The 54291-nt window shown below is 41.9% G+C and overlaps 1 protein-coding gene across 1 annotated transcript; it reads left to right on the top strand.

The window, feature by feature from the left end:
• The first annotated feature begins 17297 nt into the window (after positions 1-17297).
• Positions 17298-40482, top strand: LOC115834231 (threonine--tRNA ligase 2, cytoplasmic-like). Its single transcript, XM_030808985.1, has 10 exons — positions 17298-17738; positions 18649-18720; positions 20529-20725; positions 26564-26687; positions 29552-29673; positions 32640-32757; positions 35787-35851; positions 37598-37676; positions 39143-39289; positions 40360-40482. Exons 1-10 carry the CDS (start codon positions 17469-17471, stop codon positions 40465-40467), a joined length of 1302 nt encoding a protein of 433 aa, XP_030664845.1. The 5' UTR covers positions 17298-17468; the 3' UTR covers positions 40468-40482.
• The last annotated feature ends 13809 nt before the right edge of the window (positions 40483-54291 follow it).

Raw genomic sequence — 54291 nt, 5'->3', positions numbered from 1 at the left:
GTTCGAGACCAGCGTGGCTAACGTGGTGAAACCCCGTTTCTACCAAAAAACACAAAAATTAGCCGGGCGTGGTGGCAGGCTCGCCCAGGCTGGAGTGCAATGGCGTGCAAAGTCTCACTCTTGTCGCCCAGGCTGCAGTGCAATGGCGTGATCTCAGCTCACTGCAACCTCTGCCTCCCAGGGTCAAGCAATTCTCCTGCCTCAGCCTCCCAAGTAGCTGGGATTACAGGTCCACCACGCCCAGCTAATTTTTGTATTTTTAGTAGAGATGGGGTTTCACCATGTTGGCCAGGCTGGTCTCAAACTCCTGACCTCAGGTGATCTGTCTGCCTTGACCTCTCAAAGTGCTGGGATTACAGACGTAAGCCCCCACACCCGGCCTTTTTTTCTTCTAGGCACCAGCTTTTATTTATCAGTTTGGTAAAAATGTTAGAAAATGGGCATTCTCACAGTTGTGGCACAAAGTATACTTATCTTTGACTTTCTAGAAAGCAGTTTGGCTTTCTAGAAATTTGCCTAACTTCTCCCCATTTAGGCAAGATGAATTCTGACTATCCCAACGTGGCCAACCTTGTCCCTGTGATTCCAGATCTCCCAGAAAGAGAGGTCTAGTCTCAGAGAAAACCCAGATTTTCTTGGCTTAGCCCACCTTGACAGCTAATCACTGGAAATGGAGTGGGCTGGTAGAGTCCTTTGGTTAGGTTTTGTGTCAAGAGAGGGAAGTGGAAAGATGGGAGGGAGGTAGCAAAACTGGCCTCAGTGGAACTCTGTAAGTTAATACGGAATGGCAAAGGGATGTTTCTTCCAAGGAAGAAATTCTAGGGAAGGAAGGAAAATGGAGGGGAAGGCAGCAGTTCTCAAAGTTTTGGAATCAGGACTCCTTTATACTCTTAAAAATACATTGAGGACCCAAGGAGCTTTGGTTTATGTAGGTTATATCTATTGGTATTTATCGCTAGAAATTAAATCAAATATTTAAACTATTCTTTAAAAGCTCACCACATATTGTTACAAATGCTTTTATGAAAACTTTTCTAAACCCGAAGTAGCACAATCTTACATTTTTTGCAAATTTCTTTGATGTTTGGTATGTCATTTTCATCTGCATTCAATTTATTGTGTGATATTTGCTTTAAAAATTGTGAACAATGTCCAATCTCATACAGATAGCCATTTTAGATCATTGTGGAGATATATAGATATATGTATTTTTTTAATTTTTTTTGAGATGGGGTCTTGCTCTGTTGCCCAGGCTGGAATGCAGTGGTGTGATCATAGCTCACTGCAGCCTTAGTTTCCGGGGACTCAGGTGATCCTCCCACCTCAGCCTCCAGAATAGTTGGGACTACAGGTGTGTATCACCACACCTGGCTAATTTTTTGTATCTTTTTGTAGAGACAGGGTTTTGCCATGTTGCCTAGGCTTCTTTTTTGATACTCCATCAAAACTTGGTTTTTCTTGAACTTTGGATCTTTTACCCTTGCATGATATTATAACATCATGCATTGGTCATTTAGAAAATAATGGTTCACTAGAATCTTCTACATGTTGTTACATTTGATTATACAGTATAAAATACATTTATCAATGTCACCAATCTCATCAGAATACTTTTGGAAAGCTATGGTGGATATAAGTTTTCTAAAATTCTAATTTTTTGTTCAAAAGCTTGAATTTTATTATTAGCACTTTTATTATTGAATTTTATTATGGCCTGTCTGTTGTTTTTCTTGAAATGACAGAATCTCATTTTTTGAGAAACTGTCTCCCAAAAACCCAAGTTGAAATAACATTGTTTGTCAGTCATCCTTTCAAGTAAAAATGGTATTCCATTAAAGTGGTTAATTCACTTCATGACTCAGTCACACGAGGGTTTTTTCTCAGGATTCTGCAGAAATGCTCATGTGTACTTCCCGTTTCATCACTGGAAATATTAACAAGACATATTCAAGGATGAAGATGTAGTAACATTTTCACTGCTTCATCATAGACACACGAGGGTTTTTTCTCAGGCAGTCTGCAGGAATGCTCATGTGTACTTCCAGTTTCATCACTGGAAATATTAAAGAGACATGTTCAAGGATGAAGATGTAGTAAAATTTTCACTGCTTCATCATAGACATTCTTTTTATTTTTGAGACAGGGCCTTGTTCTGTCACCCATGCTGGAGGGCAGTAGCATGATCACAGCTCACTGTAGCCTCCACCTTCTGGGCTCAACCCTCCTGCCTCAGCCTTCCAAGTAGCTGGGACTACAGGTATGCAACCACCACGTCCAGCTAAATTTTGTACTTTTTATACAGATGGGGTTTCACCATGTTGGCCAGGCTGGTCTCAAACTCCTGACCTCAAGTGATCCACCTGCCTCGGCTTCCCAAAGTGCTGGGATTACAGGCGTGAGACACCATGCCCGGCCTGCCCTTCCTTTTTAAACCTTTCCTGTGCATAGTGAAGAATACCATGACTACTAGTAGTTTGGTGTTACTGCCTTTGTGCTAAAGTACCAGAATTTTTACCCACTATTGTATTTGCACCCTTACAGCAAATGTCACCATGTTAGTATTCCTGTTAAAATAGTTTGGACCTGGGCGTCTGAGGGCCCCACTTTGTGAACCATTGAAATAGGTACTTAAACCCACTATATATCGTATCTTTTCATCTACAAGATTTTTAAAAACATGATTTCAGTTAATTTATTTTTATAATTTTTAAAATATGGTTTTGAGGGGTTTCGGTCCAGAGTAACAACACGTATTTTATTTTGCTTATGCTGAAGTTTACTAGACAAATACTAACCTAATAGAATGAGGTCCTAAATCTAGTTGCAGTTTCTTTAGCCAAAAAAAAAAAAAAAAAAAAACACCCAAAACTAAACCCGTAAAAATGGTCCATAGGGTGTATTCCCAATGCCTGTTGAAGAATTTGAAGAAGAAAATGCAGTACTCAGTAAGTGGTGTTCTTTATGAATAGGGTTAATTCCGAAGAGTTTCTTTTAGCCTGTAAAGAGATTTGGGACATAGTAAGAGAGGAATGAGAAGAATGAGAATAGTAAAATAAACCATTATTGAAGAGATACACTGTTAATGATGTCCTCCTTCCATACAACTTGTTTTTCTTTTTTCTTTTTTTTGCGGGGGTGGACAGAGTCTTTCTCTGTCACCAGGCTGGAGTGCAGTGGTGCAATCTCAGGTCACTGCAACCTCTGCTTCCCTGGTTCAAGCGATTCCCCTGCATCAGCCTCCTGAGTAGCTGGGACTACAGGCGCGTGCCATCACGCCCGGCTAAGTTTTTTTTTTTTTTATTTTAATAGAGACAGGGTTTCACCATGTTGGCCAGGATGGTCTTGATCTCCTGACCTCGTGATCCACCCACCTCGGCCTCCCAGAATGCTGGGATTACAGGCATGAGCCACCACGCCTGGCCAACTTGTTTTTCTTAAAAGAACCTTTGGTAAATAATTGGTTTCTGTGGCTTCAGCTATAATTCAGATTACAGTTTTCAAAGCAGTATTTCCTAAAGTTGTTGGTGCAAAATTGTTTTCCATGACTTGAACCTAGTTGTTCTGAAGCTAATATATAATAATAATGGCTTCTCCCCAATTTATAGTAGAAAACAGTACAAAGTAACAGAGTAAATGTCTGTTAGTGGGTAAAAGCACATAATGCTTAGTTCATTAGCTTTTTTTAAAAAGTCACATGTAATTGTGTTCCAAAAATACATGTATAGTAATGGCATTTCTTGGTATTACTTGGTTTGTGTGATAGAATAAAATATTAGAATTTTATGATGTTTGAATTAGTTATCTATTGCTCTGTAATAAATTTAGCAGCTTAAAACAACAAACATTATTTCACAGTTTCTGTGGGTCAGGATTCTGTGCAGTTAACCTTGGGTCCACTTGCTCGGCCTCTCACCAGGCAGTGAAGGTGTTTGTAGTGGCTATGATCACCCCAAGGGGGGATAGGGAGGGAATCCATCTCCAAGCTCACTCACGTATATGTTGGCAGGATTTATCTCTCAGGCTGTTGTACTGGGCCTCCGTTTCTAGATGGCTGTTGGTCAGAGCCATACCTTGTCATGTGGGCCTCTCCATAGGGCACCTCATCACATGGCAACTGGCTTCCATCAGAGGGAGCAATGGAAAGAGCAGAAGGGTGACCAAGGCAGGCATCGTTTTGTCCTTGTAGCCTCATCTCAGAAGTGATGTTATTACTTTTGTGGCATGCTCTGTGTTAGAAGTGAGTCACTAGGTCCAGAGGCGGGAATTTTACAAGGGTGTGAATGGCAGGAGGTGAGGGTGATTGGGGCCATTTAGAGGCTGCCTACCAGTGCTGAAGAAAATTATTGACTTCTATGAGCTGTAGCAGCAGACAGTGCTATGCAAGGAGAACGGCTGTCTCAAAAGTCCAACTCCTCACATGGGTTTTAATGTGTTGCCTTTTCCCCCTATACATTTTGTTTAAATCCATGTTAATCTTGCCATTTAGTGGTGTGGTTTAATTGCATACTTGGGTTAGTCTGTATGTAAATGTTTAATATAGGTGCCTCTGTGCTAAACAGGAATCCTATTCATCTTCCTCACCAATATGGTTTGTGGACTCTGATGAGCCAAATCTGACATCAGTTCTGGAACATCCAGAAGATACTAAGAACAACCATTCGGTGAAGAGAGAAGCCAAGCTATTTTCTCTTTTCCTCATGAACATTATATTTAGAAATTAAATGTTAGATAATAGGATATAAAAGCATGATTAATGACTATAATCTTAGAGGAATTACAGTCTGGGTATTTTAAGTCCTTCAAATCTTATTTACTACCTGGTTTCTCTTCATTATTTCCCACATGTATAACCTTAGTTTAGATTAGGAATTCAAGATCTCCTTTTCCCTGAATTCTAACCATTAAGCCAAGCAAGCATTTTGGGTAGAGATGACTAGCCAAGGGGGGAGGTAGAAAAAGGACCAAGGTGGAAGTGAAGGGAGAGATGGGTAGAGTCACACCAGAACTAGTGTGAGGGAATTGCCTTTTCTTTCAAGAGTCTGTAAGTCTGCAGTAAAAGTCAAAGGTATTTAAATAGAAAGTTTTGTTTTTGTTTTTAGTATATAAAGAACTATAACTTTCCATGTTGCAAAAATTTTAAAAACCTTTATTATAAAACTTATAAGCAGCCATAGGCTTATAAAACTCATAAGCAATCAATAGTAAAATATAGAAAAAAAAGTCTCTCATAATTTTTCTACCTAATATAATCACGGTTGACATGATGGCTATTTTCTACCAGTATATATTTTTTCTTTGCTAGTAAAATACATAACCCTTATACATATGTTTAAATAGTTGAGGTCATATTCTCTATAGTTTTATATTATTTTAAAAAGCATTTACTAGGCCGGGCATGGTGGCTCACGTCTGTAATCCCAGCACTTTGGGAGGCCGAGGCAGGCAGATCATGAGGTCAGAAGATCGAAACCATCCTGGCTAACACGGTGAAACCCTGTCTGTACTAAAAATACGAAAATTAGCCGGGCATGGTGGCAGGTGCACCTGTAGTCCCAGCTACTCGGGAGATTGAGGCAGGAGAATGGTGTGAACCTGGGAAACGGAGCTTGCAGTGAGCCGAGATCATGCCACTGCACTCCAACCTGGGGGACAGAGTGAGACTCCATCTCTAAAAAAATTAAAAATTAAAAATTAGAAAAAATCATTTACTGTATTTTCCCATGATGTCATAATCTTTATAGAAAAATAATCATTATTTTAAGTTGACATAATTGTTTACCTAAAAATATCCAAAGGAACCAACTGAAAACAATTTTTAAGATTGCTGGTGAAAAGCTCTGTTACTGAAAAATCAATAGCCTACCCGAATATTAGCTATAATCACATAGGAGATATAGTGATAAAGTATTTTTTCAAGTATTTCAGCAAAAATTAAATACCTAGGAATAAACTTCAATGTGCAGGACTTTTATCAAGAACATGAAAAAATTTTGCTGAGTGGAATGAAAGATTTGCATTCTATGTCCCTGGATTAGCAGATTTCATAATTATATAAATATGTTATCACCATGTCTTCATATTAATTTGTAAATATAATTCTGCTGGGCACAGTGGCTCACACTAGTAATCCCAAAAGTTTGGGAAGCGGAGGCGGGTAGATGACAATTAGCTGGGTGTGGGTGGCACACACTTGTAGTCCAACTGCTCAGAGAGGCTGAGGTGGGAAGAATCACTTGAGCCTTGGAAACAAAGATTGCAGTGATCTGAGATCATGCCTCTGAACTCCAGCCTAGGTGACAGAGTGAGACCCTGTCCAAAAAAAAAAAAAAAAAAAAAATCCCAGCAGATTTATTTTTGGAACTTGAAAAAAAAAATGACTCTAAAGTTTGTGTAGAAGAGTAACATAATAAAAAAATAATAAAGAAGAGACTTGTTCAACCAGATATTAAATAAAATTGTGGAATAGCCCTGGGCCACACAGATAAAGGCATAGAAGTTTAGAACCAGAGTCATGCTAATGGAGAATTTTATAAGACAAAGGTGGTATTTTAACTTCAATAGGGAAAAGACAGATTATTCCGTAAATAGTCTAGGAGAACTGACCATTTTGAGGAAGTTTGAGTCTTAACTCCAATTTTTGTCAAAATAAGTTATAGTTGGTTTAAACACATATATTTCTTAAGAAATGAAGAACAGGGGTTTGAAGGTATTTTAAGAGTTAAGGCTGAGGCTGGGCACAGTGGTTCATGCGTGTAATCCCAGCACTTTGCAAGGCCAAGGTGGAAGGATTGTTTGAGCCCAGGAGTTTGAGATCAGCCTGGGCAACATGGCAAGACCCCCTCTTCTCTCTCTAGTCATAGATATACATATACATATACAAAAAAAGAGTTTAAGGTTGTATTAATGGAGAGCCATGAAAGATAAGAGGTAAAAATTAATTAAAAGCTAGATGGACACACGTTTACATCTCCAGCAAGGGGTTGATGGGAAAGAATGATAGACATAGCTCCGTTAACTGCTACCTTCCTTTTAGGAAAGTTGCTTCTGAACATCTAAAGATAACAGTTTTATAATAGCAAAGTGAGTTTTTTTTTTACTGTCTAAAACATTACATAAAACATGTTCTTAAAGTTAAATGAAGTAGGAATTATAAAATTGGGCCTAGTGTTTATAAAAGTAAATATATTTGCCATGAAGGAGAAACAACTCACCTCCCACTCTTACAGCCCCTGCCAGTTGACCATAGGCTAGTTTCTTGAGCAAATAATCTATGTCTGCACCTTTTTTCACTGAATTCATTGTAATCTGGATTCTGCCTTCATCATTGCACTAAAATTTATCTTCTAGTTGCCAAATCCAGTGGGCTCCTCTCTTAGTCCCCAAATTGACCCCTCTGCTAGTATTTCCATACTGTTGATTGTCCCCTTGTTGAAACATTCGTTACCATTCTTAATGGTCCACCCAATAAACAGTTGGTAAATAAAAATTATAGTCCTATAGTTTTATAATAGAGTATTCTGTTGTAGACCAAAAAAAGGCAGCCAGTCCTTCCATAAGCATGTGCAAACTTCTAAGACATATTAAGTAAAGAAGTAAGGCATAAAAATACTGTGTATAATCTGGCCCCCTTTAGTATACAGTGTAAAAAAATCCATATCTATGCTTGTTTATACTTACTTTTTTTCTCCCCTGGTGGATACAGCAAACTGTGAAATAGTAGAACCCATTAAAAAACAAATTGAGTGGCTTCTGTGCCAGGCCCTGTGATAATTGGGTATAAAAGACAAAAAAGGCCATGTCCCTGTTCGTCTAGGAAGGGACATGATAATCTAATGGGACTTCCATCAGATTCCTTTCTCCTGTTTTGATCTTATCACCCTGCCTTGGTCTCCTCCAATCTCTTCCTCCTTGGCCTGCTTCTTTCTTCTCTTCTCATTCTGTGCTTTCTCTTGAGTAATCTTTTGACTCCTATTACTGAAGTCATGACCCTATGTTCCAGGGATTCCTAAAATTCATATTTACCTCTAGAGTTTCAAACTCATATATCTGTTGTATATCATATATGTTAGGGAATCTGACTTGGAGTGGCCATGGGTGTTCAAAATGATGACATTTTACATTTTCATGTATCCCATCTCTTAGCACTCTATCAGCCCCATCATGTGTTCCCTCAATAATTCTCCTTGTCATTGTGAGTGGGACAAAATGATATAATCAAACTAGTCACCCATGCCTAAACCTGGGAACTGTCTTTAGCGTTCTTTTATATGCTACTGTTCTTTGACCTTCCCAAACCCAGTAAATTTTCTAAGACCTGCCCTTCTGAATGTCTCTTACTATTTTCCCCTGTGATCTCAGTTTCTTCCTCGCATTCCTTCAAATGATTTTTGTGTGTGTATGGTGAGGGAAGAGCAGTAAAATTGAAATTTATGGAAAATGTACTACCTTGTCTTTCTTGTTGCTTAGTACGACTCCACTACCCTGCTGCCTCCTCCCCCAGCACTCCTGTAGCCCCTTCTGTGCCCAGAGATCAGCGTCCACGTCTGTGTCCCAGATCAGCCCGCCTCATCTTCATTATGTAGTAGCAACAAGCCGCGTATTGGGTGCATAACAAAATCCACACTGGGGCTCGGGAGCTTCATGATGATTTTTGGTGGATCCAAAATTTACTGTTCAACCTTCCTTGTTTCCACTTGCTTCATTGCTCACTTTGGGAAGACTTATTCTTTGCTTTTGTCAACCCATTCTAATCCTGTGTCTTCTTTCTTTGTCCTTTGTAAACCTGCTTCTTTCTCTTCATCTCTTTTCTTGATCAGGGACACCCAGGAAATTGTTCCTGACCAAGTGAAGTGAGTGCCTTATTAGATCCCATTTGAGTCACCTTATACATTGAAAATCAATTTTAAACAATGAAAACCACACTTGTGCACAATAGTTTACCTTGCTTACTTGCTTAAAAGTAAATATGCTTACAACACAATTTGGACTTGAATATGGAAATTACAGTTATTCTTTGCAGTTTCCTAGTGAATCATTATGTTTTAGACAGACAATTACAAGCCTACTAAGTATCCAGTGTTTCACAGGTTTCATTTAATCTTTACCATTCTGGGAAAGTTTTCATTTCCTTGTTTTACAGATGGGGAGACTTCAACTCAGGGAATTAGATATGATATCCAAGGTCATCTAGATTCCTAGGCTCTGTCTGCTAGATCACTATTGCTTATGTACTTTTAACTGACTATGACTGGAATATATAATTGTATAATCCATGTGTATGAAAAACACTGCCTATGTGTTTTTTTTTCTTTTTTTTTTTGGTAGCCTCATTAATGCATTAATGTTCTCTTGTTTGAAGTTGTATGTTTCTAAAGAAAACAAGGTAGCAATGAGAAATTGGACAATGTCTGGAACTTCTTCCTCTGCCTTAATTGTTGTCATTCTGCTAGGTAATCAGTTGTAGTGACTGTACACCCAAGCCATAGTAACTTTCTTAAACTAGAGGCTCCTGAAAATATTTTGAAGAGTATTTCTTTAACTGTAAAAGCTGCAATTGAGCAGTAACAAACATTTTTTATTTCCTACTGGATTGATTACAGTAGTCATAACATTATTAATGTCTTCTAAGGGCTCTTTAACGTGCCTTATTTACTGAAAATGTGTTTTGTAGCTTCGTCAGCAATTGAGATGGTTGATACATGAACTCTGCAGATTCTATAACCTTCCTTAAGCACCTGGATGTTGGGTAACAGTTACAAATATAGTAGAAAAGGATACTGAGAGAATGGGGGGCAGGCCTACCTTAAATAGAGTGGGGAGGTGGCACTAAGCTAAACTGCCAGGATGAAAAGAAGTCAGACATTAAGAAATATGACAGAGGATATTATCAAGGCAAGAACACCGAATGTGTAAAATCCCCAGAGGCAGGAGAGAGGGGTGTTTTCTGAGGATCTGAGAGCTCCATGAACCAGCACAGGGGTTGCAGGGTTTGGGGGTCATGGTATAATCTAAAGAGAGGCCATCAGAGGCTCGATCTTGCTGGCCTGGTAGGTCCTGATAAAAGAATTTGGATTTTACTTTATTTGCAGTAGAAAGCTCCTGATGGTTTTACCCCAGGGGAGTAAGCATAAGCTTACGGATGTTTTAAGAAGCTTACTGTTTGAGGCAAACATTTTATCCTTTAACATTTGTTCTCTCCTTCTATAATTTTTTTTCTGAACCATTGAAACATGAGTTACATACATCATAACTAAATACTTTGGCTTATTTTTATGAAGAAATGGAGATCTCATATAGCTTTAGAACAATTATTCAACTTCATAAATTTACATGAACAATGCTTTTATCTAATGTACCATCTGTATTCCAATTTTGTCAGTTTGTCTAATAGTGTTCTTTATAGCAATTTTTACCCCTTCCAGATCCAATCTGGGGTAAGGTATTGCATTTTAATCATCATGACTTTAGTATCATTTAATCTGGAGCATTCCAGAATTTTTGTCTTTCATTATATAAATATTTTTTGAAGAATTCAGTTTCTCCCCTCCACCATTAAAAACAAATGTTCCTCATTTTCTGTTTATGTGCTGTTTCCTTGTGATTAGATCGGGGATATGTATTCTTTGGTATAAATTCTGTACAGGGATGTTATACCTTCTTTAGAATATCACATCTGGAGGTACATAAAGTCCACCTGTTCCTCATAGGTGATGTTCATTCTGATCACCTGATCAAGATACTGCCCTGATTTCTCCATTGTATAATTACTTTTTGTTTTCTCCCTTGCAACTGGTTAACCAGCCTGTGGGGGGAACATTTTATGTCCATGCCAGTATCCTGCTGCTTTTCAGCACTGCCCCCCTAGAATTGAGCATGATGATTCTTGTCTGATCCAGTCCTTACCTATGAAGGTGGGCGAAGTGATGGCTTTTCTAATTTCCCCACTTACCTGTGTTTGCCATTTAGTCCTTGGCATAGACTATAAACTGAGCTCTGGCTTCTCTCCCATTTTTTTCTATTATTGGTTGGACTTGGAGTTCCCATATTTTTTAATGGTTTACAATTCATTACTTAATTATTTTTTGAAGTTCAATTGTTTTGGCTGGTGGGATCCCTTCAAGCTGGTTCCTATGCCCTTGTATCATGTTCCCCATCACTTTTGTGGAGAGCGCTTCGTTATATTTCCAGCAAAAACAAAGTGCTCTAGGCTTATCTTGACCTTACATGTCTGATATCATTTGGAATATTTGTCCCCTCCAAATTCATGTTGAAAATTTCACCCCCAGTGTTGCAGGTGGGGCCTAGTGGGGGTGGTCTGGTTCATGAGGACAGATCCCTTATGAATGGCTTGGTGCTGTCCTCAACAGTAGTGATTGAGTTCTCGCTCTTAGCACCTGTGAGAACTAATTATTTTAAAAGAGCCTAGCATCTCTGTCCCCCTCTCTCTTGCTTCTGGTCTCCTGTCATGTGACCTTTGTACATGTGGGCTCCCCTTTGCCTTCTGCCATGAGTGGAAGATTCCTGAAGCCCTCACCAGATGCAGATGCTGGCACCATGCTTCTTGTACAGCCTGCAGAAGTGTGAGCCAAATACACCTCTTTTCTTTATAAATTATCCAGCCTCAGGTATTTCTTTGTAGCAACATAAATGGACTAAGTCAGTGTCCCAGCTCTGGAATAGGCCTTTCTGCCAGGAGCCCTTTAATGGGGAAAGGTATTAGAGGTCGGGACCTGTATCTCTTGGTTATCTACTTGTAGATAACCAAATTCACTGTTTTCTAGTTTATTTTCTGTTTCTTTTTGTGATGATAAGCAGATATATGCATGTTTTCTATTTTCTCTTTTTCCTTATACAACATGTAACATACTACCTGTGTACATTACTGTTTTGTTTTGTTTTTTTTTTGACAGAATCTCACTCTGTTGCCAGGCTGGAGTGCAGTGGCATGATCTTGGCTCACTCCAACCTCCACCTCCCTGGTTCAAGCGATTCTCCTGCCTCAGTCTCCTGCATAGCTGGGACTATAGGCGTGCACCACCACGCCCAGCTAATTTTTGTATTTTTAGCAGAGACGGGGTTTCACCATGTTGGTCAGGATGGTCTCAATCTCTTGACCTTGTGATCTGCCTGCCTTGGCCTCCCAAAGTGCTGGGATTACTTGCATGAGCCACCGTGCCCAGCCTGAACATTACTTTTTTTGCTTCATAAAATCTCCTGGAAATCGTTCCATATCAGTTCAGAGATCCTCTTAATTATTTTTTTAACAGCTTCATAGTGCTCCATTTTGTGTGTGTACTATAGCTTATTGAACCAATCTCCTATGAGGTACTTTACAATCACAACTCTTACATTGAATTTGTGTGCATATGCATTTTTGCATTCTTGTATCTTCAGAATAAATTTCTAGAAGTGGGATTGCTGGGTTGAAAAAGAAATGTATATTTAGTGTTATTAGAACTTTGTCATTGCTTTATTTTGCTGTCATTTTTCTCAATTTTTCAATTGAGAATTTATTTCCATTCTTTTGTTTTTATCAATATAGGTGTTAGAGTTATGAATTTTTTTCTGATTACTGATCTGTGTATTGCATAGATTTGTAGTATTTTCATTATCACTATTTTAAAGAAAGTCTGTACTTTCCTTTTTCATTTCTCCTTTCAATAAAGAGATGCTTAAGAGTTTTAAAATTTCCATGTGAAAAGGCTTTCTGTTGTTGTTTTATTTTTAATTTCTAATTTTATTACATTGGGGGCTGAGAGTGTCGTACCTAATGTTTCTACTTTATGAAACCTACTGAGGTCTTTCTTGAACTCTACAAATGATTAATTTATATGAAGAATCTATACATTTGTTTAAGAGGAAGGTGCAACTTCCATTTTCAGAGTATAGTTTATATAGACAGGTATTTATATATACATATTGATAATGTGAATATATTCAAAATATCTACTTTTTAATTATATTGTTTGGGTCTTTTACATCCTTTTTTGTGGGGGCACTTGAATGTACTCAGAGAGTGGTTTGTTATTTTCCTTTCTTTTTTTTTTTTTTTTTTTTTTTTTGAGATGAAGTTTTGCTCTTGTTGCCCAAGCTGGAGTGCGATGGCATGATCTCAGCTCACCACAACCTCCACCTCCTAGGTTCGAGCGATTCTCCTGCCTCAGCCTCCCAAGTAGCTGGGATTACAGGCATGCGCCACCACACCCAGCTAATTTTTTGTATTTTTAGTAGAGATGGGACTTCTCTATGTTGGTCAGGCTGGTCTCGAACTTCTGACCTCAGGTGATCTGCCCACTTCGGCATCCCAAAGTGCTGGGATTACAGGCATGAGCCACCACGCCCCGCCTTGTTATTTTCCTTTTATTAGTGTGTTTCTCTTTCTCCTTTAGTTTCCTGTAGTTTTTTTCAAATTACAGGTGTATAGATATTCATAATTGCTATATTTTCATTGTGGAATGTGGCATTTAACATTACAAAATGTCCTTTGTCTTATTTAATGCTTTTTGGCTTGAATAATTTTTTAGTATATGTCTCAAATATTGCATGGGACATATTTATATAAACATTATTTTTTGTTTATCTGAAGTTCAAATGTAAATGTGCACTGTGTATTTTATCTGGCAATCCTAAATACAGAAAAGTCCTAGAAACAAAGACTGCTGCCAGGACCCACATTGTGTGATTTAAATTACAATTCCCATTAAAATGGACTAGGCCACCTTGGAGAAATAATAGATTCCTTGAATATAAGGTGCTGGAACATTTTATCAAACCAAAAATCAAGGAAGCAATTAAATTCTCAGGAGTCAACTTAAAGAAGCTTCTGCTCCACAAGAGTGCAGAACCATCTGTAAATCATGGCCAAATTTTACCTTCCTCAGTCAACTGGTCATATAAAACTTTTCATGAGGCCACAGGAGTTGTGATCATCTGGGTGACTTGTTTATGCCAAAAACTCGTACATAATCTGTCCTACACCTCTTTTATTTAATGATAGGATGCTGCTGTATATACCCAACCTTGTGGCTTGATGGGTCAAATAACATTCAATTCATGGAGGGAAACTTGGGTAGCATGGTAATTTGATGGTGCCTGATGAAGCACTCAATCTCTACTATGGCCCAGTAGCAAACCAGAAGCTGCTTCTCAAAAGCAGAATAGTTAATCCCAACACTTTGGTAGGCAAAGGTGGGAAGATCTCTTGAGGCCAGGAGTTCAAGACCAGCCTGGGCAATGTAGCAAGACCCTATCACTACAAAAATTTTTTTAATTAGCTGGGCATGGTGGTATGCACCTGTAGTCCCAGTTACTCAGGAGGCTGAGGTGGGAGGGTTGCTTGAGCCCAGCAGGTCGAGGTCGCAATGAGCCAAGAGCTTACCACTGCACACTAGGTTGGGTAACTCTTACCTGCCACAGACATTTCCAGCACCATCAGATCTGTTCTTCATGTGGCCCACATAGAAAAGTAGCTTGCATAGCAGCATTACCTGCTTCAGAATCTTCTTAGGTTCTCAGTCTTACTTAACACTGGCAGTCTTGAGTTACGTAGTAATTGGTTTAGAAAAATATGTCCAAATGAGGTATACGTTGCCTCCAAAAAGGCCCAAGTAGGCCTTATGCCTTTTAGTAAAAAGGACTAATTGTCCTCCACCTTGGAACTGACATCTCTAAATGCTCTGAACTACTTAATGTCTAGAAATTTCACTGAGGTGACAGCCCTCTGAATTTTTACATTTGGGGATATATTTCCTTCTCTATGACCTCCACGTGCCTTATCAAGTTGACTATAGTATTTGCTATTTCTTGCTCATCAGGGAAAATCAGCATGCTATCATCAATGATAGGACACTAGCATGATATCCTATGGAATACAGCAGCAATCAAAGTCCTTGTGGACTAGATTATCACATAAAACTAAAGAGTTTATATTGTCTTGAGGTGCTACCCTGTGAAGGTGTATTGCCAGCCTTGTCAGCTGAAATAAAATGGTGCTTGATAGCCCTTAACTAATAGATACAAAGAAAAAAGTATTAGCCAGCTCAATAGGTGCATATCAGGTGCTAGGGGTTATGCTGATTTACTCCAACAATGAAATCATATCTGGAAGAGCAGCTGCAACTGGAATCACCATCTAATTAAATTTATATTAATCTACTATAATTCTCTAACATCCATTTGTCTTCTACATAGGCTAAACGTAAATGGGATGGTAAGGTAAGGTAAATGGGGTGTGATGAGAATCTCCACCCCTGCATCTTTCAAGTTCTTGAGGGCAGCAGTAATCTGTGCAATTCCTTCAGGAATGCAGTATTGCTTTTGATTTACTATTTTTGTATGTTGATAAAGTTCTCGTGGTTTCTGCTTGGCCTTTCCTACCAGAATAATAGCCTTATGTCCGAGGGTCAGGGAAACATTGTAGGGATTCTGCCAGTTTGGAGTATATCTATTCAAACTCTGCATTCTGGAACTGAGGAAATAACTACAATGTGAGTTTGGAAACCCAGTGGGCTCACTGGGTATTGTGTGATCCTAGCTAAAACCTGGAAATAACCCAAATTTTCCATCAACAAATGAATAAACAAATTATGGTATATCCATACAATGGAATACTACTCAGAAAAAAAGAAATAACAATAGATACACACAAACATAGGTAAATATCAAAATTATTGTGCCGAGTGAAAGTAGCTAAACCAAAGGAGGACACACTGTGTGGTTCCATTTGTAGAAAATCAAGAAAATGCAAACTAACCTATAGTGACAGGAAGCAGACTGGTGGTTGCGTACGGATTGGGAGCGGAGACCCAAGAGAGACAAATTCCAAAGGGTCCCAAGGAAATTCTGGGGTGGCTTAAGTGGGTCCACGACATTCAGTGATGTGTTGGTCATGACAGAATGGCAGAAGCAGAAACTCCATGGCAGTGGATTGAGAAATGATGAATAATGAGGAGCCAGTGGGTCCTGTGTAACTGTATCCAGAGGCTTCCTGAGGATGGACTAAAAAAGATACAGTGATATTGGTTAGCAACATACTTCATGGAATCTCCTCCTGGGTGCTGTTTGGGATTCCACTTAGCTTAATCCAATGAGCTTGTCCCCCTCCGCTCCTTCTCCTGCACTGATTCTGCTCCTGGAGTGGAATTTACCTGCCTTTCCTCCTTGCTAACATCTCCCAACCTTTATTTTCCAGAGCAATTTCTCCCTTTCTCAAACCACACCAGTCCAAGCTAAGCTTTTCCACTTCAGGACTCTTAGGGCATTATTACCTGTATCACCTTATATGACATGCTCGATTAAATTCTGCCAAAGTTGAAAAGTACCAGTGTTAAGTGTGTAGAAACTGGCATCAGACTATCTGAGTTGGATTCCACCTTTGTCATGTAGTGGCTGTGGGACTTTAGTCAAGTAACACAGTCTCACTGTGCTTCAATTTCTCCAGCTATAAGCAGATATAACAGTATCTCTTGTTATGAGGATTAAAGGAGTTACTACTATTACAGAGTTTAGAACAGTGTTTGTCACATCTAAGCCCTAAGAATAGTGATAAAAATCAATTTGTGTTCCTGCTCCAGGAAGTTTCACGCTGATGGTTAAGAGGGATACAAAGATATATGTGGCATTTGCCCAAGACTCAAGAAGCCAGCAATTTCGTGCTGGTCAGATTTAGATTTCACAGCGATTTTCAATATGCCCTGGCCCAGCGGCCTCAGTACTTGGGCAACTTTGGCATGAAAGGCCAGAAAGTCCATTTATAATAAATGGCCACTTTTTCGAGCCTGTTTGCAAGGCAAAAGAATGGTGACTTCCAGAATTCAAGAGGAGGAAAGGGTGAAGCCTTTTTGGAGAACGCAGATGATGGCCTTTTTGCAAGGTTTTGGAAGATTTTCTTTTCAATGGACTAAAAACTACTACCAATAGCCTCTAGACAGGCCTCGAAGGGCAGGGGAGGCCCTTCAGACCCCATTTCCCCACTGCCCCTAACCCTACGGTGGGCCTGGCCTCAGGCCCAGTCCCGCCCCTGCAGCGTATCTGGCCTAAGCCCTGCCCCTCCCCTCCCAGCGCCCCGCCCCTCCCCTCCCCTCCCAGCGCCCCGCCCCTCCCCTCCCCTCCAGCGCCCCGCCCCTCCCTCCCCGCCCGGCGCCCCTCCCCGCCCGGCGCCCCTCCTCTCCCGGCGCCCCGCCCCTCCCCGCCCGACGCCCCTCCCAGCGCCCCGCCCCTCCCCTCCTCTCCCGGCGCCCCTCCCTCCCAGCGCCCCGCCCCTCCCCTCCTCTCCCGGCGCCCCTCCCCGCCCGGCGCCCCGCCCCTGCAACGTGTAGGCCTCCGCTCCATCACCGCCCCATGGCTCCGTCGCCGCCCCATCGCCCCGCCCCTCCCGGGAGCCCTGTCTTCTGCCCTGCGCTGAGTGTCCGCGTCGCACTCGCCGTAGTCGCGGGCACCCCGCTCGGCGTCGGTGCCTGAGGGAGGCCGCGATGGCGGCCGAGGCCCTGGCGGCGGAGGCCGTGGCGTCGCGCCTGGAGCGGCAGGAGGAGGACATCCGCCGGCTGTGGTCGGAGGTCCAGCGCCTGAGGGACGAGCAGCTGAACGCGCCCTGCAGCTGCCAGGCAGAGGGGCCGTGCCTCACGCGGGAGGTAGCGCAGCTCCGGGCCGAGAACCGCGACCTGCGCCACCGCCTGTGCAGCCTGCGGCTGTGCCTCGCCGAGGAGCGGAGCCGCCAGGTCACGCTGGAGGCCGGCGCACAGGTAACCGGGCGGTGGGGACACAGGAGAGGACGCGGCGGGGCGGACCGAGACGGTGCGCACCGAACGGTTTTCAACCCCGGGGGCAGGTGCGGGGGCGCCCCGGGAGAGTGCCCGCCCAGTGCCCTGCCCTGCTCGGTGCTCCCGTGTGACCTGGGGAGCCGCTGGGTTTCCAGCAGTCGCCAGACTTAACCAAATGCTGTTGATTTCTGAATTCGTCCATTAAAGAGCCTGCCACACATCTTCAGTGGCAGAAATAGGGTTTTCATTTGTTTGAAAAAATGCTGGAGTGTTTAAAACTCGTTATTCCTTCCTTGGGCAGAATAACAGCTGCGTACGTAAACTCTTTCATTCCCTCTGGTTCTTTTTTGTTGTTGGGTTTTTTTTGGACGAGAAGTTTTAGCTTTTTGTGCTCTTGTTTTGGTAGTTTATCTTGAGAGGATAGCTGTATATTTAACATTTTTATTTAATACGGTATTTTGTGATTTGTAGAAAGGATAAATTATCTTCTTTTAACATCATAAACTTCTGAGTCCTGAAGCTTCTCAGACTGTGAGATGTTCTGCAGTCCTTTAGGAAGGACAGCTGCGGTGAACTAGCAACATCTTCAGGAAATAGTGCATTTGATGTGGTGGGCAGCAACCACACATTTTCCAGCCACATTATTTGTTTAAAGTTCAGGACAAAAAGTTTTCAAGAGCACAATATATTAAATGTGCTTAGCAACAGTGTGACAGGAAGGACTGAACCCTGGAGGATGACTTGCCCACTGAGAGTTGTAGCTGGTGGTCAGGAGAGCCCAGCTATGAGCTTCTAAACACGGGGCACTTGCAGCCTGCTGGCATGACTCTCTTCTTAAGATGTGTTGCTTTTTCTTGCCATTGATGTGAGTCATTTGTAATTTATCTTTCAGCCTCCTTCTAGTCAAAGCCAAGACAAGGACATGAAAAAGAAGAAAACGAAGGAAAGCGAGGCTGACAGCGAGGTAAGTTGTTGCTGTGGAAACAATATGAAATACTACCTGTAATTTTAAATATGTGTATATAGTTAATTACCTAGGATTTCCAATAAAAATTACTGATTAAATTATTATTTGGGTCACATTAGTGTATTTAAAACTTTTCAAGCCTTAAATATGAGATGTCTTGAGAAATGAGCTGCCCATATTTTATAAACACGTGTGTTTAATCTATTTAAGTTGTGCTAGCAGAGTTTTTTTTTTTTTTAAGACGGAGGTTTGCTCTTGTTGCCCAGGCTAGAGTGCAATGGCATGATCTTGGTCACTGCAGCCTCCACTTCCCAGGTTCAAGCGATTCTCCTGCCTCAGCCTCCTGAGTAGCTGGGACTACAGGTGCATGCCACCAAGCCCGGCTAATTTTTTTTTTTTTTTTTTTTTTTTTTTTTTTTTTTTTTAGTAGAGATGGGGTTTTACCGTGTTAGCCAGGAGGATGTCGATCTCCTGACCTCGTGATCCGCCCGCCTCGGCTTCCCAAAGTGCTGGGATTACAGGCGTGAGCCACTGCGCCCGGCTTTTTTTTTTTTTTTTTTTTGTATTCAGGAAACTAGCTACTTTGCTTTTGTATATAAAGCATTAAAACAACCAGTAAGTATTTATGTAGCATCAACATTTGGTAGGAGTGGAGGAGGAATACCTGGGCCCACAGAAATTAGTCTGGTTGAGGAATTCAGGCAGACTCAGGACAAACAACTAGTGAACAGAGTACGATGGTGTACAAGTAAGTGCTGTAATGTGTGACTGTGTACACATTCTGCAAACAGTAGAAAAGGGAGGTGTCATGGGGGCTGGGCGTGCGGCTGTCTCAAAGCACAAAAAAGGCGGGAGGTGCCAGCGAGTAAAATAGGTAGAAGAGGCAGGCTTTGAGGTGGACCTTTAGAGCTGAGGTGCCAGCGAGTAAAATAGGTAGAGGAGGCAGGCTTTGAGGTGGACCTTTAGAGCTAAGGAGAAATTAGATAGGCAGAGAGGAGCCTTTTGGAGGTGGGAAGTACACATGCTCTTAGTCTTACAGTGGGGTTATGTCCCAATAAAACCAATGTGAGTTAAAAATGTATTTAATACACCTAAGCTAGTGATCATCGTAGCTTAGCCTAGCCTACATTAAAAGTGCTCAGAACACTTAGATTCGCTTACAGTTGGGCAAATCCTCTAACACAAAGCCTATTTTATTATGAAGTGTTGAATATCTCATGTAATTTATTGAATACTGTACTGAGTGAAAAACAGAATAGTTATATGGATACTGAAAGTACAGTTTCTACTGAGTGCATATGACTTTCACATCATTAAAGTTGAAAAATTGTGGCTGGGTATGGTGACTCACACCTGTAATCCCAGCATTTTGGGAGGCCAAGGCAGGTAAATCATTTGAGGTCAGGAGTTCAAGACCAGCCTGGCCAACGTGGTGAAACCCCATCTCTACTACAAATACAAAATTAGTCTGGCAGGGTGGTGCGTGCCTGTAATCCCAGCTACTCGGGAGGCTAAGGCAGGAAAATCACTTGAACCTGGGAGGCAGAGGCTGCAGTGAGCTGACTTCGTGACCCTGCACTCCAGCCTGGGCGACAAAGCAAGACTCCATCTCAAAACAACAGCAACAACAACAACAACAAACCAAAAAACAACAAAAAAATAAAAATCGTAATTCAAACCGTGGTAAGTTTGGGACCATCTGTAGAACTGAGAAGGCAGTGAGGGGGTGAGGCTGATTCAGAGTTGAGCAACTGGAAAACAGTAGGCTGTATATATTAATCTCATTATGTTCTAATAATTTCCAGGTGAAACATCAACCAATTTTCATAAAGGAAAGATTGAAGCTTTTTGAAATACTGAAGAAAGACCATCAGCTCTTACTTGCCATTTATGGAAAAAAGGGGGATACAAGCAATATCATCACAGTAAGAGTGGCTGGTGGGCAAACAGTGCAAGGGGAAGTCTGGAAAACAACGCCTTACCAAGTGGCTGCTGAAATTAGGTAAACCATAGTGTGGAAAAGATATTCAATATTAAGTAATTATACTGGAGCCTGGTGAAAATGTTTTCTTAGGGACCGCTAATGTGTTACTTCATTCTCACAATACTAAAAGGACATATCCGAGACTGGGTTATTTATAAAGGAAGAAGATTTAATTGACTCACAGTTCTGCAGGGCTGGGGAGGCTTCAGAAAACTTACAATCGTGGCAGAAGGGGAAGCAAGCATGTCCTTCTTCACATGGCAGCAGCAAGGAGAAGTGCAGAGCAAAGTAGGGGGAAAATCCCTTATGAAACCATCAGATCTCCTGAGAACGCACTCACTATCAAAGAACAGCATGGAGGTAACAGCCCCTGTGATTCAATCACCTCCCACTGGGTCCCTTCCACAAAACGTGGGGGTTATGGGGACTACAGTTCAAGATGAGGTTTGGATGGGCACACAGCCAAACCGTATCAGCTAATTTTTTTTTTCTTATTCAGTTGAATACATTAAATGTATTTAATTTTTTCCTCTGGCTTCTCCAAGGGCCATGTAAATAAGTAGTTGAATATCAGAACAAAATCATTTCCTGTTCTAATAAAAATATATAGGAGAGAAAAAAATCTGTAATTCTTGACAGGCCGTTTTACACTGAGTTTATTCGTCAATCAAGTAATTTCCATGAGTTTTTGCAGGTCTTAATTATAGATTGAAGATATATGTGTTAGACCTATTATCAGTCTTGGAAAGTGCTTTGACCTTTCTAGAAATTAGATATGTTAGTGAACTTATATTGTTTTGACTAATGTTAATTCTTAGCATTAAATGCAATTGTATAGAAGCTATTATATAAATACAATTATATAGCTTCTATACAATTGTATTAATGCCATGTAAATAAATGTTTATCATTTAAAAAGCAAACTGTTTCAACAACTGAAATTCTCAGATTTTCTTTGAAAACTATGGCTAAGATTGTATTTCTGAGTCATCCTATTATATTGTTAAATGCTCTCTCAACCTATTTTCATTTTTTCCAGGAGGAATGATGTGCTAGGAGAAAACAGGTTTTGAGGCAAGAATAAGTTTGTTTTCTCATGGAGAGTCAGGTTGCATGTTAAATGTGTTGGGTCAGTATTTCTCAAAGTGTAGTCCCCAGACCAGCAGCATGGGCATCACCTGGAAACTTGTTAGAAAAGCAAATTTGGGGGTCCCACCTCAAACCCCCTGAACTGATCAGCCATCAGTGTTTTTATGAGCCCTCCAGGGGCTTCTAATGCAAGCTAACCATCTAGAAGTGACCAGTCCAGCCTAGTGGACATTTCTGGTCCATGCAGTTATTTATGGACCCAGCCTCCTCCCATCTTGTTGATCTGCTGTCCCTAGGTAGGGTTTCTTTGTGTCTAGTGGTGGAAGCTGGGTCCTTGCATGGGCCTGCCTGCAGTCAGGAGGAAGAGAAGCTGCAGAACAATGATGCTTTGAGGCCAAGACCCCATAGTGGCTGGCTTCAATTTCCACTTACATCCTCTTAGCTCACATTTAGTCACATGGCTATGCCTAGCTGTAAGAGAGAATGGGAATATAGCTCCATCGGCCGCCCAGCCACATGTCCAGCTAAAGCATTCATACCATGGAAGAGAGGAATGGTTTATGGAACAACAGAGTCTGCCACAGTCTGCCCCCTGACATCCAGATATCTGTGGGTACTCTTCTTTCAACATCTGACACACTCACTCCCCAAGTGAGACAACTCTTATGTTCCATAGCTCAAAGCCTGGGATTTCTGAGTGATGTACAGAACAACCCCATCAGGCAGACCACTTGTATTCTAGCAACAAATAAACTAATAGACAAGTCTGCTCACACCACACGTGCATGCAGTACACAGAAGAGAATCACAAAGCGTGTGCTTGGAAAAGAGGAGGAGAAATGTAGCAGGGACTGGTATAGAGAAGTCATCAGATTCTGCTTGAAGCCACTGTGAGGCCCCACAGCCTGGCAGCGGTTAGTGCTTGTGTCAGCCACCTGTTCATCCTTTGTTCTCTGGAAGCAGCTGTCTTATCCATGATCCCCCATGGGCTCTGATTTTGCACTTTGGGAAGTTCAGAGTTGTCCGTTGCCCTCATTTGTCACATCTGAAGTGCATGACAGTTTGTCCTCTTGGGATCTGTGCAGTTTCCACAGCTCAGTTCTGTGGTGCACACTTGGGGCCTGAGGGTTCCTTGAAGGATCACATAGTCACAGATATCTGTGAGCTGGGCTTATAATTTGTTTGGCAATATAATTTCTATGATCGGTTGGCCATAGTAGGCTTCTGGTCTGTTTGCAGCTAATCCGTTCCACGTGAAAGTAATCTCACTTAAAGACTCTTCTAGGTAGAGACTTCTCACCCTGTTGTTTCATGGCTTTTTTGTTTGGCTCACTCCTGTCTCCTTGTTTAATGGACTGAGATCATATGAAGCAAAGGCTTGTGGGAGGGAGGCACTCTTGCTCTCTCATCCTTGCAGTTCCACTGGCCTCTGTTGTCTGGATTTATGTGTGGCCTTTGAGAAGGGCTGTCAATGCCTGTCCCTCCTGCGGTTTGGGAAAGAAGATTGTCTTCCCCATCTTGCATAGCTCCATGTTTCTGAACTTTTAGTCAGTTGAATTACAGGACACGGGCAGAGGGAGCCTCCCTACCCCTACCATCTCTGCTAGCAAACTAGATTGTTTTCATCTGAGATAACTCATTCTTGTAGCTTCTTGCTGCAAGCAACAAGAGTTACCCAGGGTATACCAACACTGTCCCCCACCCCCACCCCGCCCCTGTTTTCGATCTCGGCTCACCACAACCTCCACCCTCCAGTTTCAAGTGATTCTCCTGCCTCAGCCTCCCGAGTTGCTGAGATTACAGGCATGTGCCACCACACTCAGCTAATTTTGTATTTTTAGTAGAGATGGGGTTGCTCCATGTTGGTCAGGCTGGTCTCGAACTCCCAGCCTCAGGTGATCTGCCCACCTCAGCCTCCCAAAATGCTGGGATTACAGGCGTGAACCACCACGCCCGGCCCTACTCTCCCCTTTTATATCTGCTTGTGTGCTGCAAGCACTGTGACACATAGTTTGCCTGCAAGTTTTATCAAATATTTTGTTATACTATCGCAAAGGTTATTGGCTCTCCATATGTTACAATCTGTTTCCTTGTTACTCACTGCCAGTCTGCTAAGCCAGTGCCACTTATTTTGGATTCTTACTTCCAGGTCCTTATTTCTGTATTACTTAAGATATATACTAAGCTGCTACAACAAAGACATCACAAAAAACTCAGTTGCTTGAATATGGTCAAAGTCTGTTTTTCATATAGCAGTCTAGACGTGGGTGGTCAGGTTGACTGGGTGACATGTCTCCATATGGTCTTTTGGGGACCCAGATTTCTCCCATCTTGTTGCTGATCTGTCTGTACAATGTTGCCCTTGTCTACATGGTCCAGAAAGAATAGCACATGCGTTCCCATCTACAGAAGGTGGAGAGAGGATGGAGAAGTGCCCTCCGCTGTTTTAGTGATGAGACACAGAAGTGTTACACATGACTTCTCCTTCTATCCATTGGCTCCAGACCTGGCCACATGGCCACATCTAGCTGCAAGGAAGGCTGGGAAACTCTTTGTGTGGAAGAAGGGCAGAATGGGTTTGTGGAACACTAGCCATCTATGACAGCCAGTAAAAATGAAAGAAAGTTCTACTTTATTAGTAACATCTAACATTTAGCAAGTCCTTGTTATCATATGTGCACATTATGTAATCCTGAGTATAAATGAATGAGGAAGGTCCTATAATCCCCATTTCGTAGAGAAGAAAACTGAGGCCTAAAGAAGCTGAGTAAATTGTCCAGTATTTACACCCAGATTGGCCTCTCACCTGTGTGCTCCTAACCACAGTGCTGTACTGCTGCTCAAGTTAATCACAGAAATGCAAATTAAAAGATTACACTGTAGGCCGGGCACGGTGGCTCACATCTGTAACCCCAGCACTTTGGGAGGTGAAGGTGGGCAGATCACTTGGGGTCAGGATTTTGAGACCAGCCTGGCCAACAGGGTGAAACCATGTCTCTACTACAAATACAAAAAGTAGCCGGACGTGGTGGCATGTGCCTGTAATCCCAGCTACTCGGGAGGTCGAGTCAGGAGAATCACTTGAACCCGGAAGGCAGAGGTTGCCGTGAGCCTACATTGCACCACTGCACTCCAGCCTGGGCGGCAGGGTGAGACCCTGTCTCAAAAAAAAAAAAAAATTACGTTGCAGAGTTGATACAATTTAATGGTACCTATTAACATTATGAGAACTGAGAGACAAGACGCTCTTGCAACTCTGCTGGTAGGAAAATTTTGCAATATATTCTGACAGAAATCCCTGAAAATGCATTTCCCTTGACCTAGCAGTTTTACTTCCAGAATTTTTCCTGAGCAAATAATTGAGTAAGATATATGTTCAAGAATGTTCATTGCAGCATTGTTTTTCATTGCTACTCATCCCCCAAAGTACCCATAAAAAATAATTAAAATGCCTAGCAAATATTAGTTCCTCCGTGACTATTAAATATCATGTTTTGGAAATCTGTCTCCTGTTAGGGAAAATGCTGTGATTTATTGTTAAGTTTAAGAAGTAGGTTATAAAATAACATAATTATGGTACTATTAAATATTTTTTATTCCTATATATTAAATAACATGGAAAGATATAAACAAAACATCAATGGTAATTTCTTGGTGGTGGAATTATAGGTGATTTTGTGTGTGTGTGTGTTTCTGTGCTTTCCAGGTTTCCTTTCTTAACCTGTAATTTTGTCAACAATTTTCAAACAATAAATGTTATTTAAAAAATACCCAAAAAAAAGAGAAAGAAAGAGATCAACACCTCACTAGAAGACCATCCTGGCCAATATGGTGAAACCCTATCTCTGCTAAAAATACAAAAGTTAGCTGAGCATGGTGGCACGCGCCTGTAGTCCCAGCTACTCGGGAGGCGGAGGCAGGAGAATCGCTTGAACCCAGGAGGCAGGGGTTGCAGTGAGCCAAGATTGCAGCACTGCACTCCAGCCTGGCGACAAAGTGAGACTCTGTCTCAAAAAAAAAAGAAAATAGACAAAGGAAGCGGATAGTTCATAAAAGTAAAAATAGCTTCTAAGCTTGAACCAAAATTAATAATTAAATCACAACAACAATTTTCAATGTCACATTGACAAAGATTTTAAAAATCCGGGTACATGGAAGTGATGTGTTCAAATGACATCAGAAATCTGTCAAACGTACATCCGCTTTGATCTAGTAATTCCAGTTCTGTGGATGTATTCACAGAAGTCGCAAGATGCCTGTGTACAGATGTCTGTGCGATGTACTCTATGAGGGCAAAACGTAGGCGACGTCAGTGTGCAGCAGTGGAAGCTTCACTAATAAATACAATACTTCTAGACTGCTTTGGAAGGCAGTCTGAGGCATGACAGAGAAAACGCAAGCTCTACAACTATATTGGCAACTGCTTTTAAAGACAGCACATGTGTGTGCGTGGGGTGGATGGAGGTAGAAAAACCACTGGATAGAAATGTACCAAAATGTTATAAGTAATGATTTATGATATTTATGTGTGATTTTTATTTTATCCTGTGGGCTTTCTCAGTTTTCCAAGTTTTTTTTTAAACAGTGAATGTATATTACTTTTCTACATAAAATAAATATTGCAAAACAAGAAGTATCTGTCCTATTAGTTTACGTTTGTACTTTTTATACACTTCAAAAAAAAAAACCCTAGAAATTCTTTTAATCTTTTAAGGAATCGTTGTAACAATGATAAAGTTAACTTCCGAGTGGCTTTTGTCTTCCTAGTCAGGAACTGGCTGAAAGCACAGTAATAGCCAAAGTCAATGGTGAGCTGTGGGACCTGGACCGCCCATTGGAAGGGGACTCCTCTCTAGAGCTGCTTACATTTGATAATGAGGAAGCTCAAGCTGTGAGTATTTAAAAACCAGACAGCCAAACTTTGGGTAGTTATGTTGTAAACTACATTATATAAGAGGCCACATACTGAAGTCATGAATGTTGAGTCTTTTGGGGGTTTCTAAGATTTAAAATTTGAATATTGATGTTTAATAAATATTTGTGGCATGAATGTATACAAATACATGTCAGTTTTTAAAGTAGCCCATATTTATAATTTTTCTTTCTTTCTTTCTTTCTTTCTTTCTTTCTTTCTTTCTTTCTTTCTTTTTTTTTTTGAGATGGGGTCTTACTCTGTCACCCAGACTGGAGTGCAGTGGCGCAATCACGGCTCACTGCAGCCTCAACCTCCCCTGGCTCAGGTGATCCTCCCACCTCAGCCTCCCAGCCACCTGGGACTACAGGTGCACACCACCACACTCAGCTAATTTTTCATATTTTTTGTAGAGACAGGGTTTTGCTATGTTGCCCAGGCTGTTCTCAAACTCCTGGGCTCAAGCAGTATGCCTCCCTCAGCCTCCCATAGTGCTAGGATTACAGGTGTGGGCCACCGTGCCCAGCCTTATCATTTCTTACAATAATCATTTCCTTAAGTTAGAATGCTTTGGTTATTAAATCAACATGTGTTTGAAATGAATTGTTAAGAGGCCATTAAAAATGGGTCTACTTTATAATTTAATATGTATAGGAGAATTGGAAGAAATTACAAGACTCAAATATCCTTTAAATACTTAATATAATTTTGTATAAAATACCACATTTTTCACATATGCATGTGATACATGATTTCTGATATACGTTGTCACCTGAACATTGCAGTCGCCCTTCAAGCTGTCCATTATCTTCATAAAACCTAATTTATGATTAGCTTAGGTTACAATAATTGCAAGGCTTATGCTAAATTTCTTTAAACTATAAGAACCATATTATAATTTCTGTTTAAAATATGCAAAGTATAACCATTAAATATGTAAACAGTGCACTATTAATAAAACCATGTTTAAATGTGATTTTCAGAAAGTTCAGTACTGTAAACTGAATTCAGAACTCTCCAGCCATAGCTAGCCATGCCTCAGTTTTTATGCAGTACTGTCTATGTGATATCTGCATGTAGATATTGTACAAGAATCTTCAGTACATTCACCATGAAATTTTGGATTTTAACCCCAAAACTTACTTCTTCCTGTTTGCCTAAGTCAGTGCATTACTCCACCACATACCCAATAGCTCAACCCAGAACCTTGGAGGTTTTGTGTGATTCCTCCCCATCCCTCAACTCCATCTCCAGTGATGGGTAAGCCCAGTAGATTTTACTTCCTAACATATCTAGAATCTGTCCACTTCTCTCCCTCTCCATTGCCACTGCCTGAGAATCTGCACTCACCTTGTTATAGAACCACCCAAGAAACTGCCTACTTGCTGTTTTGTCCCCTGAAATTCATTCCCATCAAGCTATCAAATGATGTGTGTAAATGTGAATTTAATCATTTTGCTTAAAACCCTTTAATGCACCCCATTGCATTTGGAGTAAAATGCAAGCTTCTCCACAGGGCCTGCGTGGTCTCTGGCCTTTCCTTACCTCTCTAACCTTTCTCAAGCTATGCTTTGTCACATCCCCTACGTGTTAGTCACACAGGCCTTCCTGAGTCCCCATGAATGCAGGACACTCACCGTTTTTCTGTATTACAGAGCCCTGTTCATCTCCTTTTAAACACCCTTCTCATCTTAGAATTAATGCACGTCCAGGTTTGTTTATTGCCTGTGTCTTCACCAATAGGATGTACCTGTGTGGGGCTGTGACTATGTCTGTTTCTTTCACTATTGTATACCCAGCACAGTGTTTGGCTCAACAAATATGTAGGTGTGGACAGTGCACCACATGGGAGATTTGGGCTGATGCTAGCAGTCAACCTGCCATCCTAGCAGCATCCAAAGGAGAAGTGCTGTGCCCTAAGGACTGACCCTCTGGGTCTGTCTGCAGATCATATCCCAGCCTATTGCTGTGGGCTGGGATTGCACATAGTGCTCCATTATCTAACTCCTTCGGCTCTGATTCATTTTATCAAACAGCTTTTTAATTGTAACTTGCTTTCTATTTAATAAAAAGAAAGTGCTGAAAGATGAGTTGGTTATCTTACTCCTTTGGTACCTATATTTATTTGGTGACTTTGGTTAGTTTCAGTTTATCCATAAACTAAAATGAATTCCATGGGAACTCAAAACAGTATCAACTTTTTGAACTTGGAGGACTGACAAGCGGGCTCTGGACTGTGGCTAATGAACCGATACATACACTTCTCAGGGGTCTCAGGCAGCCAGCAGACGTTCCCTGGCAACACTTTTTTCTTCCTGAGGCATCTTTCAAACTTCCACAGTCACATGCTATTCAATACACGAAGACTGCTGTGGAGATGCAGGATCTCGTTAACTCTAGTGGTGTCAGAAACACTTCAGTGCTCTGTGTCCAGCTCAGAGAGGGTGCCCCTGGAGAAAAAGAAGACAGCTAGCATCTGGCACTCCTCGGCCTTCCTCCCACTCTGGGCTTCAGTCAGGTTTGCACACAGCTGCTCTGCTGGCTGTTCTGAGGTGTTCATCCCTTGTGGCTGACATGCACAGAGGAAATGGGGTTGTAGCCGAGCTCTAGCTGCCACTCTCAGCAGAGCAGCTTCACACGGGCACTGAGCAAGTGGCTCTGGTGGAATGTCAGGGAGGGCTCAGAAAGCATTCTCTTCTAAGTGGGCATTGAAGATTTTCCTTTCAAGTTGATGTTGCTGCCCTTGGTCTTGCCATTTATCTCCTTAAAATTTTCTACTTGTTTACCTCATTTTCCATGACATACTTTTGGTAGCTAATGGCCTCTCTGTCCATGCCATGCAGGTGTACTGGCACTCCAGTGCTCACATTCTTGGGGAGGCCATGGAGCTTTACTACGGAGGCCACCTGTGCTACGGTCCGCCCATCGAAAATGGGTTTTATTATGACATGTTCATTGAAGACAGGTAACACACTGAATACTAGCTTGTGAATGCATGTATTTCAATTGTATTGTTTTGTAATGGTTACATACTAACTTAGTAACTATATACTGTTGGCCCTTACATCATGTGGGGTTAGGGGCACCGACGCCCATGCAGTTGAAAATCCAAGTTCAACTTGTGATTCCTCCTAAACTTAACTAATAGCCTGTTGTTAGCTAGACGCCTTAATGAAAACATAAACAGTTGAGTACCTCAAACTTTGTATCTTACGTGTATTATATGCTATATTCTTAAAATAAGCTAGAGAAAAGAGATGTTAAAATCATAAGGAAGAGAAAGTGTATTTACCATTCATTTAGTAGAAGTGGATCAGTATGAAGCTCTTCATCTTCACGCTGAGTAGGCTGATGAGGGAGTGGAAGGGTTGGTCTTGTTGTCTCGGGGTGGCAGAGGCAGAAGAAAATCCACATATAAGTGGACCCATGCAGTTCTAACCTTTTTTTGTTTAACGGTCAACTGTATTGCATAATATGATTATAGATTGGTTGACCAATTTTGAAAATTATTTTTGGTTTAGAAATAGTCTAAGGCATTTAACTAAAAATTATTTTTAGTCAAATCTAGTTTAGATTCAAGAGATACTTCTAAGATTGTTTTCTTTTTTGTCCCCAGAAGAATATGATCTGCTATTTATCTAATCTTGGACGTGCTAGAGCGTGGTATTAATTACGACCAGAATTGAAAGCTTAATTCCTAGAGAGAGGCTAGTTTAATTCGCTCCACGATAATCAAGGACATCATTAACCTCAGCCAAACATCTCACATAGTTGAGTGCCGGACAGGGATGTTTCACAGACGCTTCACATTCCATAGGCCTATGCTTGAATCGTTAGCAAACAGCCAGCCCCGTCCACCTCCTGCCCTGAATTCCTCATAGCTCTTAAGGGTACCTCCAGCTGCCACAACCAAAACCTCTGATCCTTCTACTTCCTCCCTCCTCTTCACCACCACCCCACCATCCAGTTGTTTAATCCAGTTCTGCCAATTTTATCTCCTAAATAGTTCTCCCACCCGCCTCTCCTTCTCTCACTTCTGCCTTAAGTTAGCCCCATGGCATCTCTAGCCTGGATGACTGTGGTGCATTTTGTCTTTACCTTCTCCTGCACACTGCTTAATGACCTCCCCAACCAAGCACCCAACGCTCTGTAGCTACTACTTACAGACTTGTCCAGTCTGAACCACTATTACTTACAACCGTGAAACTGTGTTTACCTACAACACTTCTGATCTCAAAGGTGTGGGTTTTTTCCACATCAACGGCCAGCGCTCCAACTCTCTGGACACCAACGAGGTGTCTAATGATTGAACTCAATTCTGACACTATATACCGTGAGTTAGTGCAGATCCCCCAGGTCAAGGGCTCAGTCCCACAAGACTGCCCCCAATTCAGATGCCAGCTGGAAGTCTGGGCCTTCCATACTTTTGACCTACAGGCTACAAATCGGGAGTTCCCATGACCCCATCCTTGGGTTCAATAATTTGCTAGACTGGCTCACAGAACTCAAGAAGGCACTTTACTTACCTTACTAGTGTATTATAATGGAAGTTACAAAGGATAGAGATGAACAGACTGATGAAAGAGATGCTTATGGTGAGGTATGTGGCGGGGCACAGAGATGCCGTGTGTCTCTGGGCGCCATGCCTCAAGCACCTGGATGTGTTCAATAACCTGGAAGCTCTGTGAGTCTCGTCGTTTAGGGATTTTTATGGAGGTTTCGTTATAGAGGCACAATTGATTAAATCATTGACCATTGGTGATAACCCAATCTCTAGCCCCTCTCCTCTCCCCGAAGGAGGCAGGTGGGGGTGCTGAAAGTCCCAACCCTTTAATCATGCCTTGGTCTTTCTGGTGACCAGTTCCCATTCTGAAGCTACCTAGGAGACCTAGCCACCAGTCATCTCATCAGCACACAAAAGACACTCGTATCACTCCGGAGATTTCAGGATCTTAAAAACCCTGTGCCAGAAATCTGGACGAAGACCAAATATATGTTTCTTATTGTATCACAGTTTCACATCCAGTTCATCTCTTGTTAACACAGCTCCAGTATTCGTTCAACAAGGTGTTTTTGCTGCCTGCTGTGTGCTCTGTGCTGGGTGCTGGTGATTCAGCAGTGAAGGAACCAGTCTGTCCTCATGGAGCTAACAGTGTTTGGGGGAAGACAGCAAATGCACAAGCAGCCATCTGCTGCCTGGTAGTGATGACTATAGGAACATCAGCCAGGTGTGGGAGGTGTGTGCCATGACAGGCAGGTGGGCAGGAAGGAGCAGGTGGCATTGAAGCAGACCAGAGTGGAGGGAGGGAGCAAGCCCTGAGGATGGGGAAACTTACGACATCTCCAGGGAGAAGGTTCCAGGCCTCTGTGGGACTGTCCTGGTGTGGGGATATGTGTGGCTTGTTTGAGGAGTGGCAAGGAAGCTAGTGTGGCGGGAGGGAGTGAGCACTGACTGGGGGTGACTGAAAGGAAGTGAGTCCGTGCATAGTGGAGGCTGAGTGCTGCTGGGAGCACCGCTACTCTGCAGTCCACATGGGTCTCTCCCCGCCTTGGTTCCATAGCCAGTGAGGGCAGGGACTTGGTGAGCACTGCATTTAGCTCTTGAGCAAAACTAAAGTATGTGAAGGGTAAGGAAGACCACACAAAAGAAAGGCCTCAGAGGAGCTCACAGTCCACCTGGGTGTCTCCTAGCAGGGCTTCCTGCTCCCCTTGCAGCAGAGGAGAAATGAGGCAGGTCATGGCACCTGTTGATGCCCCAGTCTCCCTCATTGAGACACAAGAGTAGTGACTGTATGAACGTGTGACTTTCTGAAGTCCTGGAACAGTAAGACAGCAGATTCAAATGTGTCACTGCTGAGGCTCCAGGACAAAGGAAAGAGGGAATGCATAATGTCTGGAAGATGGATGTCGGTTCTCTGCTCTTCTTTTTAGAGCAGTGTCCAGCACAGAATTGTCAGCCCTGGAGAATATATGTAAAGCCATCATCAAAGAAAAGCAACCTTTTGAAAGACTAGAAGTCAGCAAGGAAATCCTCCTCGAAATGTTTAAGGTAACTTGGGGAAACTCCTAAACCTCTTACTAGGAATATTAAAAATCAACGTAGACTAGCTTCCCCACCTTCCCCCAAATAATTAGCTGTTGCTAACCAAATTGTTCTAATTCTGTTAAGCTACTGTGAGGTTGTTACCAGTTACTTGCTGTGACATTTCCCTCCCCATCTATTTCCTGAACATTGAGGGGAGACATAGGTAGGTAAAGGGCCAGGTGAATAATTTTCACGTGTGTTTATAAATCTGATTAATTCTGAGTATTGTGAATATCTGTCCCCTAAATTCAACAATATTTATAATCCCATACAAAATGCTGCCTTTTTCTCTTTTCTGTGGGAGTTTTCTATTAACTTTTGTTCCAGATTTTAACCTAGTGTAACCTGTGTAAAACAGTAACTTTCTCTTTATATTTTTTTGACCAACATACTTAAATATATTCCTGATTTTATGTTTTAAAACATACATATTGGAGAAAACATACATTTTGTTTTTTATTTTGGGTTTTTGTTTTGTTTTTTTTTTTTGAGACAGAGTCTCTCTCTGCCTCCCAGGCTAGAGTGCAGTGGCACTATCTTGGCTCACTACTATCTTGGCTCACTGCAACCTCCGCCTCCTGGGTTCAAGCAATTATCCTGTCTCAGTCCCTCAGCTGGGACTACAGGCATGTGCCACCATGCCTGGCTAATTTTTCTATCCTTTTAGTAGAGACAAAGTTTTGCCATGTTGGCCAGGCTGGTCTTGAATTCCTGACCTCAAGTGATCTACCCGCCTCAGCCTCCTAAAGTGCTGGGATTACAGGCGTGAGCCACCGTGCCCAACCAAAAACACGTATTTTGAAAACACAGTATTATTAGTTTTGTGGGCTTGAATAAAAAAATAGAGTTGGTTTTGGTAAAAGGTTGCAGTATTCTTTTTTGTGCAGTAAAATATATAACATATAAAATTCACCATTTAATCCTTTCTAAGTATACAGTTCTGTGGCATTAAGTACATTGACAATGTCGTCAACCCATCACCACCATCCATCTCCAAAGCTTTTTATCTTGCCAGTCAGAAGTACCCATTAAACATTAGCTCCCCATTCCCGCCTTGCCCCCAGCCCCTGGCCACCACCATTCTACTCTGTCTCTGAATTTGGTTCCTCTAGGCACTTCATATCAGTGGAAAAGGACAATATTTATCCTTTTGTGACTGGCTTGTTTCACTCAGCAAAAAGTCCTCAAGATTCATTCATATTTTAATGTGTGTCAGAATCTCCTTCCTTTATAAGGTTGAATAATATTCCATTGTACGGATGGACCACATTTGTTTATCCATTCATCCACCTATAGACACGTGGGTTGCTTCTACCTTTTGGCTACTATTGGGAACAGTGCTGCTGTGAACATGGGTGTGTAAAGTTCGGTTTGAGTCTCTATTTTACGTCTTTTGGGAATATACTTAGAAGGGGAATTTCTGGGTCCCGTGACAATTCTGTTTTTAAGTTTTGAGAACTCGCCATACCGTTTGGTGCAGTGGCTACACCATGTTACAGTCCCACCAGTGATGCACAAGAGGTTCAGTTCTTCCACTTCCTTGCCAACACTTGTTTGTTTGTTTTTAATCATAGACATCCTAATGGTTGTGAAGTGGTATCTCGTTGGGGTTTTGGTTTTGATTTGCATTTCTCTCATGACGGAGTAATGGTGAGCATCTTAATGTGCTTATTGGCCATTTGTGTATTTTCTTGAAGAAATGTCTTTGGAGAAATGTCTGTTGAGCTCTTTTGCCCATTTTTGAATTAGGTTTTTTGTATCTGAGTTATAAGAGTTCTTGATATATTCTGAATATCCATTTCTTAACAGATATGTGATTTGCAAATATTTAATTCTGTGGGTTGCCTTTTTTGCAGCCACTTTTAAGAACTAAACACAATCTTTGTTAAGGAAAATGATTTGATGTGAATATATAGATATGAAACAGGTAAATCATACAGATACGGGTTTTTCTCCCAACAACTAGCTCCTTTAAGTAGTTATTTAATATAAAGTGCCTTGTATACCCTGATAATAGTGATGGAAGCAGAAAAGAAAGGAAAAGGAAAAAAACCCTTAGTTTTATAAATATATCGTCATTACGATAAACTTTGCTTTTGTTTTTATACAAGTTAATAATATAGCTGGGTCCTTGTCAGAATTTTATTGATTAATGTAGCTAAAATTAGATCTTCTAGAACAGTACTGTCCAATAGTAACATAATGGGATCCATTAGTCTGAGTTACATGTGTAACCTTAAATTTTATGGCAGCTACATTTTAAAAGTAAAAGTTGCAATTAATTTTAACAAATTTTTTAACCCAATATATAAAAAGTATAATTTCAATGGTAGCCGGTATGAAGAATGATTAACTAATGATTTTATTCTTCTTTTTGCAACATTATACTTCCAAAGTCCAGTGTGTTTTATACTCACTGCACATCTTCTTTCAAATTAGTGGCATTTGAGGCCAGGTGTGGTGGCTCACACCTGTAATCCCAGTACTTTGGGAGGCCAAGGCAGGCGGATCACTTGAGGTCAGGAGTTTGAGACCAGCCTGGCCAACCTGGTGAAACCCTGTCTCTACTAAAAATACAAAAATTAGCACATAGTAAAAATACAAAAATAAAATACAGGCATGGTGGTACGTGCCTGTAATTCCAGCTACTCGGGAGGCTGAGGCAGAATCGCTTGAACCAGGGAGACAGACATTGCAGTGAGCCAAGATGGCGCCACTGCACTCTAGCCTGGGTGAGGGAGTGAGACTGTGTCTCAAAAACCACAACAACAACAAAGTCAACAACAAATTAATGGCATTTGAAATGCCCAGTAGCCACGTGGCTTGTGGCCTCCATGCTGCATGGTGTCGCTCAAGCCTGTGAGCTGTTTGTATCCCTCGTGTCTCAGCACCTAGAATATCAGTAGATGACCTTTCAATGTTTCTTGAAAATAAGTAGTTTTCTTCATTTCAACATTGTGTGTAATAATGTGTAAATATGTTTTTCTTTGTAGTGCAATAAATTTAAATGCCGCATTCTGAATGAGAAGGTTCACACTGCAGCCACCACCGTGTACAGGTTTGTGTCCACACATGTTAAACGCTGCTCAGTGGTAAACTTGAAGGTGTTAGCAGTAGAGGCCGAGTTTGTTTTCTGGTTGGAGATCGATTTTTCAAGTTGTGTAGTTGATAATCTACTGTAGTTACAATCTTCAAGATGTTTTCACTGAAGAGAAATGATGATTTTCCCCTTTTTAGTAGTCAGGACAGTACTGAGACCCGTATTTTGTTTCCTGGGTGTCGGCTGTAACAGGATTTTTCTCCGTGCGAGTGATGCTGTTGGGCAAGGGGTTTCTGTTCTGTCCTTCCACGTTCTTACTAATGTGGCAGTGGGGGCCATTACAAGCCATCTCCTCGGCAGTGATTCTCTGCCTCATACTTACTGTCCAGAGTGCAAGTGTAGAAGAGTCTGCCCCATTGTCCGGAGTCCAAGTGTACAATCTTCATGCGTTAGCAGGATACTCATGATGAGACAAAAAGAAAATACTGGGAAACAAAGGCAGGATCAAATGTAAGAGGAGGCAAGTGAAGTTAATACCAGAATCACTTAGCTCTGTTCGTTTAACCTCAGGTTCCTGAGCGCCTTTTTATTTATTTGTGTGTATACGCCTTATATGTAATTGCTGTTCCCTTTTCCGTGTGTTCCGGCCGTCTGGGTGCTGCTAGGACTATCACAGTACCGGCTTAGAAGACCTGGTATTTCTTTAATTATAACCACAGATATTCTCCCTCGTGGTACTAATTTTCCACAGTCAAGGACTTATGGTTCTCTGGTTTAATTGTACTGTAAGTAAAATCATATCCCCTTTGTGCAAAGCTATGCACGGTGCATTTCTTAAAACTTAAAAATAAATGAAAATGTAGAAAACAGGCTAAGTTTTAAATTTCTGGCTTCTAATGCTTGAGCTGTTGGGTTTTAGAACCTTACTTAGGTCAACATTGACACTTTTTGTAGTTTTTCAATTTGAATGGCTTGTATTTAATTTTTGAAAAAAACAAAGTAAAGCTTTTCTTTTATGGCTTTCTTTTTTTTTTTTTTTTTAATTTTTTGAGATGGAGTCTTGCACTGTCGCCCAGGCTGGAGTGCGATGGTGCGTCCTTGGTTCACCGCAACCTCTGCCTCCCAGATTCAAGTGATTCTCCTGCCTCACCCTCCCAAGTAGCTGGGTTTACAGGCACCCACTACCACACCCAGCTAATTTTTTGTATTTTTTAGTAGAGACAGGGTTTCACTATGTTGGCGAGGCTGGTCTCGAATGCCTGACCTCGTGATCCACCCGCCTTGGCCTCCCAAAGTGCTGGGATTACAGGTGTGAGCCGCCACACCCGGCCCTGTGGCTTTCTGTTTAAAGGTTCGAGTATTGAAGGCTTTCATGCTAATTTGGCATTCCTTCCCTTATCTGAGTGTTGCTTACAAGCTCTCTCCCTAGAGAACAATACACAAAGACTGGCCATTGAAAGAGATGACATTTTCGTGTTTGCCAGTCTGTAAGCCAGTCCCTTTTTGTATTCATTGTAATTTTTAAGTTTTTAATCAGAGAATTGCATAGTTTCTTTCAGAAGATGTTCTGTGGTTTTTGAATCTAGAGGGCAGAGTGGACTCTGAGGCCAGATGAATCGCCTCTCTCCTTCACCCGAAATTAAAAGTGGCATTGCTACATATAAATAAGTGAAGTTCTACCTAAAACGTAGGATATTATGGCTTATAATGAATAGTCCAAAACACTGTGCTGTGCCTGAGCATGTCCTAAATATTTCATTATAGGTGCGGTCCATTAATTGACCTTTGCAAAGGTCCACATGTAAGACACACTGGAAAAATTAAAACCATCAAAATTTTTAAGGTAAGGATTGATTTTTTTTTTGAATACAGTAAACTTAAGGTGCACTAGCTATTAAAGGATTTCAATCATATCTTTTGTAGTCTGAACATCATATTTTAAAATATTTCATTCTTATTTGATGAAAACTAATAAAATCATTTAGAATTTTGATAATTAGAACACTATAGGTAGCTTTTGTTTATCATTTTACCTTATTGTAAGTGTTATAACATTTCTTTTTCATACGATATTTTATTTTATTTTTTATTTTTCTGAGACAGAGTCTTGCTCTGTTGCCCAAGCTGGAGTGCAGTGGTGTGATCTTGGCTTACTGCAATCTCTGCCTCCTGGGTTCAAGCGATTCTCCTGCCCCAGCCTCCTGAGGAGCTGGGATTACAGGCGTGCACCACCACACCCGGCTAATTTTTGTATTTTTAGTCGAGATGGGGTTTTACCACATTGGTCAGGCTGGTCTTGAACTCCTAACCTCAGGTGATCCGCCTGCCTCAGTCTCCCAAAGTGCTGGGATTATAGGCGTGAGCCACTGCGCCTGGCCTTTTTCATACACTATTTTAAAATATTGTTCTGTATACTATGGTTTTCTCGAATAGCCCTGATGTGAACAAGAATATTTGTCTGTATGTGAAAGTAATGTACTGCAGGATAAAGAAAACAGCAGAAGGGGACAGGATGTTGTAATGGAGAAAACGTCGCTCTGGGGTTAGGAGGCAGGGGACTGACTTGGCAGACCCAGCCTTTCTTGGCTTTGATTTTCTTCCAGGTAAAATGGGGCTGGCTAATGGCACTGTTCTTAATCATTGACTGTAGGTCAGCAAGACCGACCTTTACTTCCCTATACCTACCGTCTGTTCTGCCCCGTCCTTGGTGATTCTGATTGCTGCTTAGCCTTCCCTCCTTTCTGTGTGTTCTCACTGTCATTCCTAGAATCCATAGCACACTCTACATAATTTGCTGGTTAATGGTATAATTTAGGCTGGGAAGGTTTAGTTAGAATCCGTTTTAAGATTGTTCCCAGCACTACAAAAAGTCTTCTTTAAGCTTTGTTGATTTTGTTTGTTTGTTTGATTTTGAGACGAGGTCTTGGCTTTGTCACCCAGGTTGGAGTGCAGTGGCACAAACACTGCTCACTGCAGCCTCGACCTCCTGGGCTCAAACAGTCCCCCTGCCCCAGTCTCCCAAGTAGCTGTGATCACAGGCATGTGCCATCGTGCCTGGCTAGTTTTTGTATTTTCTGCACAGATGGGGTTTTGCCATGTTGTCCAGGCTAGTCCCAAACTCCTCAGCTCAAAGGATCTAACCACCTTGGCCTGAGATCATAACCACCAAAGTGCTGAGATTATAGGCATGAGCCACCACGCAGGGCTGCTTTGTTGACATTTTAGTGGAAAATTGCGTTCGTATTTAAGAGCAGTTTTACTTACAACTGAATGTTTGATGTATTTACCAAAATCCTGTTTGATATTTAGAATTCCTCAACATATTGGGAGGGCAATCCTGAAATGGAAACGTTGCAGAGGATCTATGGAATATCCTTTCCTGATAACAAGATGATGAGAAACTGGGAAAAGTCCCAAGAGGAAGCAAAGAACCGAGATCACAGGAAGATCGGGAAGGTATGCCCCACATCTTAATCACTAGAGATGTAATCATGCGCCAACATGGGAATGTTTCTGTCTCACAAAACTAAGTTGCTTTAAAAATAAGATTTCTTCTTCTTCTCTCCCGTTTAGCTGGCGCTCATAGTCTGCTGCCGAGTTCTTTGATTTTAATACCCCGGATGTCTTCTAACCTCTTTCCTTCCTATATCTTTTATTAATTTTTGAAAATTGTACCCTTCTCTTATTTTTGTCGTGATATAAAAATAAAGTTGTTTTTGGTGAAACCCCATCTCTACTAAAAATACAAAAAAATTAGCTGGGCGTGGCAGCGTGCCTGTGTAGTCCCAGCTACTCTGGAAGCTGAGGCAGGAGAATCACTTGGGCCCGGCAGGCAGAGGTTGCAGTGAGCCGAGGTCGCGCCACTGCACTCCAGCCTGGGCGACAGAGCGAGACTCGGTCTCAAGAAAAAAAAAAGAGTTGTGTTTTACATTCTGTGCACTTTATAGCATCCTTTGTATCTGGGAGACAGAGCAGCATGTAGAAGGAAAAAATCAGATTGGAAAGCAGCTAGGCCTGAGCTTTAGGCCCAGTCCTTGTACTCACTAGTCGTGTTAGATGATGGGCAAGCTCCGTGTCCTTGTCTTCCTTGCTGGGTAGCCTTGCAGGGTGGCTGTGAAGACAGAAACTGGATGATGGTGCTTGGTTCAGGATAGGCTCTCAGTAAGTGACAGCCATGATGATCGTCATCACCTAAAGCCCACCTCCTGCAATGAACTTTTTTGGTCTTTTTACCATGGTGTCTCCCCATGAGTGCCATACTCCAAGTGTGCCAGGTAAGAAAATTCGCAGAAAATAGCAGAAGGTGAAATAAAAGCTAAGTTCAAAGCTAATTAGGCATAAATATGAATGGAAATTTTACATATGCTGTTGCCTATATTTAGGTATGTGTTGAATGGCCTTGGAATGTCTATTACTAAAGAAGATGGAAATAACTATTATGTGTTTTATTCCCAGCATATCGTGTGTGCAGTAAATATTAAGCAATAGCAGATGACATTTGAAATGCAATCATTGTTTCAATCTAGGAACAAGAGCTTTTCTTTTTCCATGATTTGAGTCCTGGGAGCTGTTTTTTCCTTCCCAGAGGAGCCTTCATTTATAATACACTTACGGATTTCATACGAGTAAGTTAACTTTAAAATGTTTTATTCTTATTCAATTCCAGTTTACATTTTTACTATTTTCTGTCATAATAAAGTGGTCAAGCATTTCCATTAATTTTACTATGATAACATTAATAAGGATTTTGAGGTTAAAAGTGAGATACTGTTCAGACATGGTGGCTCACGCCTATAATCTCAGCACTTTGGGAGGCCGAGGTGGGCAGATCACCTGAGGTCAGGAGTTCGAGACCAGCCTGGCCAACATGGTGAAACCCTGTCTCAACTAAAAATACAAAAATTAGCTGAGTGTGGTGGTGCACGCCTGTAATCCCAGCTACTCAAGAGGCTGGCAGGAGAATTGCTTGAACCCGGGAGGCAGAGGTTGCAGTGAGCCGGGATTGTGCCACTGCACTCCAGCCTGGTGACAGAGCAAGACTCCATCTCAAAGGAAAAAAAAAAAAAAAAAAAAAATGAGGTACTAGATTGTACCTTCTAATAATAACATGGAGATAATTTCTGTTTTCCCTGAATACATTCCCGGATTTCATAAAATTCACTTTTTGTCCATATAAGTTTCCAAACCATGTAGAATATAAAGGTAAGCATTAGACTAAGTGTGGCACTCCCTGTGAAAAAGAAGAAAGGAGAAAGTGTCATCTCTGGTACAGTGTTAAACCATGAAGCATTGCTTCTCCAAATGTGCTTCATGGGCCCCTGATGCTTCCCTCTGCCCATAGCATGACTCCCAGGTGATATGGCGGCTCCAGAGGAAAGAGGAAAAAACCAATAGTGCAGAATACCTACTTGTAATACAAGCTCATGGGTGGGAAAGTCCTTAGTATTTACATGATAAGGACTCTGGAGACAGAGTTCATTGGTGATCCAGGCGGGCTACTAGGGTTACGTTTCCATGCTTGCACTGTTTTGTCTTTCCTATAATCATTACCTAAATTTTTCACTTACTTAGTTTTTTTATGTGCCCACCACTAATTCATGCTCAGATTTCTCTCGAAAACCACCAGTCTCCTTGCAACATATTCTGCGATGATTCAGGTAATTGCTCAGTAATTTTTTTTTCAAATGTGGTCCTACTCCAGAATTAACTTGCTACTAAGATTCTTGCAAGCTGATGGCTTAGGACTTCTTTTCATCATCATCTTGGCCACTCCCCTCATGTCTCTTCCTATGCTGAGTCCTTTTTCCTGGTCCCTGTCTATCTCTTCGTTGCTTATCTTTAATTCTCATTTGAGGTTCACTTTCTTCTGTAACTTTCTGAGAAGAGAATACATGGCATGTGGCCTGTGCTGGTTATTCTCTGTTTGCTTCTCCAGTCTTGTTCTCCTTCCTTTTCTTCTCGTGCTGTGCCCCTGGAGGCTGACCTCTGTATTCTATCACCTGGGGTACACATCTTCCAGTAGGGACTGGCCAATGTGAGGCAGTGGTAGGAGATCAGAGGGCAGTGGAAGAGACTTGAAGAATCACCAAAGATTATCAGAGATTTACATTTAGGCAGGTGGTGATGACCATCACAGCTGCTGATTTGGATGTGCTGTCTTTTCTGGAAAATCAACATGGCCCCTAGCACCTTGTACTCTCAGGTTGGGAGTACAATAGATGGAGAATGAACAGAAAGCCTTTACGGTGGCATTAAGGGGATCTCTTGTTTTTTATAGATGCAAGACAGATGTGGCTGATGAACAGGAGCAGGGCCTGATTGTGAGGGTCACCAAACTGTAAAGGCATTTAAATGCACAAACCCAATGATCTCTTATTCTAAGGTAAGGGCACTGCTTGGGAAGGCATGGGTCCCTGAGGCTTGGAATGAGAATATTTGACAGACACAGACGACACTGAGAACTTTGAATTTCTAGATACCTTTGTCTGAAGGAATTGGCCTTACCATGAAAAAAACCTTTTAGGGAATTCAGCTGTTTTTTGTGTTGGTTTTTTGTTATTATGGTTGTGTCACTTCCCATATCAAGTAATATTTTATTAGATGCCAAATACGATATTTCTTCAAGTGTAGAGGCTCTAGATGATGTTATCTCCCACTGGAGCATTCACCCTCTGCTACTGTTAAAGACTGATCATTCAATTCAATCAGAGATTGCACTGGGTTAGGGCTGGCTTCCATTTTAATAAGATCCAACTTTTGATCCTGTTTCTGGGCCATGACCCCCTTGGGTTTCCAATTGACAGGCTGGTGGGTCTGTGTCTTTTCAGCCCCAAAGGACTGTAGGGAAGTCCATTCCACTCTTCCAATGTGTTCTATTCTTAACAAATAACTCCAAGGCTCATCTAATTACTACGTTGGCTCAAAAATCCAAGATGTCGTCTGAATCAGGCCTAGAGGCAGATGAGGCTCCTCGGGTGCAGTTTCTTGGCAACAGATCATCAAGTACATTTCCTCTACATTTTAAGACCTGTGAACTAAAAACTCAAGGTATCTGTCAGCCACCTCATCCTCCCATCTCCTTCACATTATAAAATGGTGCTTGAGGAAAATAATGCAACAGATAGTCTTATTCAAAAAGGAGTGGGGTAGGGTAGGAGGCACATAGTAGTCACCATCTGTAGAAATTCTGGTATCTACCAGTCATCACTGCCCCCGGGTCAAAAGATACACTTTGATTAAGATCCAGTTTTGCCCCACCTGTCTGTGATTCTGCCCTCTGAGTCATCCTTTCTCTTCCATAAGAAATGGCTCATAGGTGCCTTAGGGTAGCTTTCTTTAAAAAAAAAAAAAATTATTTTTTTATTTTTTTATCTTTTTTTTTTTTTTTTTGAGACAGTGTCTCACTCTGTCGCCCAGGTTGGAGTGCAGTGGTGCGATCTTGCTTCATGCAACCTCCCGCCTCCCAGGTTCACATCATTCTCCTGCCTCAGCCTCCCGAGCAGCTGGGACCACAGGCGCCCACCACCACACCAGGCTTTTTGTATTCTTCGTAGAGACAGGGTTTCCCCGTGTTAGCCAGGATGGTCTCGATCACCTGACTTCGTGATCCGCCTGCCTCAGCCTCCCAAAGTGCTGGGATTACAGGCGCGAGTCACCGCGCCCGGTAAAGTGCTGGGATTACAGGCATGAGTCACCGAGCCCGGCCTGGGGTAGCTTTGTTCTCAACCCGATTCCTTCCTGTAGAAGGCTGGGGGGATCCAAAACCCTCATTTCATTTTGTGCTGCCTTTCAATCTAAGCTAGTACAATTCCTTTAAAAACTTTGTGAGGCCTTTTCTATAAATTTATCATCAACACGGTTAGACAAAAGCCACATCCACATCTTTCTGACACAGATCCTTTTTTACCTAGGAGGCTACTGTGAGACAATAGTACACTGCAGAGTCTTCAAAGCCTTCACGTTTAACTGAAAGGGTCTACAAAGCGCTCTCCTAGGACCTTCAGAAGCCTTACTAGATGCACTCACAGTGGATCATTCTGAGGTTTTCACAGAGTGTCTTACAGCCCCTCCCTTAAGGTCTTTACCATAAGGCTGTGCTTTGATGATTATAATCTGAATTTGATCCATGTCCTGAAGCCTCGTGAGTCTTTTTTGGGACAGTCTAAGGATAAGAAGGTTTCATTTTTGAACCCAGCAGGTCCTGGTGGCTTTATATTTCCTCTAAACTTGGCTCAAAAAGTTAATTAGTTTATACCTTTGGTTTATACCTCTTTTCTTGTATTTTACCATAGGGAGCCAGAAATCGGCTGTCATTTTCTACATTCTGCCTGGACATCTCCCCAGCTAAGTCCATGAGTTCTTTGGGTACCCTTTCTGTTTTCCATGTTACTTCGGGTGACAGTGTTACCCACCATCTGTTTCTGGCTTCTCCTGATAAGAATCCCTTCTAGCTTCTGCCCACCACCTGGCCCCGAAGCTACATGTTTTAGGTTATTGTTATGTCAACTGAAGAATCATGAGGTTCATAAAATTGTAAAGGAGAGCTTCATTTCTTCTGAGGGGTTGCAGCCTGAAATCCTGCAGGCTGGGAAGCTTCGTAGCTTCTGGCAGAAACCAGAAGCAGGCATTTCAAGGGAGGGAAAAGTAAGATGGGAATTTATGCTGATGAGATTGGCCAAGTATAAATATTTAACAGGTTATAAGAAGAGCTATGAATATTCACAAAGGGAGGACATGTATATACATAGTAAGCAAACATGCATGTTACATGCATCCCTTGTTCACTTTGGGGTGGAGACTTAATGCATTTAAATTAGGCTGTATAACCAAAAGGTCAAACGGAGGACACAGAGACATCCCGTGTGCAGCCTTTGTAAACCAACCAGAACCAGTACATGGTGAGTGGTCTTTTAACAGGAAGGAATGCTGCTTAGTTGTGTAAGTCAGTGGTGGAACAAGTCTTTCAAAAGGGCTTGTTTCTGTTTAACTCTTAGGAAAGGAAGCCTAGTGGTTGTTAGTGACAGAGTGGGTATAACTAGGCATGTCCAACCTCCTGTCACTGCCAGTAACTCAGTTTTTAAGGTTTCTCTGGGGTCCTTTGGCCAAGAGGTGTCTGTTCAGTCAGTTGGGGAGCTTAGGATTTTATTTTTATTTCTCAGTTACAGCAGTACCTACATCCAGTGCAAAATTCTGTTCTGGATGGCTATTGCAACATAGCAAAGCATCCCAGAACTTAATAGTTTAAAACTGCCATTTAATCATTGCTGTCTTTCATAGTCCCAAATTTTAGGCTCCTCTGGGTGGTTCTTGGATTGGGTCCCTTACATGACTGTATTCAGGTAGAGTCTTGTGCCAGGGTTATTGATTGAAGAATGTCCCCTTCCCGTCATAGACTAAAAACATCAGGCATTGGCAAGAATGTGGAGCAAGTATAACACTTACCGCTGGTAGGAAGGTAAAATGGTAGAACTACTTTGTAGCAGTTTGGCATTTCTTATAAACGTGCACGTAACATGTGAGCCATCAATCCCGCTTCTTTTTTGTTTGTTTGTTTGTTTGACAGAGTCTCACTCTGTCGCCCAGGCTGGAGTGCAGTGACGCGATCTCAGCTCACTGCAAGCTCCGCCTCCTGGATTCATGCATTCTCCTGCCTCAGCCTCCCAAGTAGCTGGGACTACAGGCGCCTGCCACCATGCCTGGCTAATTTTTTTGTATTTTTAGCAGAGACCGTGTTAGCCAGGATGGTCTCAATCTCCTGACCTCGTGATCCACCCACCTCGGCCTCCCAAAGTGCTGGGATTACAGGCATGAGCCACCGCCGCACCCGGCCTTTTATTTATTTATTTATTTATTTATTATTATTATTTTTTTTTTCCTAAGACGGAGTTTTGTCCTTGTTGCCCAGGCTGGAGTGCAATGGCATGATCTCAGCTCACCACAACCTCTGCCTTCCAGGTTCAAGTGATTCTCTTGCCCCAGCCTCCCGAGTAGCTGGGATTATAGGCATGCAGCACCACACCCAGCTAATATTTTTGTATTTTTCGTAGAGATGAGTTTTCTCCATGTTGGTCAGGCTGGTCTCGAACTCCCAACCTCAGGTGATTTGCCTGCCTCAGCCTCCCAAAGTGTTGGGATTACAGATGTGAGCCACCACGCCCAGCCCCCACTTCTAATTATCCCAAGATAAATAAAAGCATATGCCCACATCTACACAGAGACTTGTATTTAGATGTTCACAGAAGCGTGACTTATAATAGCACAGAACCAGAAACAACCCCAAATTCAGCCTGTGAAAGGATAAACACAATGTGGTAAGTCCATGCTGTGGAATACAACTCAGCATTTAAAAGTAGGGAGATGCTGATATACACATGAAGGAGGAACCTCAAAAGCATTGTACTAAGCCAAATAAGACAGTCAGAGAATACACAAGGCACCATTCCATTATGTGACATTTCAGAAATGCCAAAACTATAGTGACAGAAAGATGATCAGGAGTCCAGTGGCTGGGGAGAGGGGATTGACTCCAGAGGCTCAGGAGGGAACTTCCTGGAGGGTAGAAATGTTCCATATCTTGACTGTGGCAGAAGTTGCATGACTGTATACATTTGTCAAAAGTCACTGAATTGTACACTTAAAATTGGTGAATTTTATGGCACGTAAATTATACCTCAATGAAGCCATTTTGTGGTAAAATACACATAAAAATTCTACCATTTTAACTATTTTTAAGTGTGCAATTCATTCTCACTAAGTACGTTCGTGTTATTATGCAGCCGTCATAGTCCATCTCCAGAACTCCTTTCATCTTGCCAATCCAAAACTCTCCAGGACTCTGTCATCATTCTACACTTAATCTCTGTACCCACTAAACACTAACTTCCATGCCTGCCTCCCCAGCCCCTGGTAACCTCCCCAGCCCCTGGTAACCTCCCCAGCCCTGGTAACCCCCCAGCCCTGGTAACCACCGTTCCAGTTTCTGTCGCTATGAAATTGACTATTTCTAGGTGTCACATATAAATGGATTCATAGGCTGTTTGACGTTTTGTAATAAAACTGTCTTTTTTAAAGTCTGCTTCGGTGTTGACATAGGCAAGCCAGCTTTCTTACCTTCGTGTTTGCATGATACGCCTTTTCCTACCCTTTTATTTTCTGCCTCTGTTTCTATATTTAAAGTGCGTTGCTGGAGAAAAGAATACTGTTGGGTCTTCATATTTTTCAGTCTATCTGCCTGTGTCTTTTTTCCTCTCTGCCCTCCTCCATGTGCCCCAAGGTCCTCGCTGAGGTTCCAGTTGGTTCTATTAGTCACCAGCCAGTAGAGGGTGTGCTTGTGGGACAGACTCAGTCACAGCTGGGCTGCCTCGGGGGCCATGGTCTGGTCCAGTATCAGTAGCCTTTGGCTTGGTGCTGAGTCCTAGTCCAGTCAGTGGCAGCCAGAGTGCTGGGTTACATGGTGCTGAAGTGGAATATATGGCCGCATTCCACCAGGAAGCGTCCTTTGCCTCCGCACTGGAACTGCTGCATTTCTGTGGAAGGGATGTAGGAGGCCAGGATGGGCTGGGCGTGCACCCTGCTCCCACTGAGGGAAATTTCAGGATTTCTGAGTTTTTGACTCGGGTAAAATGACTTCCACTTAGGTTTAAGTAAAGGCAAGTGAACTTTTGTTTGAATATTGGTTACTGACTGTGTGAACAACTAACAGTGAATAAATAGATCTTTTTGTTACTCTCCTTGAATTTGTTTTCCTTGCATTCTGGAAAATATCTGTCAGCTGATTCTTTCTGTACTTTTCTTACCTTTTTTTAAAATTATTTTTTTTAATTGTCATGCAGTAAAATGTACACCTTTTTGATAACATGCAGAACTGTTATCACCTCAACAATCAAGAAACAGAACAGTTCCATCACCCCTCAAAACTCCCTCATGCTACCCTTTTAAAACCAAACCCTCCCCACCCCTGATCTCAGGGAACTGCTGATTTTTTCTCCATCCCTAAAATATTGGCATATGAATGGAATCATAATTTTATAAAACCTTTAGAGACTGACTGCTTTCACCCAGCATAACACCCTGGAGACGCATCCGAGCTAAGTGTCCCCAGGGGCCTCTGCTTTTGTCCCTGGACAGTATTCCGTCATGTGAACATACCTCTGCTTCAGATCCATCCTGCCGTTGAGGGGCATTTGGGTTGTTTCAGCTTTTGGCAGTTATGAAAACTGCTGTTGTCATTCGTGTACGATTTTTTGTATGAACATAGGTTTTCATTTTACTAAATACCTAGGAGTGTGATTTCAGGGTCACATGGTGATGTGGTTTGGCTGTGTCCCCACCCAATTCTCACCTTGAATCGTAATAATCCCCAAAGGTCAGGGGTGGGGCCAGGTCGAGATAATGGAGTCATGGGGGTGGTTCCCCCATACTGTTCTTGTGGTAGTGAACAAGTCTCTTGAGGTCTGATGATTTTATAAAAGGGAGTTCCCCTGCACAAAGTCTCTTGCCTGCTGCCATTTAAGATGTGCCTTTGCTTCTCCTTTGCCTTCCACCATGATTGTAAGCACCCCCCCGCCAGCCATGCTGAACTGTGAGTCTGTTAAACCTCTTTCCTTCATAAATTACCCAGTCTTGGGTATGTCTTTATTAGCAGTGTGAGAATAGATATGGTAAATTTAAGTTTATAAGAAAATGCCCGACTCTTTTCCAAAATGACTACTGTTTTGCATTCCCACCAGCTATGCATGAGGGTTGCTTTTGTAAAGCCCATCTCTGTCACACCTTTTGCGTTTCCTGGAATCTGCCTGACTTGTTGATGCATGTCTTGAAACCATGGAGTGGGGAGGGGAGTGGCTTCTCTTGTTATTATATTAATAACCCACTTGGGGAATTTTTGCTTCCTCTTCATACAACCTTGGATGGAGTGAATTTCTAAACCAAGCTTGTCTTTGTGAACATGGCAGGCCTGAAAACATTCAGCTCTTCTGCAGGGAGAGTCCTGAAAGATGCACTCCAAGGGTTTAGCTGAAGAGAGTCTAGTGAAGGAAATATTTATGGAGGTATGGGCCTGGCTACGGTAACTAACAAGGGATGATAGAGCACCCAGGGATTACCAATAGCAAGAATCCCTTCCCCTCCATCACTAGGCCTGCAGAAGTGAGGAGATGGAGTAGTAATACCAGAACCCACAGAGAGCTTGGAGCCGTGGAGGAGAGGCCGCTCAACAGAAGCTGTAACTGTGGAATGCAGCCAGAGCCTGAATAAACCCACAGCAGGGAACAACCAGGGAAAGAAATATCCAGACCTGTCTCCTCCACTACCCTATTGATCCTTCTGGAACTTCCCATTGGTCAGACCCAATCAGAAACCATATGGAAAGTATATTAGCATGTCAGGATTCTCCACAGAAACAGAGCCAATAAGATATCTAGAAAAGAAGAGATTTATTATGAGGAATTGACTTGTGTGATTATGGAGGCCAAGAAATCCCATCATCTGAGGGTCAAGAAAGTTGGAGATGTAATTCTAGCCTGAGTGCAGAGGCCTAAGAACCAGGGGAGCTGATGAATCTAAAAAAAGGAGAGCGCTCAGGTACATACACAGGGAATTAAACAGGTCTTACCATGGTCAGGGGTTGGGAAGAAGAAATGGGGAGATATAGATTAAAGGATGCAAAATAGCAGATATCTAAGATCAACAAGGTTAGAGATCTAATATAGAACATGAGGACTGAAGTTAACAAAATTATATTTTATCAGGGAGTTTTGTTAAGTAATTAGATTGTAACTGCTCTTGTCACACACACACAAAAAGGTAACTCTTTTACTATTCATTTGTGTCCTATAACATCATGTGAATCTCAAATATATGTAATAAAATTTATTGAAAAAAATTTAAAAGGCTGGGCATAGTGGCTCATGCTTGTAATCCCAGCACTTTGGGAGGCTGAAGGGGGGTGGATCACTTGAAGCCAGGAGTTTGAGACCAGCCTGGCCAACATGGTGAAACTCTGTCTCTACTAAAAATACAAACATTAGCCAGGCGTGGTGGTGCACATTTGTGATCTCAGCTACTCCGGAGGCTGAGGCAGGAGAATTGCTTGAACCCAGGAGGTAGAGGTTGCAGTGAGCCAAGATTGTGCCACTGCACTCCAGCCTGGGCAAGAGAGCAACACTCTGTTTCAAAAAAAAAAATTATAAATACTGAGGTAATATTTCTGCTTATAAGATTGGTAGCCATTGGCCGGGTGCAGTGGCTCATGCCTGTAATCCCAGCACTCTGGGAGGCTGAGGCGGTCAGGAGATCAAGACCATCCTGGCTAACATGGTGAAACCCCGTCTCTACTAAGATGCAAACAATTAGCCGGTCGTGGTGGCGTGCACCTGTAGTCCCAGTTACTCGGGAGGCTGAGGCAGGAGAATGGCGTGAACCCAGGAGATGGAGCTTGCAGTGAGCCAAGATCGCACCGCTTCACTCCAGCCTGTGTGACAGGCGAGACTCCGTTTCAAAATAAAAAAAAAAAAAGATTGATACCCATTAAATAATTTTCATTGCTGAAGGAAATGTGAGGAAACAGTTATCGTATACTTAGAGTTTAAATTGCTACTAAAGTAATCTGGTAATAAATATTAATGTGAAAAAATGCACACTCCTAGCAATATTCTCAGAAAGGAATCTAAAATATACAATTAAAATCACATAGAAAAAAAACTTTACTGCAGAATAGTTGTAGTATTCAAAAATGAAAAGTCTAATGTTTCTCAATAGTAGAAGGATTAAATGCTTTGTGATATGTCCACACAATAAGGCACTATGCAGTTACTACAAAAATATATCTATGCATACTAACTTGAAGGGGGGTTCAGCATACCTTACCGCTGAAAACTGAAAGTTACAGAGTAAATGTATAGTGCATCCTTTTTTTATATAGATAAAAGCAAAAAACAACAAAATCCTGTATGTGTGTTTTGTGTTTACACAGTCACGGAGAAGAGGGTTGAAATATAGTAACACCAGGCCATTAGCATTATCTCAGGGCAGTAAAGGGTGGAATGAGAGAAAAATGTTCAGGTTTTCTTTATACACCTTATTTTTTTTCCACATGAAACATAATTTAAGCATGTTGTATTATACTATTGTGTTTAAAATAAAAGCATATATTTTATAAAATAAAAAAATAATAATCACAGCAAGTAAGCCTTCTGTGGAGCCCGCAGAAGTCAGCTTTGGGGACACAGTGCGGGCAGAGAAGGAAGGAAAATGGGCCAAGATGAGGCGAGACAGGCAGTGGCAAATGGAGAATAACCAGCCCGGCTCACACCCTGTGCCTCTCAGCACATTCTTGCCTTTTGCTTGGAGGACACTGAAGACATTGTTTTCCTCCCACAAACTCCAGTCCAGCCGATGTACCATCATGTGGTGATGTCATTTCAATTTCACCTAAATCTGAATTGTGACATTGGCCACCATGAGTGTCCTTCATGTAAGAATGCAAGGGGCCAGGTGTGGTGGCTCACGCTTGTAATCCCAGCACTTTGGGAGGCCGAGGCGGGCGGATCACGAGGTCAGGAGATCGAGACCACGGTGAAACCCCGTCTCTACTAAAAATACAAAAATTAGCCGGGCGTGGTGGCGGGCGCCTGTAGTCCCAGCTACTCGGAGAGGCTGAGGCAGGAGAATGGCATGAACCTGGAGGCGGAGCTTGCAGTGAGCCGAGATTGCACCACTGCACTCCAGCCTGGGCGACAGAGCAAGACTCCGTCTCAAAAAAAAAAAAAAGAATGCAAGGAAAAGACATAACTGAATGTAACTGTTTCAGCCTCTGTAGATGGACGCTAGAGCCAAGCTGATACATCAGAGCCTTCTTTTCCCATCACTCATTCCACATTCGCCTTATCCTGGCAGCACCCCAGATGGGCATTGTTTTATTTGGTGGGTGCATTAGTTTCCTAGGGTATTATAACAAAATACCATAAACTAGGTGTTTAAAACAACAGAAATTTATTATCTCCCAGTTTTGGAGGCCAGAAGTGTGAAATCAAGGTGTTGATGAGGCTATGTTCCCTCTAAAACCCATGGGGAATCCTTCCTTGCCTTCTCCTAGCTATTAGTGGTTGCCAGTCATCTTTAGTGTTCCTTGGCTTGTTGAAGCATCATTCCCATCCTCTGTCTTCATGTGATGTTCTCCCTGTGTGTCTTCACATGTCTTCCCCTTGTGTGCATCTGTCTCTGTGTCCAGATTTATCCTTTTTATAAAGAGACCAGCCATGTTGTATTAGGATCTACCCTAATGATCTCATTTTAATTGATTACCTCTATAAAGACCCTACTTCCAAATAAGGACACATTCTGAAGTACTGGAGTCAGGACTTCAAAATATCTTATTTGGAGAATACAATTAAACAATGATAGTGGATGGCCCCAGTCTGTCCTTAGGATCCAAGTTTTTAGTAATGCTCTTTGTGGGGTTTCAGGGTTCCCACTGATAGTTGTTGCTAGATGTGTGGATATGGAAGGCTCCCCACTGAATTCCAGACATAGTCCTCCTTACTCCCTAGTAAGCAATACAACTTCTCCCAGTAATTGCGATCAAGGGTTGTTAAGTCTTTCCCTGAGTAACTGGGATCAAGGGTAGTAAGTCTTTCCCCGAGTAACTGGGATCAAGGTATAAGTTTCCCGAGTAACTGATCTAGGTAGTAAGTCTTTCCCGAGTAACATGGGATTCAAGGGTAGGTATAAGTTCCGAGTAATGATCAGGTAGTAAGTCTTTCCCCGAGTAACTGGATCAAGGGTAGTAAGTCTTCCCCGATTGGATTAGTACTTCCCGGGGATCAAGGGTATAAGTCTTTCCCGAGTAACTGGGACAAGGGTAGTAAGTCTTCCCGAGTAACTGGGATCAAGGGTAGTAAGTCTTTCCCCGAGTAACTGGGATCAAGGGTAGTAAGTCTTTCCCCGAGTAACTGGGATCAAGGGTAGTAAGTCTTTCCCCAGTAACTGGATCAAGGTAGTAAGTCTTTCCCCGAGTAACTGGGATCAAGGTATAAGTCTTTCCCTAGTAACTGGGATCAGGTGTAGTCTTCCCCGAGTAACTGGGATCAAGGGTAGTAAGTCCTTTTCTGCCTATCAGTTCTGTAGCAAAGGGAGCCCATAATGGGCAAGGGACAATCTCACCTCCCAAGCATGTCTCAGTTTTGGTGAAAAATACTTTGGCACCAAAACATGTTATCGAAAGATTCCAAAGCTCCAAGGATAAAGAAATATCCTAAATGTTTCAGAGGAGAAAAAAGCCACACACATAAGACTGGGTATCAGAATGGCATTGAATTTTCAGTGGAAACACCGAAAAACAGAAGACAAGACAATGCCTTAGTAATGCGAAGCCTAGAAATCTATACCAGGTTAAAGTAGCTTGCTTCTTGGTTCTCCCACTGCCAATTAGTTTTGGCTTGCTAGGTCTTCTGAGGCAATTAACACTTGTTCACCTACTTTGCAGATTCTAAATTATTATGGCATTCATCTTCTCTCCTATTTCTTTGTCCTGGTAGATTTATGCTCTTGTAAAAACTTTCTTACTCTTATTTTAATGGGTTTTGGGAAAGGAGCTGTTTATGTGAAATTGGCCTTATTTTTTACAATGAGAATTACTTGAAAACAATTTATGACACTGATTCTTAGAAGCTTATTAGATGTTTGAGTGGGCCAGATCACTAGGTATGGGGTAGAGATTCAGCTCCTTCTATAACCTAAACTGTATTTTCAGGATGAAATATGATTTTTAATGTTCCAGATAAGTTACCTGGGTTTCTTCAGGAGACTGAACTGAGCTGTGAACTGCTCAGTCACTGAGAGTTTACTCTTTCCCAGCGTTATTAGAGAAAGAATTAATGGCATGCATGAGACATATTTTACTCCCCATACTTTTCTCTGAAAAGTTCAAATCTAGGAGGAAAAACCTAAAATGCAGGGCAATGAACATCCATATTTCCTTCATTTGGATTCATCAGTTGGTAACATTTTGCCAGTTTGCTTTATCTCTCTGTTATTTATATGTGTGTGTGTGAGACAAAACAGTATGTATATTACAATATGGAGAGATACAGCAGCATAATATCTTATATATAGATATCTCCTATATATTTACGTAAAAATATAGTAGTTGTTGACACTTCATCTCATAGGGATTATATTCATTAGTTTGTGCTGCTATAACAAAGTACCATAGACTGGGTAGCTTATAAACAACATAAGGGTATTTCTCACAGTTCTAGAGGCAGGAAGTCTTAAGATTAGGGTCCCAGCATGGTTGGGTTCTGGTGAGGGCCCTCTTCCAGGTTGCAGACTGCTGACTTCTTGTAATCTCAGATGGCAGAAGAGGCCCAGAGAGCTCTCTGCGAATCCTTTTATAAGGACACTAATCCCATTGATGAGGGCTCTACCCTTATGACCTCACTTGTCAGAGACCCTACTTC

Source organism: Nomascus leucogenys, unplaced genomic scaffold (genome assembly GCF_006542625.1).
Source record: "Nomascus leucogenys isolate Asia unplaced genomic scaffold, Asia_NLE_v1 001095F_54508_qpd_obj, whole genome shotgun sequence".
Classification (NCBI taxonomy): Eukaryota; Metazoa; Chordata; class Mammalia; order Primates; family Hylobatidae; genus Nomascus; species Nomascus leucogenys.
Note: the sequence above shows the minus strand (reverse complement) of the source record. Positions and strands in the feature narration are given on the sequence as shown.

Bases quoted from the DNA above. Each gene is read 5' to 3' on its own strand.
- LOC115834231 (XM_030808985.1), top strand. From the start codon at position 17,469: ATGGCGGCCGAGGCCCTGGCGGCGGAGGCCGTGGCGTCGCGCCTGGAG. The intron at 17,739-18,648 runs GTAACCGGGCGG...TTTATCTTTCAG, and splicing joins CGCTGGAGGCCGGCGCACAG to CCTCCTTCTAGTCAAAGCCA. The intron at 32,758-35,786 runs GTAACTTGGGGA...TTTTCTTTGTAG, and splicing joins TCCTCCTCGAAATGTTTAAG to TGCAATAAATTTAAATGCCG.